Source organism: Cynocephalus volans, chromosome 5 (genome assembly GCF_027409185.1).
Source record: "Cynocephalus volans isolate mCynVol1 chromosome 5, mCynVol1.pri, whole genome shotgun sequence".
NCBI classification, from domain to species: Eukaryota; Metazoa; Chordata; class Mammalia; order Dermoptera; family Cynocephalidae; genus Cynocephalus; species Cynocephalus volans.
In genome coordinates, this window is record NC_084464.1 from 69,592,170 (window position 1) to 69,664,258 (window position 72,089).

Here is a 72,089-nt window from a genome sequence, read left to right on the forward strand (position 1 = left end):
AGCCGCGATGCGAAGATGAGAAGCTGAGGAAACACGTAGTCAGGGCACCTAACCTAGATTTGGGGATTCCAGAAGCACTTAGAGGAAGCTTCGTACAAGCTGGGAATAGAACATAAGTATCAGTGAGCTACTTGGAGTCAAGGGACGAACAGAACATTCCAAGAAAAGGGAAGCAATGCTAAGACCTGAGGACTTCAAAAAAAAAGAAAGAAAGGAAGAAACTTGTTGAATCCTAAAAATAATGAGGATGGATGCCAGACAGTTATTTTGTCATGTAATATGTGAAACTATTTTTTTGCTTGGAAAATTACTTCAGTTATTTGTTTTTCTTATTTGACTCTTTTTCCTCAACTAGATGCTCTGCATCACTATTAATAAGGCAAAAGGTTTAAATGAAATTCAATCTCTGTGTTGAATGAACACATGAAAGCATAGAGGGGATGTGATGTTAGCCTGAATGCGAGAGAGGAAGGCTTCAGTGGACAAAATTTTCATCTCTGGTGTGGGCATTTGTAAGACAGATTTTGCTGAATTTTGGAGATTCTGTTAGAAGGATTTTTCTCTATTCTGCTGCAGATACTAGTAAAAGCCTCCAAAGAAAATGAGTCTGCTAATTTTGAGAGTATCTCATGCTCACTTTAAATGGCTCTGGCAAAGGCCAATACAACAGGACACCAACTTAGTTTACCTGGGGATGCTGAGGCTCTTGAAGGGTCTAATTTACAAAGTATATTTATATTCAATTTAACTTCCCTGGCTGACTTTAGAAGGACAATGTACTCTATTTGGGGATCAGTATGCCAGAGCAATGCTCACAGGGTTATATGTGGCAGAGGCAGAAGATATTTTCTTTCCTTCAACAATGAGGCACTCCAACAATGGCATGGTTCAACTTTTTGTAAAAGCAGTGGAAATAATAGCAAGCACTGTATTATTGTTATGACCTTTGCACTGTTCTAAATATTAAACACACATGTTAACTTAGTGAATCTTAACAATCCTCAACTAGGGGAATTAGATGAGGAAGTGAGTAAGGTAGGGTAAATACAAGGGTACTTCAAAAAGTTTATGGGAAACAGAATTTAAACATAATATGAGTCTTTTCATGAACTCTTTGAAGTACCCTCATAATTGACCCAATTCACACACTATTCGTGCCAGGGCCAGGTTTAGGACCTAGGTTATCAGGCTCTTAACCATTGCACTGTGCTACCTCTCATACCAAAACTCATTTTGGAAGTCACCCAGTATGGACAGAAATACATGGGGCCAGAGGTGCCACTTGTGCAGTAGGTGTAGTAACTTGGAGTATTTAGGTCATCCTTGGAATAGTCTAGTAATCTAAAAATATTTATGATTACTTTAGGTTCAAGAAAGCTGGCAATCCCAAATATTTGCTGAATTACTCGTGAGGTTAGGTATGTTATATACCTTATGCATTTAATTCTGATGACCTATGAGAATTTATTATTTATCTCTCTTTTAAACAATGAAACTGAATATTATGAAGTTTAAATTATGGTCTCATAGTAAGTATGATAACTAGCAGTAGAATCCTCAGACTCAATATTAGCCCCACTGCCTCAGGGAAATTGCTCTAGAAATATAGGTTACAATGGCATTTATTTGCAGTTTGCTTTTTGAAGGTTTTGGTGGTCAGAATTAACTGTGGCTTTTGGAGAATTTATGCTCAATTACTGTATCATGTTGTGAATACTTATTTTCAGATATTTTCTGAAGAGGCCTTTTCTTCTTCAATTAAAACAGGTGTGCAGTTTGAAAATGAGACTGTTTCTCATATCCTATCTTAGCCATACCTGACATTTTGTTGGCATTGCATAAAGCAGCTAAATTTAATAAGATGAGCATAATTTAAAGATAATATACATGGATTACTCTTATTTCTCTAAACAACAGTTGTGCTCTCTAAGGTCATATCTTTACAGACAAAGTGATTTCCCTATATTTTGTTTTAAAAAATAAAAAAAAGAGAGAATTCCAATTACCACATATATATGCATGTACATGCACATGTACAGACAATTACATACATTATATACAGAGTCTGACAGGTGACTCTGCTTTAGCATTATAAATGTGTACTTAAGAAATTGCACCTTAATATATATCCTATCTAATAATCCTGTAATTAAAAGAGCTGAGTCAATATGGAGGAAAGAAGTTGGAGACTAGGAATGTCAGATTTGCATAACCAAATTCTTTTTTCTACAAGGATTCAATAATACTGGGAAATTTTCCACAAGAAATACATGAACATATTATCTTAAAAACTGTAAACAATATAGACAAATACAAAGAATAAATATAGCTCAAGCCCCCTTCTTACCTTCCCCCATACTTCCCTTTGCCAGCTCTAACTCTGTTAACCATCTGGTGTATGTCCTTCCAGATATCGTTTTGTGTATCTACAAGCACATATACATTTATCTTATGATCCAATCATTTTACTCCTATGTTTTGTCCAAGAGAAATTAATGCACCATATGTTCATACAAAAAATGAACCACAAATTTTCATAGCTGTTTTGTAACTAATAGCCAGAAACTTGAAATAACCTAAATTTCCATCGACAAGAGAATGGGTAAACAAATTGTAGGATATCCATACTATGGAACACTCCCCAGCAAAAACAAGAAATGAACTATTGGTATACGCAGAGATCTGTTGAATAAAAGAAGCCAAACAAGAGTATATACTGTATGATTTTGTTTGTGTCAAATTCTAGAAAATGCAAACTAATCTATGAGGCAGAAAGCAGATCAATTGTTGCCTGGGGAGAGGTACAGAATGAGGAAGGGCAGGACGGAGGGAATACGTAGGTGAAAAAGAAAAGCTCATGGGTGATGAAATTGTTCATTATCTTGATTGTGGTGATAATCTCCTGAGTGTATTCATATCTGAAAACATGGAATTGTACACTACAAAAACATGCAATTTATTGTATGTCAATGTTATCTACACATACTCACACTCACACAAGTTCTATAGAGGATAGCCCAACAGAGCCCAAATCAGTTGGAATTCCAAATGTTCCTTATTATCCTATCAACAAGGAGAATAAAAAACAGCAAAAAATTATTCTCTCTCAGAATTAGGAAGGGGGATGGGAAGACTTTATACATTACATCAGGACCTACTGCTTAATTTGAATTTTTTGGCCATGTGGAGGTATGTATCTTATTTCAAAAATCCACTTCTGAAGATATTGTTAAATGCTTGGAAAATTTACAGAAAAGAAATTTAACAAAAATATTTACAGTAAATGTTCACTGGGTGTGAAGAATCATGAGTGCCTTTTTTCATTTTTCTATCTAAATTTTCTTCAAAACTTTGATAATTTTTAAGAACATTTCTTAAATACTGATTTGCAACCTTCTTCTTAGCAGTGGCAATTTTTGTTCAAAGAAAACCTTATAAGATTCCAATCGATAAAATGGATGAAAGTTACCTAGCTCAGACAGGCCCTCTTCACTTTTGCTCTTTGTCTCAGGTCTCAGTACCTTGTAATACACCCTCAGTCTTGATGCCAGAATGATATTTGTCCCACTATGTACAAATGTACACTCTTGTGCAATAGCCCCCAACCTTATCAGACCCAACCATCTATTCTTATAAATATTTCATAACTCCACTTTACCATTCAAAATGAAATTAATGTACAATATAATCTGTGTGTGTGTGTGTACATGTACAGTCATGCTTTGCTTAATGACTAGGATATGTTCTGAAAAATGCATCATTAGGTGATTTCATCATTGAATAAACATTGTAGCATACTTAAAAACCTAGATGGTGTAGCCTATTACACACCTAGGCTATATGATATAACCATTATAATCTTATGGGACCACTGTCATACATGCAGACACGTTGAATGAAACATTGTTATGCAGCTCATGATTGTACACATGTGGCTCAATATTAACATGGCTCTTCTCCGTGTTAAACCATCCAAAGTTTAAAGCAATGCAAAATCTGATTGCTTACTCAACTGACAAATTTTGTAGGTGACATTTCAGAGGGGGAGTAGCAAAATTAAATTAATTTGACAGAATTACAATAACATAGATGAGAAATAAGAAGCACAGTGACCTTTCAATGCTTGAGTGCAATCAATGTACTGTTAGTCCAATCAATTGTTACACAATTTTTAGTTAAGAATTTTATATTTTTATTTTATGTACTATGAATACTTTGCTGCAGTAGATATTATTTGTTCACAATTATTTGTTCTTTTGCCAACTTAGCCATGCTAAATTTACTTCTCCAGCTCACATATTTAAGGCTTGTCATATGACATATCTGAGCAGATGCTTCAAATACAATTGAATGGCTGGATGTGGTCTTTCTTGCTCCTATGCCCTCTGACAGGAAAAAGAACTGTCCCAGAAAGAATCTTCTTCTGTCTGGATCCCAAAATGAAAATATTTTGGAACATACCTGAACCTGATCTACAGCCTAGATGCTAATCCAGTAAGCATGCCTGCCCTTTTCTCTGAAGGGAGTCACTATGTCTGTCTTCCAAGGATGCTTACTAGACAAACATCCCGGAAAAGAAAGTGCAAAACAAAAAGTAGTTAGTTCCTCTCCTGCAAAATGCACAACCTCATAGAGGATTGTCTCCTAACACACTTCTAAATAAATCCTAAGTGGGTTCAAATTAATATAAGATAAACCAATAATTTAAAATCTAAGTATCCAAGCTATAAGAAAATATGGATGAATATTTATCTAATATCTTGAGGGGAGAACTTTCTAAAATTATAAATAATGAAAGAAATGACAGCAGAAAAAAGTAATGAATTGAATTATGCAAAATTTGAATCTCAACATAGCAAAACCTACATAAATAGAAATAAAAGACAAATAACAGACTGGGAAAATATTTGCAGTAAATATGATAGGTGTATGATTAGTGTCCTTACCATGTACAGTGATCTTAATAAGTCACATATTACATTATGTCCACTCAGATAAACCAGAATAATCTCACTATCTGAGGATCCTTAACTGAATCACATCTGCAAAGTACCTTTTGCCCTGCAAGGTAACATAGTCACATGTTTCAGAGATTGGGACATGGACATCCTTGAGAGACCATTAGTCTGTCTACCATAGTGTAGTATTAGTGCTACCAAATCACTTACTAGCATTTTATTTCTTCAAAACTAGAGAGATACAAACAGGATAACTATATTGACAAGCAAAGTCTAATATTTCTTTTCACTGAATCAAATACATCATCAATATTTTTAAATAGCAGAAAATAAATTTCAGAGACTGTTTGTTATTATTTGATGCACCTAAGATGTGTCAATAAATTGCATGAAATATTCTAAAAGTAAAGATATTCAAACCTTTCTTTACTGAGCATTTGCCAAATTTGCAAGGCACTTTTTTCCTTTTGAGTTTTTAAAGACTAAATGTCTGCAGATGTCAGTAATTTATTCAGCAAAGACTGTCATTTAATTAAATTGTAACTAGTATAGTTGTTGCAACTGTATCCTCAGGACTCTTTGAAAAATAAGAAAAGAACTACTCAGATCATTTCTTCTTATTAGTAATAAGGGAGTTGCTGGGAGAGTAGTGGCAAATCAAAAGAGAAGAAACTTAAGCACTCTGTGAAATTTCTAATGCTGAATCTGATTTCTTTTTCTTTTTGATTTTCTTTCTTTCTGATTTCCAAGCAGCCTAGAAAACAGAGAGACCTGGATTAGTGGTTTGAGTTAAAGGGAAAAGCAGTGCAACTAAACCCCAGAGAGTGCAGTAATCGGACTGAAATCAGTGAAATCAGTTCAGTCACTGGAGAATCAAAGTCTCTCGTCACTTCTAACATAAGTCAGAAAAACCTCTCTTCATAAAAAAATAGTATAATTTAACAAAAATGAATTGCTTTAAATTCTCCCAGAATTTCTCATAAGTTTCCAGAGCACTTTAGAAGAGAAGATAGGAAAATTTATACTGACTTTTATCCAAGCCAGAATATGTTCACTTTCTAAGATGAGAATAGGCTGCTGGGAATTCTCTTATTTGTTGTTTTATTTTGTTGGCCATTTTGGCATGCTGTAGATGCAACCAAAATTTAATTATGATCAAACAAAATTGTAAATGATCATAAAAAACATGAATTCCATTTGTAAGCACTGCCAGATGTGCATTGGGTGTCCACCGTGTTCCACACACTAAATGTGAGTAGAACAGCAGTCAAATCATGTCATCTTTGCTCAAATTCTGCAGTGATTCCAAGTCTGGCCCAGAGGAAAAGCCAGAATATTGACAGGGCCTACAAGGCCCTGAATGTTTTGCCACTGGCCCCCACCCCCTTTCTCTGACTTTAATCTCCTGCCCCTCTCACTGCCCACTCACCCGATTGTAGTCCTACTGGATGCCTCCGGACAGGCTCTGACCTAAGGACATGGGCCTACCTCTTCCTCCTGGTCTCCACTACCCCCTCACCTGCTTCGAATCTTTGCTTAAATCTCCCCCTCACAGTGAGGCCTGCTCTGCCCATCCTGTTCAACACTGTGATACGGCCTTGGCATCATCACCCCCATGATACCAACTCTCCCCCCTCTGCTCTTTTTCTTCTTTCCAGGGCACTTGTGGACTTCTAACATCCTATACAGTTGATGGATTAATTTTTAAAAATTGTCTCTCCTGAACTAAAATACAAGTTTTATGATGGCAGGAGTTTTTGTCTATTCTGTTTCCTAATGAATTCCAAGATCATAGAATACTGCCTGGGACAGAATAGGCACTCATTAGCTGTATGTTGAATAAATGAACACAAACTGAGGACAGGAGTATTTGTAACTACACTTTAATCCTTACAATAAAACTATAAATCAGATTTCATAACTGACTGGGGTTTTGTTTTGTTTTGTTTTTTCTTTTTGGCAGCTGACCAGTACAGGTATTTGAACCCATAACCTTGGTGCTAACTTATTTTTAAAGATGGCCAAACTAAAAACTTGAGAAGTTAAATGATTTATTCATATTAAGTAGCTACTCAAGCTCAAAATCTTAAACATTTTTCAACACACCACACAGCAATACTAGTGTTCTTTCTTTAATTCAATAATTGTTTCCCGAGTGCCTAGGCCATACAAATCATCATACTGCAGGAATCATAAAGGGGAATAAAATATGGAACTTGTCTTTAAGAAGCATAACTGTCTGTCTGATAGGTTTTAAAATGAGAGCATTCAAAGAGTGAGATAGGGTCTGTCTGCGCCTCCAGCTCAACACACAGATTTCTTAAGCTTTGCCCTGACCAACCTGTCTCAGCAATTTTTTTTGTTCCTGGTTGGAAGTTTTTTGCCTAAATAGTACCTTCTCTAATATCTTATGTTTTATTATCTGTGATAATGATAGGTTCTGTGCATTCCATTTGACCTTAAAATAGTTCACAATTGTAATTAGGGTACAGTTAGGTAGCTAGAAATGCTTGCACTGCCCTTACCCTATTTGTTCCGCAGGGTTTCTGTAAGGTGGGTTCCCATTTTCCTATGATGTATGGACTGTGGACATTAGGAGAATAAATAATAACTTAAGCAGAAAACTTCAGGCCAAGCTCTGAGGCATTTTCCAAAGCATCTGGAACTTGTACTAGAAACTTAGCAAGTGCCAAGGCATGAAAAAATTAGAGAACAGGATGAAATACCTGAAGAGAGATGTCAAAAGCTTCCTCCATCTGTATCCGCCTCCAAGTATCTTAATAACGGACCCGTCAAAACAAAGATTCGGGGTTTTTTGCTTATGGGAAGAAGGCTGAACACATAAGCCTTTGGTAAAGACATTGTAACATTGACATGGGAATTGTCCTTATTACATGTGATTAAATGTTTACTCCTTTGAGTCTGGTTTACGATGTTACATCAATTACTCACAAGATGCTGATTGAATTGAGTTTGTGGAGCCCACAAAATCTCCTCTCAATGCAAAAGCTAGACCAGGTGTTCAAGGTAAAAAATATATTTTCAGTTTAGGATGAGGCTTGAAGGGAATAACAGATAGGGTGGAGAAGAAAGCATTGTAGCTAGCTTTTGAAGGATAAAAGATCTGAACAGACAGAGATGTGGAAAATGGCAGTTCAAGTGAAAGGAATACCAAAAGCAAATCAGGTACAATGGTGAGAAATGCCAAGAGAAAATAGGAATTGTAAACAGTTCACTTTCATTGAGCTATGGGGTCTTGAAGGGGAGTGCAGGTTGCAGATTAAAAGCTAAAGAATATAAATATTGTCCTATAGGCAGCTGTGAGCCACTAATGATTTTTATTCAGAGGGTGACAATATCTGAACTATACTTCAAAAAGATTAATCTGTGTGTAAGAAGGATTAATATCCATATTATTAATGGGAAAATAAATAGCGAGAAAAAGTATTATGTGTATGAGATGTCACCACACAAACACATGAAACTTATTATAAGAGAATACATTTATCTTGGCATCCAAAATCCAAAATAGGGGACATAGGCAGGACTTGGGCATTGGTTACCTACATTACCTCCTATAAGAGGCTGGCCAGTTAGCTCAGTTGGTTAGAGCATAGTGCTGACAAGGCCAAGGTCCAGGGTTCAATCCCTATACTGGCCGGCCGTACGAAAAAAAAAAAAAAAAAAAGAATGACCAGGTGTATGCCACCCTGGCAGACCTCAACTGTTAATAGACTCTTGAATTGTTCATTATTCTGACAAAACTCTGGAGAACCACCCACTGAGAAGACCTGAATCCTCCAGCCCAAAAGAATCTGTACATTGTTAATTATGAGTCCAATCTCAGAACTATTATTCTTGCACATGAACAGTAGAAGGCATATTAAGCTCCCACCCAACAACTGCAATTCATATATTGTGAAAAAATGCCCAGTATTCTTAGCATATTCTAATGCATAATTGCTCTGGCCCAGCCCACCCAGATGGACTTTCAAAAACAGTATAAGTCATTAGAGAATGAACCACACTTTTAAACCGATTATTCTATAGATCTAATAAAATACAAACTACTTTTAATGCGTTATTTCCCATTATACAACATTATAAATTTTCTTCATTATAGTGGTCTGCTTGAAGTCCTCCTTCCTCTTCTTATCTTTGAAACCGATTAATTTCTTATGTTTGCTTTGCAGTGTTGCTAGAAGCTTGAAGCTCTCACACCATAACCTTAAGCTATTGTGTGAATTCCACTTCTGTCCTATCTCCCGCTGGGTTTATTTGCCTAAAGGACAAAAGAGGGTACTTCAAAAAGTTAATGGAAAGATAATTGTATTATCTTTTAATTCTATTTTTCTGCCAACTTCTTGAAGTACCCTCATATGTCTGTGGTTCTCACATTCTTATTACCACTGAAGCCCAGGTGGCTTTCTTTCTCTGTTAATTCTTCTATGTGCTTTTCTGGGTCTGTGGCAGTTACGAATGATGCTTTAAAAATAAGACACAAATGTACATTTTTTATAAAGAGATAATTGTATTATGACTCACTTGTAGATCTTGGGAAGATTGTATGTCAGAGGTCATACACAAAGAAAGAAAGAAATTCTATAGTAACATACCTTCCTTGTTCTCTCTCTTTTGTCTCTCTCTCTATATGTGTGTGTATACATATATATGTATGTGTGTATGTGTGTGTGTGTGTGTGTATATATATATATATATGCAACTAGATTGTGAGAATAGTAAATGAGATGATTTCTTATTGCCAGATTAGGAAATATTTTAAGTATTTTGTCATTTATATTCATGGACTTTACCAATGAAGTAAAAGAAATACAGCCAGTCTGCTGTTCTTATAGACTATTCAGATGCCTGAATATATTAAATTGATGTCTCATGTCAAATAGATATCCTATTTAATAAATATTAAAGTCAAATTTCACTTACTGTGTTTTCCTGTAATTTGAGAAACTTACAGGGTTTTGGAAAAGAAAAAGGAAAACGCACATAATAAAGCCAAAATTAATCTTTTGGACTATTCTTTCATATCTAAGATTGAAAAATAATTCTATGAATGATGACTGTAATACTGGTAATAATTCCAAGATCTTTAGGTGATTAGATAGAAGATTAATGATTTTTGAAGAAAATATTTCAAAATAAAATTGCATTTTTGAGACCATCTACATTTTTAAAGTAATATAAGACTAAAATAAAAAAACAAACTTGAAATTCTTGTTTTTCTTAATAGATGGCAATTAAGCTTTACAATTGTTCCAAGTTTGATTTGTTCCGGCTTAATTACCCTTCTCTCCTTGTCATTCTCTCTACATGTATTGCTTAAAAAAAATTCGTGTATATACACAAGTATAAAATTAGCAGCTGCCTCTTACTGAGTATCCTATACATGAAGACCATACTGGGCACCTTACATATGTTATTTCACAATAATCCCACAAAAAAGGTGGCCTTATATCCATTTCATAGATGAAAACACAAGTCTCTCAGGCGTACATGACGGTAAGTAGCAGCTCCAGGATGCAAATACAGCTCTTTCTGTAGCATTCAAGAATTACTTGACTAATTTCTCATAAGTCAAAAGATAGATGTACTACAAAATAGTGTTAAGTTTGCACAAAAATTTTCTTTTCCTTTTCTATTTTTCCTCCTATTCTTCTTGCCACTTGGAAGGTGTTTTCCAGCATAACTCCCACTTCTCTGCACACTCCCTTCCCCTTGGCAGCTATGAATAGTACTAACGGCTGAAGTTCCTGTGCAGTTTTGCAGACATAAGCCAGGAGACATTAATTTAGTCATTGTCAGAGCAGATAAATAATTCTGTTTCTCAATAGCTAGCTGTGTAAAATATCGCTGAAAAGGTATTTTCGTAAATGCAGTTTTTTGGGATACCTCCCTCAAATAACTCTGTTTAATCGAGCAGGGAAGAGGCCCAGGAATCTGTCTCTTTTAGCCTTCCAAAGAGATTCTCATTCACAGGCAGGTTTGAGAACCATTGGCTAAATCGAAAGCAGAATTGATAGTCAGTAAGTCATTAAGGGAAAGATTAAGAATCATTTGGCTGCACATTAGAATCACTTCTCAAGATTTTTTAAGCCCTAATGTTCAGGAACTAGCACAATCAATCACATCAGGATATCTGTGAATGGGACCTGAACATCAGCATTTTTAAAGTTCCCCAGGTAACTACAATGTACAGCCAAAGTTGAGAACCACTACTTTAAGGGATGAAAATGAACAATCCAACCTTGTTTTGTTTTGTTTTTTATCCCCCATTCACCTCTTTCTATTCCTGGTTCCACTGTCTGGGCTGCAGTTGAGCAGTTATCACCCTGAGTGTTATGACATGGGAACACCCATCTGCAGCTGGAATGCAGCTCCAACAGAATGCAGGGAACTGGGTTGACATTTTCTAGGTGGCCTGTCTTCCACCGGATCAAAACATTTGTGTCCAAAAGTGAAATATGAAAGAAAAATGCATCTTAATTCCATTCATTTATCTAACAAATACTTAAGCTGAATGTAAACATTACCTTTCACTCACTTAAATAAATGTAGGTGATTTTCTATTTCTGCACAGATCCTCACACAAACTCTGAGACACACACACACACAGAGCTATGTAATCTCCGTTGCAAACTTTTACTTAAAACTTTGTCCCTTTGTGTAATTCAGGACTGTGATAGGAAGAAAGGAAGGCAGAAATGTTAGGAGCTCTAGGCTCCAATAACTTTGCCTGTTTTGGCTGTTTAAGACTAGAAATGCAGTAGATAAAATTAAAATCTCAAAGATTATTGCAGATTAGAGGTAAAGGTGCCAAAAACAGATACGGAATGTTTACATCGCATTTCTCTGTTACTCCAATTCCCAAAGGGTATTGTGGGTAAAAGCATTAAGTTCAGTGGGGTGATAATTCAGATCCCTGAGAGAAAACACAAAGCCAGCAACTGACACTGACAAACAGTGAGCAGGCAGGGTCAGACAATCAAAGCTAATGAGGTGATACAGGACTAGAGGACTATGAGTCATAGACATCTGTTGGCATGTTTTTCTGGAACAGGTTTGAACACACTAATTTTTTTTTTTTTTTTTTGTCTAAAATCTACCCTCACACCTTTGTTTCCTTCCTAATGTGTTTGAATCTGGTCCAAGGTGCTCTAAAATTATCTCAAAGGTTGAGATGCTTTCCTCAGTTTCTGTCATAAGAACATAAACTAGGATAGCAAGTCTGGTGATTGAGAAGCAGAGAAAATTGAAAATTATTTATGTCTAGGTCAATTTAAATCAGGGGATGAGACCAAACTCAAGCAGGACAAGCTCACGTTTTTATGAGCCAATTCAATATGAGTTGTAAAACAAATTTTGAGCCTAAAAGGCAATTTAATTCAAAACTCCTCTAGGCAGAAAACTAATGGGACTTTAAAACATGGCAAAACGCAAATAAAAGGGCAGATTCAAGGGTAAAAATATTTTACAAGTTCCATGGACATCACAAAAATTCTATTTAAATGTGAGATAGTAAGAAACTGACATTGTACAGCGTTAAAAAAAAATGAAATTTTTTTAAAAAGCAGCACTAGCCTGGGAATTAGCAGATCCTGATATAGTTTCAGCTCTGCCAGTAACTAAGTCCCAGGTGAGACATATGGAATTTTCTGGGCCTCAGAATCTTCACCCTTGAAAGAAAGGTAAAAAATAATTGGTAGCTTTCACATCCCCAAAATGTTTGGTTCTGTGTCTACTTAAAAATTTTACACTTTGGGTTGCCTGAATGGTCTACACATTTGATTATCTCATAAGTGAAATTGCTTTAAAATCACTGCAGCTCTGTTTACAATAGCCAAGGTATGGAACCAAACTAAATGTCCTTTGATGGATGATTGGATAAGGAAATCGTGGTATGTATGTATACACCATGGAATTCTACTCTGCCATAAAAAAGAATGAAATTCTCCCATTTGCAACAACATGGATGAGCCTGGAGAAACTTATGTTAGTGAAATAAGCAAAGCACAGAGGGATAAATACCACATGTGCTCACTCATAAGTGGGAGTTAAGAGAGGAAGAAGGAAGGAAAGAAAAACCACAATGGTGTGTTGGACTTGCAGAGGGAGAGAACACACCTGGGAATAAAAAGTGGAGTGGGCAAAGAGGGAGGGGGAGCGAGGTTGGGGATAATTGAGTGAGGGAGACAGGGTATAATCACAATTTGTAGTAATGGGCATGCTGCCAGTATGGATCTGGCCTTCACATCTAGGGCACGAGGGGGGACAATCAGCTTTGTATCTCATGAATATTCATAACCAATAAAAAAAGAGAGACAAGATTTTAAAAACTCAATTTAAAATCAAATTTGATACATATAATTTCCTCCCTCTTTAATGGACAAAAACCCAATCTGAACTCACTCTACTTAAATTCAGCCTATAGAAAATTAATAGTGCTATCCTGAAAAGCAGGAAGATTCCAGAATTGAGAAAATGTTTCAAGGTTAGTAAAATGCTTCCTCTAGATATTGTTTCTTTTTAATGCCACATTTCAAAAATGTTTTAATTAAAGAAGTACATGAAATTAAGAGATTATTCTCTCTGGCAAGAAATAAGAAGATTTTTACTAATTGATAGATGGGACTCTTCAAAATTTGACCTGAATACCATTGTATTACTCCGTTTCTGTTGCTCATAACAAAATAAGTGGAACTGGATTATTTATAAAGAAAAAAAAAAATCATTGCTTATGGTTTCTGAGGCTGGGAAGTCCAAAGTCCATCTGGTGGTGGTGACAGTGACCCAGGGGTATCACACTGCAAGATGGTGGAAGCAGAGAGAAAAGAGAAAGAGATTCTCCTCTGTCTTCTTTTAAAGTCCTCAGAACCACGCCCCTGACCACCATTTTTAGTCCATTCACTACTGCACGGTCTTACATCCTAATCACCTCTTCAAGGCTCCACCTTTCAATTACCATAATAGGATTTCCCACCTTCTTAACAGTCACAGTGGGGACCAAGTTTCTTATACATAAAACTTGGGACACACAATTCTAGCTTCAGTGAGTTTTGGGGGGACATAATTCAATCCACTACAACCATCTTCTTCCTCCTTCCTCTTTGTCTCTGAATCTTTTTCCCACCATTATCTTGCCTCCCACCAACAGAAAGACTTCTCTCAGCCCTCAGTTTCTTCATGAGTTTGTGGTTCAGAAAATTGCCTTAATCCTTCCAGTAGGTTTGACTTCTTTCCTCCAAGTGTCTCCAATATTTGACATCATAGAGGCTGCTACCTTTATTTTTGAGAAATTCATTAGCTATCTTGAGGCAAGTCTTGTTAATAGGACTTCACTCTTATCAGAAATGGTATGCTTACAGCTTTGCTGTCTAATGTGATGGCAACTATCCAGTTTTAAAATGAATAAAGACTCCTAATTTATCATGTAATTCATAGAAGCTAAAAGGTGAATCCCGTTGTTAGTCTCCATTGATTTAGAGAAAAGCACAGAGAAGCTTACCATGTAATTCTGTTGTAAAATGCTATTGATTGACCATGTGATATATAGAAGCTCTTGGTGTAGCTTTATTGTGAGACTTATTCACAGTGCAGTGGCGTGAAACCAACTGAGTCACTTTATGGTAAAATTCCATGAGTTAAAATGAGTCTCAGAGGATTTTACTCTGTCTCTCTATGGTACAAAACTTGAAATTTCACTAATTTATTGTGAATTTTTCAGCAGAAGCCCTTCTGTACCCTAAAATGTGGCTTTAGCCAACCAGGAGCAATGGCAAGTACAGTCTTACTATATGGAAAGCATAAAAAGCACCTCAGGAAAATATCTTCAGTTTAGGACATGTGTTACTAATCTTCCTCTTGGTAAGAAGAATGGAAAATTTTACCCTCATCAAACAATCATTAATAACAAAGTTTGTAGTATAGATATGCCAAATCTGAGAGGGGAAATGACAATGTGATCATTTTTAGTGTTTATTCGTCTTAAGGTTAGCTATATTTTATAAATACTTTGAGATTGCTTGTGAATATCTTAATTCACCCACATTTTATTTCCTATTTAGAAGTCTATTCATCATAATTTGAACTATGGAACTAAATGAGGTAGCACAAAATAGTAGATTATTATTCTGGGGATGATTTTTTGAAGTCTTCAGAGAAAAAAATGCATAATTTTTGGCAGGATTTTCAATTTTGAAAATTATATAGAAGAAGCTATAAAATGTGTAAAATTGTATGATGTTTCTTGGTGTAAATACCATTATTAATGTATATTTTTTTCTAAATTTAATTATAGATATTCCTTATTGGGAACGAATTTTTGTTTGAAAAGTTATCACAAATCTGTTATTGTTTAGAGTAAGTTTACCTTTCTTGAAATCTAACAAAATGAGCTCTTTTCAGAAGAATCCTCAGTATCAAACATCATTTTTTGTATATGTTAGGTTTTTGTTCTTTGTATCAATTATTCAAACCTCCCTTTCTCTTAACCCTGCATATTTCTTCTCTGACGTATCATAAAAATGTACTTAGTAGTAAAAAAATGAATAGCCCTGCGTTTCAGTCTTTTCTATTCTTCAAGAAATACATTGTGATTTAGTATGCTAGAAAGTTTCCTTCCAACTTTACAGGCAGATAAAAATCCACACTACATGGTATTTCTTCCAGAAAGTTCCATTTGTGAATATTCTTCTTACTTGAAAATAGAATCTAACTATGTAGAATGATGTTTGAGTGACTGCTTGAATAAGATATACCATTATATCTTCTGTCAGCCAAATACTAAATACCTCTGAAGTCTATTACAAGTAATAAAGTAAATATTTAAAAATCATACACACACACACACACACACACACACACACACACACACACACACACCTTTCTTATTCGGTCAGGAGCAATAAGAATAAATGAGAATAGGAAGGAAGAAAACAAACCTAGAAACCAGAATACATTGGGGTTAAGTGCCTAAAACTGGTTCTTAACACTTGCTTTCTCTATATACCCCCCATCATAACTGCCCCCAAAGGCATTCCTTTTTAAGCTATACCCCCCAGCTGGGAAGGTCTCAAATCATATGACTAGGGTAAAGAGACATTCATGTTTTCTCTCCTGTCACAAAAAATAAATAATTCTACAGTTCACTTGCAAATATTTAATGTATGCTTAACAAATGCCAGATATTATTTTGGTGACTTTCCATGCACTTACTAATTTAATCCTCACATTGAATTTTGAGGTTTTATTATGATCCTCATTTTACAGATGCAGAAACTGAACACAGAAAAATTTTAAAACCTGCACAAGGACTCAGAGATAGTAAGTGGTATAGCTGGGACTACAATCAAGGGAGTCTCATTCCAGAGATGGTGCTATGTAAGACTCTACATTAGACTTCCCTAATAGGCACAACGACTATACTTTTTTCAAATTGTACAGTTGTATGCCTTTTGTGCAGAGGTTTAGATCTATTATGAATAAATACATTATTTCCCTCTTTCTTATTGTTGTGTGTCTGTGTGTGAATCTGATGTGAATAATGCATTTCACAATTCTTTGCAGGAATGTGGACAAATGCAATGTATAAAATGTGTTTTCCTGTTGTGAGTACATATTCTAACATTGTTGCTTCTGCCTTATGAGAAACTGACATTATTATGAAATAGAATTACAGGCATTGCCTAACTCCATCCAGTACCAGTACCAAATAAAAACCCTGTGACTTCTTGAGATTGCAAGAATTTTCCTTTCTGGGACTATTAGATAGCTCAGTAAGGTTAAATGTGCTGCCAAAATTTTATTTTTAAAAATATCACAAACCAAACAAGTTGGAAGCCATTCAATCAGAGACTATACTTTATAGATGATCTTTCTCCTTCCTAGAAGGAGTAAGTGATAAAGTGAAATGAGATCATTCATATGTCAAGAAGTTTTTATCTGTCTTAGCTGCAAGCTTGATTAATAGTCATCACATTGGACCTAATAGCACAGCATATAACATACTTTTTATAAGTATGTAAAAGCCTTTCTTGGGTGTTAAGAAGATACTCTAGGTGTGAGAACAGCTGTTTGGCTTCTGTAGCAGTTTAGAATAGCACATGTTAGACCCCAGGGCACAAGAAACTAGAAGCATGGAAGTAGCATCTTAAAAGCAACAGAAGCCTTTGTGAGTTTTTTTTTTCCCCCCTTAGATTTAGAGATTATGGAAATCTTTGTCAACTATTGCATGGTGTTGATCTTGCAGGACAGTGCTTCTCAATCTTAAGCATGTGGAGGAATTTCCTAGAGCACTTGAGAAAACACATATTTCTGGGCCTGAGAGTTTGCATTTCTAAAAAGCTCAGAGGTGATGCTTCTGCTGCTGCAAGGACGCCACTTTGAGCCACTTTGAACAATGCTGTTTTAAGGCATCCTTGTAACCAATGTGACTCCTGAAACTACCTCATTTTCTCACTATTCTTTTCTTTTCTGTCATACCAATGAGACAGAGAAACAGCTCTAACAATCACAAGACATATAAAAACAATTACTGTTCCCTGACCAAACAAAACAAAACTATAAGGTCACCTTGCAGCACAGGGATTCCCTGACAGGGTACTCATTCTATCCCATATTCTCCATGAGCCTCAACTGTGGCAGGTGACTTTGCCAACTGAATCTTTTGGTTGTTGTTTTGTACTATAGAGAGAAGCCAAGAGTCGTACATGTGGGGTCCAATTTAGATGCTCTCTGCAGATTTCAGTCAAGATGTTTCTTTATTCCCACTTGACTTTAGGCTCCTATTAATCCAACTCATAGCAAACTTTTCAGTTTAAGTGTTGGGTGATTCAATTATACAATTATTCACTTAGTGTCACATTTTAAAAAGAATGCGCAAAGGAGCTTAACACAATATATTTGTGAAGCTTCTTAGCCACATGGTATGACTTTACGTGTAGTATTTTTAAGTAAAAAAAAAAAAGGAAAACAATCACTGTAACAGATTCACTGCTGTGGGTAAGGAAGATATCCTTATTTTATAGATGGGGAAATTGTGGCTCAAAAAATTAGGTTACTTGTCCAAGATCATATGCCACAAGCATAGAGAGCATGCCTGCTGTGCACCACAGTATGTGGAGTGAAGCCACAGCTGAAGCTGCCCAGTAGACCCCTCAGATCCTTTCCCTGGATGAAGGACATGGGTGAGACTGAGAGGACCTATAGTGCCAGAAAGAGGTGAAGTGGCACTGAGCCAGCAGAAGAGAGGAATCTGGGGGATGCTCTGACTATGTGAAGAGGAGAGACCACATGTCTTACCAGCCCTTCTAGGCTTAAAAAATGAATGGCAGCAGATGACCCATGACTACGTGTGACAAAGGACTCCTCCTAGAGGGAGGCCAGTGAAGATGTAAGGAATAGCAGAGGACCAATACATAGATGTTTAGGCCAAAAGGATGGAGAAGAGCTCATGAATTAAATATTGGATATGTTGAGTGTGAGATGCCTGTGGGACGGACATTTGAGTGGAGGTACATTTTAAGAAACTGATCTTGCAATCATCTGCTTACCGATGGAAACTGAAGGTATGGGATTTACCATTGGCACTCACTGGGTTTTCATTCCATTCCACAAGGATTCCCGTTGCCCGACCATTCTGTATTGTAACAGAGAGAGAAGCCATGTCCATACAGTGTGACTTCTCCCACAGTTAATGGAGGAGGAATGAGTACATAGCCCAGATTGAGCCAAGGAATTTGGAGTCAGGACTAGGAGAGTCCAAACAGACTGCTTATTAAACATGAAAGATGCAAATTTGTTTTAATCACTCCCAGACCTACTCACTGTTAATGTAAACTTAACAATGTTTTACATTTTTTGTTTGCCAGTTTAAAAACAGCTGTAAAAAATATTCTTATGAACACAACTAATCAACCAAACTGCAGATAAAAAACATTATCAACAGCAACAACAAAAACAACGCCAATTTGGGCTATTGTTTCAGCAGCCATTTTTCATCGCGTAGAGGAAAAAACAGACAGCCACTAGAGCAAAAAAGAAAGCACGGTGCAGGCTAGACAGAGAAACATGAAAGTGAGAACAGAGAGAAAGATGTCCGGGGTTATCTACAGTTCTTCAGTTCCTGGTTAGATCCATTCCTAAGAACTAGCTGCATTGACGATCTTGGGATCCATGAGACACTCTTCTATCTCTACCAAAAAAAAAAATTCTTACTTTAGTTTCATCAAGTTTAATTTGATTTCCATTTCTTCAAACCAAGAGTCTTAATCAATGAAAAATAATGTTAATAATAGATAAGATGATATGGGACACTTTTTAGAATGGAAGGATCCTGGATAATAACAACACTAAATTTGGGGCAGAAGAGAGAAGTTCACAGGAGATTTAGAAGTGGCCAGAGAGAGAAAACCTAAAGCCTCTGGCATCTTACAAGTCAAGAGAAAAACATTTCAATAAAGAGGCAGAGGTCAGCAGTGTCAAATTCTGCCTGTCTACTAGTCATGAAACATAAAGAATGAAACATGGTCACTGGATTTAACAAGAGGTCACTGTTAACCTTGGTGAGAGCAGTTGGAGTGGACTGGTCGTGGTAGAAACCAGAGCATTTGGGGAAAGTGGTGGGAAGCTATGAGGAATAAATAATAAGAGGAAGGAGAAAGAACAAGAATATGTAACCCAATCAGTACGTTTGATTCTAAAGAGAGGGAGAGAAGTGAGAGGGGCACATGGGATTAATAGAGGGTTTTTCCCGTGTGTGTGTGTGTGTGTGTGTGTGTGTGTGTGTGTGTGTGTGTGTGTGTGTGTGTGTGTGTGTGTGTGTGTGTGTGTGTCGTATGCATTGGAAACATGTCAATGTGTTTAAATTCTGACAGGAAAGAAATATCAGGAAAGGGACATACTGGAGATTCAGTAAAGAAGGGCTATTGGTAGCATTAGGGCCTGAGAAGACCAGAGAGAGGAGATTCTGAGAACACTTGAGGGACATCTCTTGCATTGCAAGTGAAAGGAAGGAGGAAATGGGGGGAGGCTGAGGTAAGATGCCAGTTCCCCAGCAGGGAATTCAGGAAGCGTGGCCACCCGACACAGTCCTGTTGGAGCCAATGATATCTGTGATCCAGCGGAGGCTTCGGTGTGATTTGATCAATGTCATCCTCCTTTATGCTGTTTTGTTCTTCTTCTCAACACATAAACTCTGTCCTATATTTATAGACATTTACAAACAAACCTTATTCTCTCAATTAAGGTGAAAGCTCTTTGTGGGAGAGAAACATGTGTTGTCCAGGTTTGCACCTTTCTCCTCCGTAACTTACATACTAATGGCCCTCAAAAACAACTACTTAATAAATTAAATAGAAGTGCTACTTAGTGTCTAACTTCAGTGATGATAATACATGGCAATCTTTTTCCACTTCAGACACTAAAGTGTCATAATTTCTGTTTACCTCATAAAAAGTGAGTTGAAATACCAGCAGTCTTCAAAAAGTTAATGGAAAGATTCACATTGTCTGCTAATTCTACTAATTCTACTTTCCCATGAACTTTTTGAAGTACCCTCGAATATGTTTTCTAGTGATCACAGAAAGAGAACTAGCAATTTGTAAAATGTATTTAATTTGTAGATGTTTTAGAGACTCTTATAATCTGATTCATTTAAGTGAACCTCCAAATAAGTAACAAATTATAGCTAGATTTTTATCATCTTCTCATAGTTTATTAAATATTAAACATTTTTTCTTTAGTCCTTTTCAGACCTATTTACTCTAAATCCATTGCAGAGTCATCAGAATTTAAGAAAACTAGATTAATTTCAGGCATCACATAATGCAGCTAATGTTTCCATGGTTTCATATTTCTAATGTCTCTTGAATATGCCCTTTACCATCAGTAATATTATATTTTCCAGGGCTCTTCTCTCCTCTCCCGTCTGATATTTAGCCTGTATTTAATATTTGTTAACCTAAATATATTCAAATACAAATCATGTGTTTGGAAATGCCTTTCTGCTGTTAGTATTTCTAATATTCTTTTTTCAATTTTCATTCATTTAAGATCTGACTACATTCACATTTAATATCAGGCTTTGCCATAAACTCTGAGCCACCAGTACTGACTGTTCAATGGTGCATTGCTGCCCTCTAGCTTATGTTTGAAAGGTTCTCTACAATGTAACAATTTACTCAGTCTCCTGTGCAAATTGATAATCATTAGTTTTTAATGAATTATATATATTAGCAGTTCTATAAAAATTAAATTTCGTTGGGTTATTAATTAAAGTTTTACTCTCCTTTCCAGGATCAGTTGATCATATTAATCTTACCTGAAAAGGAAAGAAAAGCAGAAACTCTGTTATCTCATTGTGCTGCAGGTTCTCAGCCAATTCTCTTTTTCCCCTTAAATTACACCTTTTCCTTTCATGTAGGCTGGCTGTTTTCAAAAATCAATGTGTTTTCTTATCTGTTATTCCTTAAGCAACCAGAGAGAAGAAGTATCAAATTTTTTTATGCTCTCAATGAAAGCTGAGTTCTTGTCAAAAAATATCTCTGAAGATGGAACCAAATAATTTAAATGGCACCAGTTTAAATTCGAAGAACTGTCAGAAATTTCAACCAGCTATTTTTTATGTTCAAAAAATTTACAAAACTATTTATGGCTTGAACTTAGAACTATTCTTCTCTGAGAAAAGTTCTAAAAGGATGTTATGGCATGATACTCCTTTGTAATGAAATTTTCTGGCTTATGTATACTGTTGTTATCAGACAGGTAGCTACTTACCTCAACAATTTTACATCTGGTTTGCTGAGATTTGTTTGTAGTCTAACATATTGACTAAAACTCAGTGAAAATATATTACCTTATCTGTATATTAACAAAAAGGAACAGTCCAATTATTTAACCATTTCCCTGAATTTTGGTTGCTTAGAAACTTAAAATTAAAATATAACATGCAGCATAATTTTCAGTGTTGTACTTGACAGGACTGTGTAGTGAACGGCATTTTGCGATAACACAGAGGCCATGAGACTCAAAGAGTGGAAATCCAGATTTGATTCCTGGTTCTTTGAACGCTTAACTCCTCTGAGTCTTAAACCTTTTGCTTTTAAAATAATGAGTATGCCTTTCTCATAAAATTGTAGAGATCATCAAATAAGACAATAAAAGAAAAAGCACTGCATGATTTATGCTACATTCAAGAGCTTAGTATACTTTTGTTTAATCTAAATCTAATATAAAGCATTAAATTGCTCCTAGTCTTCTGATTAGGGAGAATTATGTATCTTTCTTTTTCCCTTTCCCTTTTCAAAGTTTTCTTGTTCTTTGCACATTCTTTTTCATACCATTTTTTTAGTTGGACTTCTTTTTGCAAATTCTAGCTACTTTTATCAGAAAAGAAATTTATTTAAAAAAATATTAGGTAGTTCACAAAATCTGGGAGGACCAGAAAATTAGGTGTGGAAGCTACACCTGACTGCTGGAGAGATGCAACAGCCACTGACACTGGGCAACAGCACCACCAAGGCCACTCCCAGATGCCACCCCAGAATGCTACCACTGGAACTCCTGTCACTGCTGTCTCCCTCAAGCTTACTCTGCATGTGGTTCACAAGGATTTTATGACTGCATCTGATTGTCAGGGTCTTTGAACAATGGCTGCAAGAGAAACTGGGAAGGGGAGGTTCTGACTTCTACTTTGAAAAACAGGAGTCCAAAGGGGAGAAATTCCACAAACATAAGACAGCTATTGATAGGTTCCTTGTGGCCAAAAAGCATGACCACTTCACCTTGTTCTCTGTTTTTTATGATCACCATCAAGCTAATCAAATTGTGTTTACTCAGGAATTTCTAGAAACAGAGAACCAGAAGAAGTTCATCTAAGGGCAGAAATCTTAGGACCAACAACAAACTACAAACCTTTGATTCTATCAGCTATCTTCATCTCCATTTCTCTTCCTACAAATGTGAATGTGTGTTTATTATACTGCACAAGCATAGTACTGTATTTTGTTCACATCATATGCATTGGTTGATTGATTGATTAAACATCTACTGAGTACCAGAACATCTGCAAGGAACAAAAACTATAAACACAAATATGAGTAAGATCTGTGTCCTCTATTCTTTTCTTGTATTTATTATACTGCATTTTACTATTACATTATCTTGTATTAATCTGTAGTATATGTTATATTATATTCTCTCATTCTACTTTTCCTTAGCTTCACTGATACATCCAATCCATTGATATTTCACTTTTTCATAATCCATCATTTTTACATGGTGAGAAGCTCTCCTGTTGAAGCTATACTCCATACCCTAATCAGACCCCATGGTCTATCATTGTAATCACCCACTTGCTACCCACTCAACTCTATTGCCCCATTTTCTCCCTATCAAGTTCCTTTGGATAAACCCCAACTTTGATTAAACCCAATTACCTCCCTATTTGATGACTTTCTCCATTTAGATGAATGGTATTAGGGAAAAACATAGAGCCACATGGTCAGGTCCAAATTTGAAAATCATAACCATAGTTACTTGAAAATCACAACCAAAGAGTCAAAGGGTCTCTCAACACTCCAAACATACTTCCATAATATATTTGCTCACGCACTCACCAAAAGGTTGTTTTAATACCTATCTCTTCTCAAACCTCCAACACACGTGCTCTTAGCTAATGACGTTGCCTCATATTTGGCTGAGAAAATGGAAGCAACTAAAGAGAAACTGCCTCACCTTACCACCTCTACATCCACTGCGCTGTCTGTATCTGTTCCCACAGCCTCTGGCTCTCCCTCCATTATAACGAAGTGTGACTTCTGATCTACCCCTCCATTTGTGCTCTAGTCCCTGTCCCCTTTCAACTTCTCATGCCATCCATTCATTTTCTGGTAACCAGTTACTCCTTCTCTACTGAATAAATGCTCTTCATATCCCTCATTACGTCCTGTTGACATTCATTTCCACTGAACCCACAAAACCTCCATTGACATCATGGACCACCTCCAGTTTCTGGAGTATTTCTCTGCTCCTTTTCTTCATGGCAAAAATTCTTAAATGGCTTATTTACAGAAGTCTTCACTTCCTCGTTTGCATTTTTGTTCCATTTGTGGGTTATGTTCTTTCTTGTGTATTCATGGAGATAATTATTGTTTTTTGGATTCCAGATGCAGGACTCCCTTGAGGATTTCTTGTAGGGCTGGTCGTGTGGTGGTGAACTCCCGTAATTTTTGTTTGTATGAGAAATACACTATTTCTCCTTCATTTCTGAGAGATAGCTTAGCAGGATACAGTATTCTTGGCTGGCAGTTTTTTTCTTTTAGTATTTTGAATACATCATTCTACCATGCCATCTCTCCTTAGCCTATTTCTGTTATCTTTCCTACACAACCTATTCCTCTTGTCAAGGTTATTTGTGCCCTTTATTCTTGGAACTCATATCTTGATTAAGGAATGTCTTGTAAACCACTAATTATAGGCAACATGAGAAAAGCTTTAACAGAGAAGGCACTGTCCACAGAGAGAATGCTTAGAGATTCAGGTTCTAATACCTGTGATAGGAAACCCAAGGTTAAAGGTATTATTCAGTAATATCTATATAGTAAATATATTGGTAAGTCTATTTTGTTAAACAGGTAACTGGAGATATGTCAACAGAGTGTTCTATGTTGCTGATAAGCTCAGACTTTACTGTGTGCTTTCAATTTTTATTCATATTAAAGTTTTTTGATTTTTCATTGTCTTCAAGTCATCATTTCAAGCTTTGTTTTTATTTAGTCACTGTGAAATGAAATTTTATATCATAAAATGTCCTTGAAAATAGAAACTTCTTACTATGATACTAATGTTTTAGTTTCTAGTCTTAAAACATTATCGTTTTTAATTTACATTTCTTATGTATATTCATTTAATAACCAAGTTTAAATTCAGTAATCACATTTTCCCTTAAGCTTTGATTAGAACAATTATAGTAAATGAAAATAAGAAAGCAATTTCCACAGAGATTCATAAAGCACCCTTTTCAAGCCATAAAGCAGCCTTCTAAGTAGTTTTTTCAGCATTATGCCTACAAAAAAAAAGTCTTTCTGTTTTGCTTAGGATACAAGGATCCAAACTCATTCATTGTCTGCTCATCCTCTTTGTTTTGGTCTCCCCTAGTATTATGATTCCTAGCAGAAGGCTTAGCACACAAAAGGAGCTCAGTAAATGCTGTTGAGTGAATGTCTGACCCTCTTAACCTAGACCAAGCAGAAAGTTCCCTCAACAATAGAAATAAGCACCAGCAGAAAGAATAAGCACCAGCAGAAAGTTCCCTCAAAAATAGAAAGCCTATGAACAGATAACCAGAAAGAAATACAGATATCCAGATTTTTATAAGTACCTACCCCAATTTTTCTTTAACTCTAATCTCTCTTGGTCAATGCTTACTTTGGGTCTGCTTTATAGAACAGGAATATACACCAGCACCCACCTAACTGAAATCTCTGTGGAGCCCACCACACCAGCTTATGTTATAAACTGATTTGTAATATTGGCTGAATATTTTCTCTTGGCTCACTACCTTTCACTTGGCACTGGTTACATAATTCCTTCACACTGATATCCTAAGTTTTGTGCTTTTTAAGCTATGCTAGTAAGGTATAAGGGAAAAAAAATAAAGACTACAAACACTATGATTCACAGTGCTTTTATAGCATCTTTTACTCCTGTGGTAAAACCAAGTCAAAGCATTGGACATGTTAAATGAAGGCCCATGGACTATGAAGAGGTCTCTACAGCTCTCTTAGGGTGAGAGACAATACAATTTTTTATATGCATGGGTCCCTCTGATAAACTCAGATTCTCCTCTCCAGAAGTGGAAAAATTGAGGAAGTGTACTTTTACTAGTTCTTATATCTTTACTCTTTCATCTCAAAATCCCTCAAATGTCCCCCCCCCCCACACACACACACACACACACGAGAGACAGAAAGTGAGTTTTGTTACAAGTAGCAAAAAGGCAAAATCATGGTGGCTTTAAGGAGATAGAAGTTTGTTTTTCACTCAGGTAAAAATCTGGATGCAGACAGGTCAAACTGCTCCACAAAGCAGAGATTCCAGCTTTTTACTCCATCTTGTGGAGGGAATCTCCCTTCCCAAGGACATCATCCTAGCCACACTATCTGTTGGCTAGTCAGCAGGAAGGGTAAAGGCAGAAAGAAGGGGACAGGGCAGCACCTGTCTTTCAAGAAACTTTCCTAGAGCTTCCACTGACACTTCTATTTTCATCTCTTTGGCCTGAACCTAAACACATGACTACGTTCAACAACAGTGGAGGCTCAGAAATGTCATTTTCATTTTTCACTTTGTGACACATTTAGGTTTTATTAATGAGAGCAGAGAGGAGAATGAATATTGGCTGAAAACTAGCAAGCTACATAGGTTCCTCTTTATCTCTCCCATGATGTAATATGTGAGATTTTTCAAAGGTTACAGGGTAGATTCCTTTTCTCCCCCAACCACCCTATATTACCTTTCTCCCTACCCTTTAATGCACCCAAGATCTTTATTCTTATGTATCCAAACGCACTCTTCCTGCACAAAGGAGAAAAGAGGGGAGCAGTTAGTGAAGGACAGATCCACTTTCACTATTTAAGCTACTGAGTATGAAGAATCTTAATAGGAGGATCTGAGCCAAATTTTAATCCTCTGCTTGTGTGTTTGCTATCTAAATTGAGACCACAGTCAGGTTTAACTGAACGTAAAAACTCTTTGATCCTAAGCAGTAGAACAGTGTTTTCATTTGCCAGTAAGTGGATTTTGACTTCTTCCTAAAAAGAAGCCAAACTTTAGTAGTAGTTGAAATATTAACTCATTCAAAAAGGCCTGGAACAGTTAATATGCTCTGGGAAAATACCAATTTCTGTGGGCAGCAGAATCAGTACCTTAAATTTAAGCTGCAAACATAGCCCTGGTTGGCTAGGCAGTTGTTTTCACACTCCACAGAGCACTAGAAACTTCAAAGGGACTTCTAGTTTCAAAGAACTGAGCAAAGCAGGAAGAGCCCATCCACCTCCACACACATACCCCATTCAACGTACATTTAATGTAATTCGTCTTCTATATGAGGCATTGTTTAAAGAAAGACTAGTTTTGAAATCTGACCTCATTGTTCCCAGCCCTAGTTCTATTTCTTATGGATTTGTTTCTTGGGGATGTGATAACCTTGAAGTTCCTACGCCTTTGAGGAGCTACTGGAGAGAGTGAAAAGAGAACAGACTGACAGAAAAACTTCTGCAGACTTGTCATCATGACATGTTTTTGCTAAACTTGTTTAACTTATTTATAAAGAGCATAATGATGCTTGCTAACTAAATCTTCACTATGTCTTGATTGGTGAGATTATATTAGTATTTTTGTCTTTCTGGCAGTCACAACTTGTGTGTGTAATTAAAATTATTCCTTGTTTCTTTCCTTTAGTCATTAAAGTTTTGCTTTCTAATGTTTAAGTCTTTTTTTTTTTATGTGTGAATATATTTATTGCCTGAAAGAAACTGAATATTCCTATGTAGGTCAACATACACAGAGGAAATGATGACTGACAAGATCTGGTAAGTTTGCATATTATAGCTTCACTACAACTTTATTGTTTGTTTCTGTTATCAGAATCCTCTCAACAGCCCCACTTCATCTGTCAAATATTCCATGGGGACAAAAAAGAGCAAAAGCATCTGTAGTCATCATCGTTGTTGTTGTTCTTGTTAATTACAAAAGTTCTATCTTTTCTTTCTGGTAGATTAGCTACTTAAGTGAAAATCATATCTCTAAAGGAATAGTTAAGAGATCTATTCTAAATAAAATACTCTAAGAATTTATTTCTTTCAGCATCTGTTTCTTCATTTTCCAACTCATATTTCTTCATGGCAACAAAATATCGAATAAAAGTTTCTCCTAGAGCCTGTCTGAGACACTGATCTTCCTCCAGTGCCACAAGGGCATCTTCCAGTTTCAAAGGGATCTCGGAAGGTTTTGATTTATAAAGGTCCGTGCTCTCATCTGGACCAGCCAAGACCTCATCACTGCTTTGAAGTCCATCTAAGCCTGCAGCAACAGTCGCAGCCAGCACCAGGTAAGGGTTTGCTGTTGCTGAGCCTAGTTTATTTTCTATCCGGGTGCCTTTCTCACCATGACACTTGATATTAAAAGCACAGCTGTTATCATTGTATCCCCATGTCGTAGGCACACTCTCCTTCAGGTCTTTACTCTCCTTGGAATAACGCTTTCGGCAGCTAACAGCAGGCGCCATCAGGCAGCTGAGAGCAGCAGAGTGTTTCAACAGTCCTGCCAACCATTTTTTACCAGTGATTGTGAGCTGCTCAATTCCACAACTGCTGGAGAACATGTTTTTCTTCCCATCGACATCCCAGAGACTATGTGACAAAATTCCTGAATTGCAGAATCCAGTCCCAATGAAAAAGCTGGCAATGTAATTATATTTCCTTGCCACTTCTTTGACACCTGTTCTGAGGGTAAATGCATTATCAGCTGAACTGATGCCAAATTCAGGCAGAAAACAGATTTCCATCTGACCAGGCCTGGTAGAGGAGGAAAAACTTTCAACATTGGCTCCAGTGTGATACAAGCCATCAACGAGTTCCTGCATGAAGGGCTGGTCATGATTATTTAGTAGTGTTGAAGCAGGAAAAGACAAGGTCTTCGAATTGATAATTTCAGGCACACCAAAAATGCAAAAATCATAGATGAAGGCAGAGAGAAAGGAAAAGCCAAAGTCCTGCAGCTGACTCAGCTGCCTCTTTGCAATGTACCTTGGGGAAGTTAACAGAGGCTCGCCAGTCACAGTGAAGGTATCACATATCACTCTTGCAGTTCTCTCAGCCCACGGCAAAACTCTAAAGGTCGATAACTCTGGCATCAGGACTATGTCACTATTAAAACATGTGGCTCTTATGTGATTCACTTCATCGTCCTTAGGATTCGGTATCAATTCAAGATAACCTCGGGGCATGTAAACGCCATGGATCACTTTTTCCTAAAGAAGGAAAAGGATAAAATAATTAGATTTTGAAAACTTGAAAACAAACAAGAGTTGAAAAAGAACCTTCCTAGTAAAAAAAAAAAAAATGTGTTTAACATCTGTTGATTAACACTAAATTGATGGCAGATAAATTTTAAATATCTTAAAATAAAACCCCCAAAGGTAACTTTATAAATAACTCAATATTTTAAGCCTTGAAGGCAGTATACACTCTTAGATCTGAAAATAGCTTATTTATAAAAGGTATAATGAAAAAGAAAATCATTTTACAAAAGGTAAAGCCTTATGGAAATATTGGACACATGTAAAGTCATATGGAAAAAGTCTCCCACACATTTGACCAGTGCCAGCCACATAGTAAGTTCTCTAAAAAAGAGTAGACACTGTTTTATCATATGTTCTCTATTTGGCCTTTTCCAATTATGTAGTAGTCTTTTTCTCTATTCTTAGTAGATGGTTTGTTTTCTAAAAATCAATATTTTTTCGATTTAATAAGAAAGAGCACTTAGTTCAGATGAAGAATAAAGAGAAATATTAAAGCTGAGCTGAAGACAGTTGATGCAATAAAAAAGAAAAGAAAAGAAAAGCTCTGAACTAGAAATAAGGTGACACAGACTAATGTCCCAGCTCTGCCATTAACTGTCTGCATAATTTTAAGGAAGTTTTCTTTAACTTTTCTGGGCCTCATTTTCCTTATCTGTAAGGGAAGAAGATGGATTATATTATTTCTTATATACCTTCATGGTAGAACTTAATAATTTTCAAATTGATATTTTATTTTCAACAAACAGAAAAAAGTCTTAAAATTATTTTTATAAAAATGAAAATTACTTTTTATTAAGCCATGGGCAGACTCAAAGTATTGACTCCACTCTTTGTTTAATGAATTTCCCAGATAGAATTGTATACACACACATACATAACACAAGCACATGTTGTTTAGATTGGTTTGCACAGATAAACCTATTTTTATTGTCTATATATTATGAATTTTCCAAAATTAATTAATTAATCTGTAGTTACAAATATTCACAATGCAAATACTCCTTATGATTTACACCTTCACAAGTTCGAAAATGAATTTAAAGTGTTTTGTTTAAAAAAAGAAAAGATTTTTTTATTTTACTTCTCAAAATACACTGTAGTTGATTTTCATGCCCCTTCAAACCTGTTCCTCTCCACCCCCTCCCCACCCCCCATCATATCTGTTCACTTGACTTAAATAGTGCAAGGAATTTTTGTGGTTATTCTGTCTTCTTCCCCCCAATTTTATTTGTTTGTATGTTTATTTATTTATTTATTTTTAGCTCTCACAAATAACTGAGAACATGCGGTATTTCTCTTTCTGTGCCTGACTTGTTTCACTTAATGTAATCTTTCTCTAAGTCCATCTGATCTTTGACAAAGGCAGCAAATCTACTGGGGAAGAGACTGCCTTTTCAACAAGTGGTGCTGGGAAAACTGCATACTCATATGTAGGAGAATGAAACTTGACCCATACCCTTCACCATATACCAAAATCAACTCAAAATGGATTAAAGAATTAAATATACATCCTGAAACAATAAAACTCCTTAAATAAAACATAGGAGAAACACTCCAGGAAGTAGGATTGGGTACACACTTCATGAATAGGACCCAAAATGCACAGGCAACTAAAGGAAAAATAAACAAGTTGGATTATATCAAACTAAAAAGCTTCTGCAAAGAAAAAGAAACAATCAACAGAGTAAAAAGACAACCAACACAGTGGGAAAAAATATTTGCAGAATATACATCTGACAAAGGATTAATATCCAGAATATACAAGGAATTCAAACAACTTTACAGCAAAAAAACAAATAAACTAATTAAAAAATGGTCAAAGGAGCTGAATAGTCATTTCTCAAAGGAAGATATTTCTCAAAGGAAGATATATGAATGACCAACAGACACATGAAAAAATGCGCAACATCACTCAGCATCTGGGCAATGCAAATCAAGAGCACTTTGAGATACCATCTCACTCCAGTTAGGATGGCTAACATCCAAAAGACTGAGAATGATAAATGCTGGAGAGGTTGTGGAGAAAAAGGAACTCTCCTACACTGTTTATAGGGATGCAAATTGGTGCAGCCCTTAGGGAAAATGGTGTGGAGGTTCCTCAAACAATTACAGATAGATCTACCATACGACCCAGTGATTCCACTGCTGGGAATATACCCAGAGGAATGGAAATCATCCTGCCAAAGGGATACCTGTACTCCAATGTTTATTGCAGCTTTATTTACAATAGCCAAGAGCTGGAACCAGCCCAAATGTCCACCATCTGATGAGTGGATAAGGAAACTGGTATATCTGCACAATGGAATACTACTCTGCTATAAAAAAAGAGCAAAATACTACCATTCACAATAACCTGGATGGAAAAAAAAATAGATATTTTAAGATCACTAAATGAGAATAAAATAACAATAACCAAGTAATAAAATGAGAAAGTGAGTTATCAGAAAACTGGGACTAAGAATAGATCTAGCCATTAAAAGTATATATGATGAGTCATATCAAAATTGTCATAATAAATAAACTTTCTCTAATTAAACTTCAGGAAAAAAGCTGGTTCTTATATGTGAGATATTGAACAAAATAATGCAAAATATTTTAAATACCAGTTCAAAAAAAAAAACAGTAATTTTCTCATTATGCTAATTATATCAATCCTCATCAAATGTAATCAGCATATTAAGTTATGTTTTTGAAAGGGGTTCCATTGATAAACTAGAGCAATGTTCTAAATATGTAGCTTTTAGATGTTATTAATGGAATAAATGATTAAAATGTGACAAAAACTGAATAGCAAACAGTTTTATATTGAGGTCTCTGACAAGTGCCTGAAGTGTCAGTTATGTTTTCTTATTGATCGAAAAAGATTCATGTGAATTATATTCTGGGCCTGTCCACAGGAGATTCCATATTTTTGTTATCAAAATTAACCAATATGTGTTCTTGCCTGGATGAAGAGGAAACAATATCTGAGGGCAGGTCTAAAAAATTTCTTAAGAAAAAATTTGAATCTGTTAAAATTCTTTAAAAAGAGTTTTGAAGATGTCCAGTTTTTCCCAACATAAAGAAAATTTTAAAAGGTACTATTTGATATTAATGTGATAAAAATATTTTTTTTTCAAATAGTTAAACATAGAGGATGCTTAACTTTTATACTTTCTTCATTAGAAAGGACTGATGTCCCTTCATGAGAAATTTGATATTTAAATAACACAACAAATCAGTCGTCAAAATAAACACATGACAAAAATATCTCAAAATATAACACAACAAAAATATAACATGACAAAAAATATAATATGACAAAAATATCACTGACCAAAATATCTCAGAAAGTCTCAAAACATAACTAAAAATACAATGTTCCTTAATGTCACCATTTCTGAGAATTTAATAATATTAAGTCATCCAATAACAATGGAGCATTTTCATATCAGAATTAGGAGCTGAAAGGGATACACTTTTTATCTAGCAAATTCTTTCTATTTAATCGTTTTTTTCCCTTTTATATTTGCTCTTGGGTCCTCTGTTGCAATTTTCTCATGTCAAATAAAATATAATCTTCATAATTGCAGTAAGGGAGAAAACATAATTCTGTGAAGGAAAATTATTCAAGGCAGAAGAACTAAAATTACCAGTCTTAATTGGTTTTACATTTCTATTGGGTAAAGAAATTGCTGTTTGAGAGCTGAAAGTATATGTGCAACTCCTTGGGGAGCAATAATGTGTTTGGGGAGGGACAAAGGAAGAAACAAAGTAAATTACTGGTTTTCAGTTTGAATTGCTATACAGATTACAAGAAAATAGGGAAGAGTAATAAGGGCCATTTGCTTGCTAACGGTTGTGAAATTACATTCAATCATAGCTATGTGTAAAACTCACTTGAAAAAAGTGTGCAGGGATACTCTTAGACCTGGACACACCATGGAGGTCTGTTGCTTCAAATCGCACAAATTGGAGGTGATTTTTCGCCATCTCTTGTTTAATATATTTCATTCTAGAAGAGAGTTGAGGTGGAGTCAGAATTTCAGTGCTGTCCCTGGTGTGATCTGTAAAATAAAGAATGGTTCTAAGTCACTAGATCATGATGAACTGAGAAGCAAAAGGAAACTAGAGAGTAGTGAATTAGTCATTATGACTATGAATAAAAGCATCATATGTTTACCATGTCATTGGCTTAGAGTTGAAGATTTTACATTTCTTAGCCTGCCTTTACCATCTTTCCAAGAACATTGTGTTTAAACATCCTAAGAGATTGTTTATCAGTTGGTACTATGTTAAAGTTAGCATTATTTGCATAAGTATAGAAATACCATATGTAGGTGCTTACCAAAAATCTCTTTACTTATGATAATTAGAATGTACTTGCATAACAGCTTTGGCACCATAAAAGTCTATATATAGATAACTATCATTGAAAAGATTTTGGATACCCAAGGGAATAAAAATCATCATGTCAAAGGGATATCTGCACTACCATGTTTATTGCAGCTGTATCCACAACAGTCAAAATATGGAACCAACCTAAATGTCCATTGACAAATGACTAGATAAAGGTAATGTGTTATATATGTGCAATGGAATAATACTCAGCCATAAAAAAGAGTGAAATTCTGCCATTCATAGCAGTGTGAATGCACTTAGAGAAAATTATGTTAAATGAAATAAGCCAGGCACATAAAGAGAAATACCCCAAGTTCTCACTCATAAGTGGGAACTAAAGACAAACAAACAAACAAATAATAAACAAACAATAATAATAATTAGTTGAGCTTTCGGAAGAAGAGACTAGAACTGTGGTTACTAGAGGCAGGAAAAGGGAAGGGGGAAGGGGAATAGTGAGAGGTTGGTTAATGGATACAAAACAACTGGGTAGAAAAAATAAGTTCTATCGGTGTCTAGTCAAGCTAGGCATCGATAATTAACAATAACTTACTGCATATTATCAAAAGGCTAGAAGAGAGGAGATTGAATGTCCTCATCACAAAGAAACAATTAAGTTTTGTAATGATGAATATGCTCACTACCCTGATTTGATCATCACTCATTGTATAAATGTATTGAACTACAACTCTCTATCCCAAAAATATGTATAATTGATACATTTCAATAAAAAAGAAAGAAAGGAAAAGATTCTGGACTTCTTGAACTAACTGCTAATACCTAAATTAAAAGTTTCTATACAAATGAAGGTAAAATTACTTTGTTTGGTTTGTTTATTTTCTGTGGTTTTGTTTTGTTTTGGTGGTTTTATGTTTTGGGTTTGTTTGTTTTTTTCCCAAAATGCTTTTTTTTCTTTATAATGGCATCTGAATCTAAGAAATCTACATCTCAATTTGTTTAAATAAGCAAACAGAAGTGTTTTTCAAGAATGAGAGTGTAGGAAATAAAAAGCTGGACTCAAACACCCAATTTTAAAATTAGAAACATTTTTTTAAAGTTCTTTTTTGAGACTTTTAAGATAGTCTGCAAATTCTAAAACTTTAGAGCTAGAAGACTTGGGAGATAAATCATCTAATCTGACCAACTTGTTAGCTTGAGTGCCAGAGAGGTACAATGAAGTCCCACTATCAGTTAATTGCCAAAATCAAAACTAGAATCTGAACTTCTCAACTCTTGGTGGGCGGCTTAATATCCCAAAATGAACGAATATATCTATAGCACACGGAAGGGCCATGCACATAGTACACATTATAAGTGTTAGGTACTGTCCAAACTTTCAGGAGAGGCAGCAGGGTATAGTGGTTCCATACAAACACTTACACCCATCTGCCTCCTTTCAAATCCTTCTTATCTTCTCTGTGCCTCTGCTTTCTCACGGATAAAATATTACCTACTTCATAGGTTTGTTATGGGGATTAAACAAGTTGTTTAACGGTTACTGGCAGACAGTAAGCACCATATAAGTGTTCCTTAAAAGCATAAAGTGAGCACAATTACTCTAACTCTAGAAAAATGGTACCATGATCCTGTCTGCATCCAAACACTCATCAATCTGTCACATCACTGACAATGAGCAGCTATAATTTTAAAGTGATACATGAGTATTTTTTCAAGACATAATTGGGCTTTAAAAATAAGCATAAAGATTGACAGTTTAAAAACATACATTAAGTAGATTTTAAGTATATGAAGCATGAGGAAAACAAATTACTGGTTCCACCTACGCAAATATATTAGAGATAATTTCCTGTCACTGATACGTTTGGCTACTCTGAGGCTCCTGAGGCTTTATAACTACCTTCCATTTAACACAAACAATTAAGCTGAAGCAATTAGAATGTTTCATGCTAAATTAGCAGTTGCTGTGTTCCCAACCTATTCTGAAATATTGGGTGTTCAGCCCCAGTTGAATAATGCTCTTTAAATAAATATAATTTATAGGCATTTTAAAATATGGAAATTTTCAGATAATTGGCATTCAAAACATAATAAGTAATTACATGTAAGCTATAAAGAATGCATCTCCTATAAAAGGAAAAAGGTAATTTTATTGGTTCACTAGTAATAGGATCACAGTTAATCGTATTAGTTGTTTGCTTTGTCTGCATCCTCTAACTTTTCTACAATAAATACATATTATTTCAAAATAAGAAAAACATTTACACACTCAATATAGATTTGTTTTTATTACCACACCCTATTCACACTGGACCAATATCTAGGAAGCAGCTAGAAAAAGCTCTGCCCTCATAGAGTGGGGGAACTACAGACAACAAACATGTCATCAAATGCAAAGGTGGGATGATTTCACGTGGTGAAAGTGCTGAAAAAAATAAAACGTAATCACCTGGAGAATGAATTACGTTAGACTATATCACAATGTGGGCAGGTCAAAACCCTGATTCACTTCAAGATCTCTAAGTTCCACTGTGGCTGGACAGTGAGTCTATGTATTAATTTGCCATGGCTGTCATAAGAAATATCCCAGACCAGGTGGCTTAAGCAGAAACATAGATCCTCACACTTCTGGAGGCTGGAAATTCAAGATCAGGTGTGTCAACAAGATTGTTTCTCCTGAGGCCTCTCTCCGTGCTTGTAGACAGCCATCTACTCCCAGTATCTTCACCAGATCTTCCCCGTGCTTGTCTGTCTACCAACTCCTCTACTTATGAGGACCTCAGTCACATTAGAGCCCACCGAAATGACCTCAATTAATCTTAATTACCTCTTTAAAGACCCTATCTACAAATTCAGTCACATTCTGAGGTACTGACAGTTAGGACTTCAACATCAGAATTTTAAAGAGAATTTCTTGTAGGCCACATATATGACTACCATCAAAAAGGTGAAAGTTAAGTGTTGGTGAGGATGTGGAGAAAACGGAATCCTTGCACACTGTTAGTAGGAATGTAAAATTAGCACAGCCATCACAGAAAACTGTGTGGAGGTTCCTCAAAAAACTAAAAATGGAGCTACCATATGATCTAGCAAATCTACTGCTGGGTATTTATCCAAGGGAGAGGAAATTAGCCTACCAAAGAGCTATCTGCACCCTCATGTTTATTGCAGCACTACTCACAATAGCCAAGATATGGACTCAACCAAGGTGTCCATCAATAGATGAATGAATAAAGAAAATGTGGTATACACACACATGGAATACTACTCAGCCATCAAAAAGAATGAAATCCTGTCATTTGCAGCAACATGGATAAGCCTCGAAGATATTATGTTAAGTGAAATAAGACACAGAAAGATAAATACCACATTCTCACTCATAGGTGAGAGCTAAAAATAATCAGTTGAACTTTCAGCAGTAGAGAGTAGAACTGTGGTTACTAGAGGCTGAGAAGAGGATGGGAAGTGGGGTAATGAGAGGTTGGTTAACAGACACAAAATTACAGATAAATAGGAAAAATAAGTTGTCATGGTTTACAGCAGTGCTAGGCATTTATAACTAACAATAATTTATTTCATGTTTTCTGATGGCTAGAAGAAAGAGGATTAAATGTTCTCATCACAAAGAAATGATAAACTTTTGCAATGATGAATTTGCTAACTATCCTGATTTGGTCATTACATACTGTATACTGTATACATGTATTAAAATATAACTCCATACTCCATTTAAAAAAAAATAAAAAAGAATTTGGGGGAGACACAATTCATCCCCTAACAGTATATCATGGTATTTCCATTTTCCTCAGAGTCCTTATTGCCACCTGCTGCCACAATGTGTAATGACATTGGCTCCGTGAGAGCAGGGGCATAGTTTTACTTGCTCCTGTATCCATAGAACCTGTAGCAGTGCAGGCATATGATAGGCACCCCATAAATATTCCTTTAATAAGTGACTGTGTAAGTGAATAAATAAATAAAAGAATAAATTAATATGTCCTGTGTCATTTGACCTTGTATAAATTAGTAAGTAAAAATTGAAATCATATATTTTCATATTTCAATTTTTCATTTAAAAGTTAAATTCTTTCACCAATATCCAACCCGATCCAACCTAATTTCATTTTCAAGGCATCAACTAATATCGCTGCATGATAGTCTAAGTTTCTTTTCTTCAAATAAATTATATTTGTTACTTACAATTAAACCTTTTGGTCAGCCTTTCCCAGCTGCACATGATGAATAGCAGGCAGATAATTGCCAGTTCAGGGACTCATTTGTTTTTCTTACAGTGTGCTTCCGGGGAAGTGTTCTTTCCTATCCCCTCGGAGGACTAATAAATTAAATCAATGTGCTTTTACAGAGGAAGTTTTACTGCTGTGGATATTTAGGAAAAAAATTTTTTAAATTACATTTTCTTTTTTTTAATTCAAAGCTCTATAGCAACTAGAAGTCCTTGGGGAAATGTCCTTTTTCAGTGACAGTACGGACATATTTTAGTTATAGAAAACAAACTATGGTCACTTATAAAACACAGATTCTATCGGCAGTTGGGCTTTCAGAAATACTAATCTATATAAAGGGAAAAGTTCATTTGACAATACACTTGGTAACACATTTAGCTTATTACATGCCTGGGATGATCTGCCACACTCCTTTTCAAGGGCCTGTTGTCCTTCATCCAGTAGCTACTGTGAGAGCCACCCTGTTAGTGCAAATGTGACCCCACCCTCTGGCCACATCATGTTAGCCGAGACACTGTCGGAAAGAAGGTGGCCAAAAGGCCAGGTACAAAGCAGGATCAAAAGCAAAAACAATTAAAAAAGCAGGGGAGAAAAGGGGCTTTGCTTTAGGAAAAAAATATTATTTTTGGAAAAACTCAGAGTAGTTATTACAAAAGAAAATACTATATCAAAATTTCTTACACTTATCTTGAAGGTCAATTTTTACATTTATTTTTAAATGATGCATTGGTGGTTTGCTGGGGATTATAAACTTTTTGGTATTTAGGGCCTGTAGAAAACTTAATCCAGTCTGGGCCAAAGAAGGAGCTTCCGAACTAAACAAGTTGAGTCCATAATGGCACCCACACCCCTAGTCATGGTGGATGGTGCAAAGAGAGCTCATGACACAAGTTCTTTCCTCTGACTTTTTACTTAAGACTAAGAAATGGTAAATTCTATTTTTCTTTTGTGGCTGAAATTAGAATATATAAAACAAAAGTCACAAACTGTGGAGGAGCCAATATGGCCAGCAGATGTTTTCTGATTAGTCTTCCCAGCGTTCAGATACTGTTTTGAATTAGTTGACAATACTTAAATATTAGAAAGTTTCATGTAAAGAATCTTGAGTTCAAGCTTCTCCTAGAACTAGACCTGGCAACACCAGGTGGATATTTTTTCATGCAACTGTTAGCTGGAGCTCTGAGATAGCATGGATAGGGCATTCCTCCTCTAGTTCATGGGGTAGCAAATGTTTTCTGTAAATAGTAAATATTTGCAACTTTGAAGGCCACATGATATTTGTTGGAACTACTCAACTATGCCATTTTAGCACAAAAGCAGGTATAAACAAAACATAAATTTTATTTTCATAAAGTTTTCAGCAGGCTGAATTTGGCTCTCAGGCCAGAGTTTGACCTCTGCTCTCATTTCTCATGACCAGAGCCCCTCCCTATTTTCTAACCCCAGCCCACCTCTCATTTGTATCACCTGCATGGTCCCTGTGGGCATTTGTGTCAACAGCTCTTGCTGTTTAGAGGCTGTCCATGCTCATGTTCTTCACTTCATGGAGAAATTCATGAAGCCAAAGCTCAGAGAATTTCAGTGATGAGAGATGGTATAGTAGGCAGGAAGGCCCTCCAGTGATGTCCACCACATCCTAATCCGTGGAACCTGTGAGTATGTTAAATTGCATGGCAAAGGGACTTTGCTGGTGTGATAAAGGTTATGGACTTTAAAATAGGGAGATTATCTTGGATAATCCAGGTGAGCCCTTAAGAGCAAAAAACTTTCTCCAACTGGAGGCAGATGTGAAAGAAAGGGAATTCGAAGAGATTCCAAATATGAGAAGAAACTGAGGTTTTGCTGTCTTTGAGATAAAGAACCAGAGAGAGGCTTCTGGGGGTTGTTACCCCAGTTCATAGCCAGCAAGAAAACAGGAACCTCAGTTCTACAACCATGAGGAACTGGATTCTCTCAACAATCTGAATAAACTTGGAAGCATATCGTTCCATAAAGTCTCTAGATAAAAATCCAGATTGCCAAAACTTGATTTCAGCCTTGCAAAACCTGAAGCAGAGAAGCCAACTGAGCCATCTCAGATTTCTGATGTACAAGACTATGAGATAACACATTTTGTGCTTTCTTAAAGATTTGTGGTAATTTGTCATGGTGGCAAAAGAAAACTAATTCCTATGGAATCCTGATAGTATTCACTTCCCAGGCTCCAGTTCCTGGTTAGGTCCTGGGTGTAGCAAAGAATTTAACCTTGCCCACAAAGAGGTCTGGCCTTTACTCTTGGCCCGTGGAATGCCTTACTTGACAAGACTGTCTTTATTTCGGGGCTCTGGGTCATGCCAGGAAGTCTAACAATATCACTTACAGTGGGGACTTTGAGTCATGCAGTATCAGCTTGACCTCCAGAGGGCTGGAAACTGAGGTCAGTCACATGGCCAGTCAACCACAGATCCCCAGTAAAGACTCTGGATGCTGAGACTCAGGTGAGCTTCCCTGATTGGTAACACTCCATGTATATTATCACACATCACTTCCAAGAGAATAGCACTGTCCTTGCCTCCACTGATAGAGCACAAGTGGACACTGTGTGCTTGGAACTTTTCTGGACTTTGCCCCATGGCTGATTTTAACTTATATCCTTTCACTGCTATAAACCACAACTTCGAGTATTAACAGCTCTCAGTGAGTTCTATGAGTCCTTCTAGCAAATTCTCAAAACTAAGGCTAGACTTGGAGAACTCCAAAACTTGCAATTGGTGTCAGAAATGAGGGTAACATGGTGGACGCTGACCCTCTAACTTCACACCCTGCTGTACGAGTGTTCCCACTTTTCCAAACGTTGTTCATTCAACTATTTCATTGTAGATTCCCTCTTTTTAACTAGTTTCTATCATTTGCATCCAAGAGAGTTTTAACCAAAACACTCATGTACCAAAACAGTAATAGCACAATCAATAATCCAGAAACTTTGAATAACAGACTTTCAGTTTTAGAAAAGACTTGAGAGATCTTCCATTGCAACCCCTCCATTTTCCAGATGAGCAGACCAAGAGGGTCAAGAAAACTGCAAGGCACTGTATAAATGATAGGTGTATAAATTCTTTTAAGTGTTCTGACTCCCAGGCTAGCATTACTCAACAATATCACATTATCTCTAATCCAAACACAAACTTGGAATTAATGTCTGGAACCATACACCATTTTGTTTCAAAAACCTTACCAGTAAATCCTTACCAGAGTTTGGGTAAAATTCACCTCCAGGAGGACTGACTGGTGTTTTGGGGGATGACGGTTTTATCACTATTGTCTGATCCTGGGAGTCCTTGTCATCAGGTGGCAGATGAGTCTCAGCAGAGCCGGGTCCCATGACTGATTTGCTTGTATCCCCCAATTTGTGACACACCATTTGGTTTCTGATCCTTCCTGGAGTAAATAGGAAAAATGTTAAAACTTGTTGCCATTGTTTTCAACTGTCTTTTAATTCAATAAGGAGAGAAAAAGTTGAGAAAACAGTGTGTTCCTAGGCAATGACATACCAATGTGGGGTGATGGGAGTGGTTTGCTCTAGTTGCAGGCCATAAGGGAGTGCATTGTCTGTAGAGAATTTAAAAACAATAATAAAATCTACAAAAAGTCTGACTGCTTTTTATTGTTACCAGGTGCTGGCAGTTCCTACTGCCCTTGCCTTGGAACACCACTGTTCCTAGGATTGAGTCTTTTGCCCAGATGAACTCCTCAGTTCAGCACTGGTTCAGATCTATTAGAGTCCGGTTGGAAATACAGCACAGGGCATGAAAAATTGTTCCATACCTTTCTCATGCCTCTCAAATCCTCAGTAATAATCTTTGTATTCATTCTCAGAGCAGAAATGTGTTTCTCTTTCTATTCATATGGTCTTCTGTATTGTTCTCTCCTTTCTCTTTCCTCTCAACTTATTTCTAAATGCCTTTAAATTCTGATTTTTTTTTTTTTCTTTTTGGCTAGCCAGTATGGGGAACTGAATCTTTGACCTTGCTGTTATAACACTGCACACTAACCAACTGAGTTAACCAGCCCGCCTAATTCTAATATTCTTATTGGTGATTTTCACATTTGTAAGCTTATATTTGCCATATTTTATGTCAACTGTGTAGGAATAAATTTCTTTTTATTTATTATTTATTTATTTTGCTTCTCCTAAAGAAGAAAACAAAATATTTTATGAAAAGGAAGACCAAATAGAGATTGTCATGGACACACCATTTTTAAGGGATCAGAATAGTTAGATACCGTTTGAATTGGATATATCCATTTCTCCCACTTCACTTGAACAAACACGTGGTTTAGTGACTTTCTTTCTTGTCTTTCTTAATTTACTCATCCTGCTGGCGTCAATCTCATTACCTTCATCTCTTGTGTCCTGTAACAATTAATAAACAAAAAGCCAAATAACAGCTCATGCAAACTACTGATTTTGCATGTCAAAAAGGTAAGATGATTGGATAGCTAAATTATAAAATGAGCATAGAAGACTTTTATAACCAGGTAAGTTTTGTCATTTCTGCATCTACTTCAATAACTCAAAATTAAGATGTTCAACATTGTGCCGACAAGCTGAATTTTCTCTATCTCCTTCTATATGTGGTACAAAAAATATCATTAAATAAATTAAGATCTTGTTCAACTACTCAAGATTTCTACCTTTTTATTTTACTCTGGGATATTTAATAAATTATTTATTCCTAATAATTTTACAAAATCCATTTGAGCTAGAAAATTCACTTTTTATGATTTCTATGTTTTTTAGGATTTCTAACTTTTTTGACCAAAGGCATAAGCACCTGAAGAATTGGACTCTCTTCTCTCTTTTTCCTTACCCTCATCCTTATTGCATCAATATTTGCTTTGCTTCAAAAATAACTACATTCATAAAGTGCTATTTTGTGACTGTGTTTTATATGTGTGAAGTGTAAATAGCTTGAGTATTTGAACAATTTTATCATTTGAGAAAATTTAAAGAGATACATTTAAAACAAAATAACCTAACTTTTACAATCTAGTTATAATCCTTGATAGGTTATTTATTTCCAGCAAGAGTTGGCAGTGAAGCAGGAGCTGGTGGTGGAAGCTTCAGTGTCTCAGCACGAATAGTAGACAGAACTACCCCTGTGGTCCTAGGACAAAAAAGCTGTCACTGAAAAACTATAAAAATTTTTTAAAAGCTGACACTGGCATTTTTAAATTTTTGTTTTTGTTTTTGTTTTTGCTTTTGTTTTTGTTTCTGTAAACTCCTCATTGTGGTTTGAGAGGAGAAAAAAGTGACAGGGTCATAGTCAAAAACTACATTTTAAATGTTTTGAGCTATTGTCCTTTTGAAGAGCAAGTTCTGAGAGGTTCCCTATATGGGGGCAAGTTATATAAATATATGTCAGAGTGGTTGCTGGGGAACAGCTGTAACAGTTTATCCATAAAACCAATTGAGCTTCTGAGGGCTAAAAGAGGAAACAAAGGGTTTTTACTTTTTTGTGTTTAGATGTAATTATAATGCCTTGTTACTATTGTTACTATATTAACAAAGATATATTTCATAGGACAAAGTCTTTCTGGATTTTTAAAGTTTTACTTATTAAAAAATCATGGTCTCCTTCGCTTCAGATAATCTTTTTTCTTTTTTTATTTTTGGCAGCTAGCAGGTATGGGAATCCAAACCCTTGACCTTGGTGTTATCACACTGTGCTGTAATACTTCAGATAATCTTATATTTGTATCATATGGTACTTATTATGTGATATAGTTTTCTTTTCTTTTTTTAGTTTAAGATGTTATCTAAATTTTGCATAAATTTTCCCAATACACTTCTAGTAGGATCTGGCAGTGATATAAAGCCTTATTATACATATTCACCATTTACATTACATATACATTGTATAATTTTATTTTTGTTAAATATTTTTATATAGAGATGTCTCACTCTTTTAAAAAGTCTTGTCTAAAAAAATGAAATACTTGTCTAGGTATATAAATATCAAAGAAGGGCTGGCCAGTTAGCTCAGCTGGTTAGAGTTCAGTGCTGTAACATCAAGGCCAAGGGTTTGGATGTACTTGCCAGTGGCCAAAAAAAAAAAAAAGTCAAAGGAGTCTGAGCAGAATAACATTTGTCTTACTTTGACCCTCTTAGGGATCTCCTCACACATAGATTGAAGGAATCAGATGAGATAACATATGATGCCTTCCAGCTTCAAACTCTAACCTGCAATTGAATAAACCAATTGAATAACCATGTGCTAAAATTAAGCACGTTGTCAGGCACAATTTCCTCAGCACACCACTTGAGGTAATGGAATCTCCATTTCAAAAATGAGGAAAATGAAACCCAGAGTAATTTGCCGAAGGCCACAACAGTGAATGGAAGATGCAGTTTACAAAAAGTCTTCTGATTTTCAAAGCACTATTCTGCCTCCCAAATGCCAAAGACCCAAGCCCAGAGAAAGTAGAGAAAGTTTGTTTAAAAAACATTCACCTGTGCTCATCTAAACTGGATCAAAAGGGAAAGTTTCTTAAGAAAAAAATGAAGACAATTTACCTAGTTACTAACCTAAAAATCTCATCAGTAAGAGCCCGAAAACTTAAATAAATTGTAGTAGTCATACATATTTTGCTGAAACAAATTTATTAGATCCCTGGTTTATCCCACCTCCAGGAAAGTATTTTTATTCTCCTTAATCTTTCGATTGCACTTAGGTACAGTGTGAATGATGTTTCAGTAAAAAAAATCTACTAGCCAAAATTCATGAGGTTTGGGTTCTAATTCTGACTTTTCCACTAAGTAGCAAGTCTTTCTAGGGCCTTGGTGTTCTCATCTATAAACACTAATGTAAATATAATGTGTAGTGAGTAGTATATTAACACTCTAAAAGATTGTCATAACCAAACAATATTTCATATCTCATTTAATACAACAACATCCAGGGAACATTTATTATTACCTACATTTTGCTAGAGCAGAAACAGACCCACAGGGGTTAAATAATTTGTTCAAGATCATATAACTGGCAAGGAAGAATAGGAATTCAAATCCATGTCTTTTATTTGGGGGGCTTCCCACATCACCATAGCCTGACACTTGACCCAAATGGAATTTCATTTCTATTACATAACGTTATCTGTGTAACTCATAAAGCTTGTTTGACTTCCTCAATTATATATTCTTTTTCAATTGTATTTTTTTTAATAACATTCTGGATAAAGGTTAAACCCATCTTAACTTATGTCAACACCATCTTAAACTTCATTAGTCCAAACAGTGAGGATATAACCTACTACAGATAAGGCAAAGTCAAAGACACACAAAATAAATAAAACAAAAAACGTGATTCACAAAGAATCTTACAATCTAGACAGGCAATAAAATGTTGTTATGGAAGTTAGGGGATTCCATATTGTAAAGAAAGATATATGCATAGGTTACCTTAGTTCAAGGAAAGCAAACTCAAGTACCAGGCAGATAACAAAAAGAACACAATTGGCTGGATAGATGGTGACCACAGGAGTTGATACCCCTTCCCAGGAAAGAGACAACACTTGGCTCCAGCCAGTCACTGCCACCTCAAAATGTGGCCCCAGTGTTGTCAGGTTCACAAATTTCCAAGGAACACCAGAAATCTAAATTTTTATATGAAATTTCATGATTGTTAAATGTTGGCAATTAATTTAAAACATAAGGTAGGGAGTAGAGATGAAAAGAAAGTTTCTCAACTACCACACAACCAGGTCTCAAAATGACTGGAATGCTCTTCAGAATGCCCCTCACCACTGCAGGGGTGCTGGGGTGCTAGGAAACTGGAACAAGGTCCTAGAGGACCCCTGCCAGGTATTAACTCTTTAACTCTTAAACTGATGGGTCATGGAGAGGTCCAAGGGCCCCAGGGGAACAATAGGACACAAGAGAAGTTTGGGGGCCAGGAAGGGACCGTTAAGAAGCCCTTGTCAGCAGCTGTTTACCAATCAGTTTAGAAACATTTCACTATTTATCAAGCAGTCAGTAAAACAGTTCTCCCCGCTTACACTGTTATATTGGACAAGCAGTGCCCGATGTAAGTACTAAACAGATGTTAGCCATGATTATTATTGCCTAGGCACCATGCATTACTGGGGATCTCTGTTGGGAAGATAAGTCATTCTAGGTTACCTCATGGGCCCCTGACCAGCCTAGAGATAGCTCTCATTGGGTCATGCTCTAATCCCTTATCTTAGCAGCTCTAGATTCTGAATACAATTGGTGCCAATCATAATCCTAAATGACACAATCCCAAGCACCACAATCTCAAATGTTGAAATTCTCAAAGATCAAAACCCCTAAAGTCTAAAATCCCTAAAATCACCATCCCCCAAAATTGAAATCCCGAAAATATAATTCTGGAAAAACTAATCTAGATGTTTTTTAATGAATTAAAAAGAATATAAATTCTTTACATTTTAAGAAGGAGATTTATTTGAGAAACATAAAACTCAACAGAACACTTCATAGGCCACTTTACACAATAAAATAGGCAATAATAACATACATGTTTTTGCAAACATAAACACTCAGGTATACTAATAATAGTCACGTGGTTACAACAGTTATGAGCAGATAAACCATATTAATAAAACGATAGATCAAAAGTGAAATGCATAAATGCGTATCACTATCATTGGCAATTGTGTGCTCAGCTTCATAACTGCAGTCATCTGAGATACCTTAAGGCACAACCTGTCTTGACAAAATTGATCAAAACCTGCCATAGATCACTACCACATATTCAGTCACCCAAAGAACTGAGATCTCAAGAAATTTTATCTTGCACAAATGCTGATATACGAAAAGGACATTTCTTCTTCAAAATTCAGGTTTCAGGATTTCAACATTAGGGATTTTTATCTTTTAGGATTGTGAATTTCAGAATTTTAGATATTAGGGATTTTGATCTTTTGGGATTTCAACATTCAAGATTATGGCATTCGGGATTATGTCTTTTGGGATTATGGCCCAAACCTGAGCATAGTAAATTAGGGGAACCTCTTAGAACAAGGAAGGCATGTCAAGCAGTCTGAGGAGTCCCAGAAGGGACAGTGTGACCAAAATAGTCTTGCTTGGACTCCACAGTACTGCTATTATTAAGCAGACAAAACATTTTATAGTCTTCAGGAAGGGAAACCAGGCCAAATTTAAACAGAAGAGGGAGCATTTGAGCTGAAGATAGAGAGAAGGTGCAGTAAACCAGGTTGGAAGAACCATGAGCACAGGCACAGATATGCAATGTCGTTTTGATCACAGGGCATAAACACACAAATCTAATTCATGCTTAATTTAGGTACACTCAAAATTCTGCTACAACAGGTTGGTTGTGATCTCTTTTGATTCTGCTCTTTTCCACCAGAACAGCTTTTCCCAGTTCAGAAATGTTTCTGATATGATTCTATCAGACGGTTCCTTTTCTCGGACGCAGGAATGGCCATAGAGAACGTTTCACATTACAACACATTTTCCTAATTCATGTTTTTCTCATTATGCTGTTTCTTTTGAAATAGTGTTTATATGGCTTAATATAAGTTTGTCATTTTGCACTTCAACTTACACCTCCCCCATCCCCCACCCCCAGCCTCTGGTAACCACCATTCAACTCTCTGTTGCTATGCATTTAACTTTTTTAGAATCCACATATTCAATATTCCACATATGTAATGTTTGGTTTTTCATGCTTGGCTTATTTCACATAACATAATGTCCTTCAGGCTCAACTGTTGTTGCAAATGACAAGATTTTCTTCTTTTTAAAGGCTGAATACTACTCCATCATGTATACATACCACATTTTTTTATCCATTCATCTTTTGATGGACACTTAGTTTGATTCTATTCATGGATAATGCTGTAACTAACATAGGAGTATAGATACCTCTTTGATATACTGTTTTCATATCCTTTGGATATATACCCAGTAGTGAGATTGCTAGATAATATGGTAATTTTATAGATAATTAATATTGTTTAATCCCCAGTAAAAGTAGATCCCTTATTAAACTTTATGGCCTTTTCAAATAACTAATAACAACTACTGTCATCTTTATTACAATTGGTAAACTGTATACAGCAGTCTTCCTTTAAAGACCTCTCCTAGTGCTTTGTAAAATAACTCTCAGTATCATTTAAGTAGCATTCTTTAATCTGCATACTTTTTTCTCCAAACCAAAAGGCAGCAATTAGTTTAGCTCAAGCATTATGACCCCTTAAGTGCCAAGTATGTATTTAGGTCTCTTTGTAGAATTACAAATACTGCATCTAGGTCAGGATACTATAAACCAAGGAACTACTTAGGTCCCTAGTACCCACTTAGACAATCTAGGGTAGATATTACATTGATCTGAACTAGGACAACAGCTGAGGGGATGAGGAGTGGGGCAGAATGTGCATGTTGCAGACATGCTTGGAAGGTATATTTGGCAGTTTGGTAATTGACTGGATACAGAAAGTAAAGGAAACATAGGAGTCAAAGATAACAGTCAGGTTTCTGGCTGAGAAACCCAGAAAGAGGAGACCTGAGAGAGGAAATGCTGGGTTCTAGGTTCTAGTTTGGGGTAAGGAATCTAAGATGAATGTATCATCTGGAGGTGTCCAACAGGCATTGACCATAGGGGTCAGAATCCAGAAGAAAAAATGGAAGAGAAGAAACATAGCCTTGACAGTGGTTGGAATCATTAAGGAAAAGAGTGGAGATTAAAAAAATTAGGAGAGCAAAAACAGAATTGAGGAACTAACCATATTTAATTAATAAGCATCGGAATCCCATAGAACAGTCAGAGGAAAAATGACCAGAAGGTAAAAGAAAAGCCTGGGACAGAGTGGTTTCATTGATATGAGGAGATAAATGCTGTACTAAAAAAGAGAACACCAATGACCTATGTTGCTGAAAGAATAAATAAGTTGGTATTAAGACTTGTCCAATGTATTTTGCAACCTAGGTCACTGGATACCTTGGTAAGAACAGTTTCAGTGGAATATATGAGCAGCAGCTAGAATACAGTGTGTTTAAGAAAAGCGAGAAGTGCTTAGCCCAGGGTTCACACATGATAAGCACACCAGAAATATTATTAAATGCAGACAGTAAAGAAATACAACTCAGAAGTATGAAGAATATGCAGAAATGATGGTCATTGGTGGACCACACAGAGACTACACAGGGGTTCGAGAAAAGTTTATGCTGCTTTACGTAGAAAAGATTTACACATATTTAAATGCTTAATGAAAAGAACCAATAAAAAAGACATTGAAAGGGAAAAAAGGAAAAAGTGAGGTCCCTGAGAGGGCACAAAGGATGGAAGCTAAAGTCAAATTGAAGAGATTAACTTCAACACATCTTCCCCTGTGAGAGAAGGTAAAGGATAGAATGTTAGAAGCAGCAGTGTTATGAAACACATATTTGCATTCCCCCCAAAATTCATATGTTGAAACCCTAGTCCCCAATGAGATGGTATTAGGAGATAGAGTCTTTGGGAGGTAACTAGGTCATGAGGGTAGAGTCCTCATGATGTAATTAGTGCCCTTATAAGAAGAGACAGGAGAGAGCTTGCTTCCTCTCTCTACTCTCCACCTTGTGAGGATACAACAAAAAGATGGTCATCTGCAAGCCAGGAAGTGAGACCTCAGCAGACTGATCTGCCAGCACCTTGAACCTGGACTTCTCAGCCTCCAAAACTATGAGAAATAAATGTTTGTTGTTTAAACCATCCAGTCTATGGCAATTTGTTGTAGCAGCCCAAACTGACTAAAATCAAGAAGGGAAAGGGAAAAATAAGGTGAAGGAAGAGGAAAATTAGGAAGAGGAAGAGAGGAAGAAGAGAACCATTGACATTTACAAGTGCCATTCAGATGATGTCACTGATCCTCAGAAAGTTTTTCTTTTTTTCTTTTTTTTTTTTTTTTTGTCTTTTTTGTGACTGGTACTCAGCCAGTGAGCACACCGGCCATTCCTATATAGGATCCGAACCCGCGGCAGGAGCGTCGCTGCGCTCCCAGTGCCGCACTCTCCCGAGTGCGCCACGGGGTCGGCCCCTCAGAAAGTTTTTCACCCAGTAGGTGGGAGAATTTGAATTTAAAATTAATTTTAAACCCTTGATCTATCTTATCCACTCAGGAAAAGAAATGAAGACAGTTGTGGAGCTTACAATTTTCTCTTTAAAGTAGGAAGTGCTCAGATAGAGCAGGGATATGGAAGACTAAAGGTTTAAGGAGAACGGAAATGGTTTGACATATTTATAGCAGAGAATGTAAAAGAGCCAAGTCAGGTGTAGAGTATACTTACATTTATAAAGCAAATATATTTCAGAGTCTAGTTCCCTGTAGTTTCAGGTTTAGCCTAACTTCTTAAAAATACATATAAAAATGTTAACCTTGCAAAAGACAGGGAACTTTCCCCAGGCTAAAAGTCTCTGTTGTAAGATAAAGAATTGTAACACAGCAAGGTTGCTGGCTCAAGGACAGACAAGTTATTTGATTGATATGTAAAGATACTGGGAAGCTTCTATAGGAAAAGAGAATGTTTGCTAAGATCAAGGTTTTGTTGGTGGATCAACTTAACCTTTTGCAAATTGCATTATGGAATGTCACTTTGCTTGTTATCAGCCTCTATTGTTAAACTATTACCACACCTATGTTCTTTTTCTATAACTTCCTGGACTGGAAAATAAATGTGGGGAGAGAACCCCAATTCATGGATTAATTTCCTGGGGAAGGAATGCCTCACTCTTAAGGGTTCTGGGAAATTAACCCCTTTGGGGTCTCTCACTGCTCAGAAAAAAATGGGCTTTGAGTAATCCTTTTGCGGCTCCATCACCCAGGGAAAGAGAGGTGACAAATCCGTGGGAGGCAAAGCAACACTCAGGAAACAAAAATATTGAGAGCCCAGCAGGAATGGAAGACTTTAAAGTTGTAGTGGCACCAATCTGCACAGGTGGATTATTTTCTCCAGCAAAGCTCAGTTGGAGATATGAAAAACAGGGGTTTGAGGTTTTGTGAGGACACAAAGTCAGGACAATAACAAAAACAAGTTAAGGATTTTGGCAAGAAAGAGGCTAAAATAATGAGATATGGAATCCAAGACAAATGGGGTAGAAAGTGAAGTCAGGAAAGGCTGACCAGGAAAAGGCATAGGAGATTCATACAAGGTGGCATTTTAGATGTATCCTTGTGCCTAATATATTAACTAGCATAAAGTAGGAATTGAGTAAATATTTTAAATAAATGAATAAATAAATAAATGACAACCAGGGCCAAATATGTTGAAGTTTGAGGCTAGTAGGGACATTTGATTCAGATCTCTCCTTCATAAAAGATACTAAATGAGATTCTTTGAATGTCCAACAGGACCTGATGGTAACTGAATAGGTTGATATAATCAAAACAGCTTTCCTTATAAAATACGACATGGACTCCTTCAAAGTTTTCCGTAGAAGGGTTCAGAGAAAAAAACTCATGCTGGTGAAAAGCTGCTCTATGATATTCCTGTCTCTCTACCCCATGAACTTTGCCTTTTATTCAGGGTTTTTTTTGTGGGGGGGGGGGGTTACTATATTTATCCTCAATACCATGCCTTGTTCCCAGGGTTATGATTATCCCCTTTAAGATATGAAAAAATTATTATTTTCCATGCTTCTCTCTAGCATAACTAAAATATGCTGATATTCCAAAAGAATTTCCTAAGCATTAAGGACCAATACAAAAGAAAATAAAGAAAATCCTGAGGTATTAAAAATAACCAAACACACAAGATATGTATTTTTCTATAGTCCTGATAATCAGCTATGTTTGTAGACCCTAATCTGTTTCACATTTACTGAGGACCTTGCTCCGTTAAGTTATCTTACTTACCAACCCTTCACCATAAATAAGCATCATTCGGAGCTTATTTGAAAACTTAGAGCACGTCTTTCTGGTCCAGTAAGTGATTCTTATCTTTAACCCAGCTGTTTCTGCAAAGTCACTTTGGTCTTATAGTAAATGAGACTGTTCCTGAGACTGCTATGGATAAGAACTCAAAAGACCACCGTTTCCCCACTTATAGGAAATGGGATTATCTTAGGAAGACATTGCCCACAGACCTACCCACCTTAAAAACTAGGCCTTTATCTCTATACTTTAAGAAATAAAACCTCTGGAGGTTTTTTTTTTTTTTTCTTTTCTTTTTTTTTTTGCTGGCCCATACAGGGATTAAACCCCAGACCTTGATGTTATCGTCACCACACTCTAACCAACTGAACTAACTGTTCAGCTTGATTTTTTCTTTATTACAGATATAATAATACTGATTGCAAAAATCCCAAAGTACAGAAACTCATAAAGTAAAACGCAAAACTAAATAAAAGATAAGAGTCCTTTGTTCTTCCCTAACCTCTAGATTTGTATTTTCAGAAAACGTTGTTTCTTGATGTAACTACAAACCATTTTTATAAGGCTCATTTTCTAATATAGTTTCTTTAATAAGTGTTTCTAATAAAATGTAATGTGTCAATACTGATTGGGACCAGACACATTTTGAAATATGCCAAAAATAGAAATTGAAGAGAATAGACTTGTTGACAAGTAACATACTGGGACCACTCTACTTTGTGTTAAATTCATTCATTTATTCAACAAGTACTTAATGAATACCTAGAATAGGCCAGTCACAAGTCTAAATGCTCTAGGAGAAATGAAAATGAATTACATGTTGTTCCATGGAACATAAATATAATACCTAATAAAAAGTGTGAATGAGTATGTGTTATATGAATGAGGAAGGTGCTACAACCATTTTTCCCATGAGGCAACTGAGGCTCTGACAGATAGAACAGCTTGTCTGTCTTCACACCTAGAAAGTATCAGAATCTGAGCCTGTGTGGTTTGAAACTCTTCGTTTACTTCATGCTACTTACAAACTTTCTAGGTGACAAAATTGAAAACTAAAGACACTGCCTTTTGAAGACTATTAAATGTTAAATAGTTTTATGTAAAAGGCAGCAGAAAAGTCATTTTAAAAAATAAAAATAAAAAACCTTCACATGTCAAGTTACAATTCAATAGTACCTCTGTCCTTTGAAGTGAAACTAACCACAGAAGAAAAAAACTGGATAAATTTCTTGGAAGTTGCAGAGAATCAGAATTTTACATAATATAATGGGCCCAAAATGAGATGGACTATTTGGAAAAGTATTGAGTTTCTCATCCCCAAGAACAGTTGTGGAGGGATTAGAGAGCCAAATGTCAGGGACAGCCTGGAATATGAATGAAGAAGGTGCTGCAACAAATGGTAGAATTTCCATTTCTACCACCAACTTTCCAACTTTTCAATCCTCACAACTTTTGCAATAAAATAACCTAGATCCAACCTGGCAGATTAGATGAAACTACGTTTCATCTTTCACCCATATATCCACATCTACCTCAAAATAATAGAGAAACTAAGTGTCAGAGTGTAAATGATGTAGCTGCTGCCTGCATGAAGAGCTGTGGATCTCCCATTCCCAACAAGCTGGCCAATAGGCAACAGTAGCACCAAGTCCAAAAACACATCTCGCCTCCAAGGGCAAGGCAATGCAAAATCTGCAATAGAAAATTCTATATGAGAAAAATGTGCCTAACCAACAGCTTTAGAGAAAAAAAATTTTTTTATAAAGTTCTGACACGATGAGATTTTTATAATATGAAGCTAAATAATAAAGGAAGCTAAAATAATAAAGGAAGCAAAACGTTTGGTCAATTTTCTGGACTTGATGCTAATACTAGTTTTATTTAGTATTTTCATAAGTGAACTGAAAGAAAAATCTCCATATTTCCCAGAGAAATTAAGATTTTACAGCTAAAAATATATTTATCTCCGTAGATAGGACCAAAATAATTTGCAAAGGCTTTGTGGGTGGGCAGAAAAGCAACAAATACATTTCAAAGGTAAGAAAAGGCATGTCGAAAAAAATTTAAATACACATGCAGTACATAATATATACTTGTAATAACGAACTCTGTAACCCAGTGTGAAGAAAGATCCAAAAATGTTACAGTAACTGTTAGTGAAGATATCAACTAATGGTCTCCTGAAGATAAAAACCTGGGCCTCATCAAAAGGAATATTTTAAATATGACAGAGAAGGCATTCTATCTTTTAAAAAATTATAAAGTGCCTATAACTAGAGGATTAAATGTAGTTCAAGTCATTGTACCTTACGAAAGCCTTAATGGGCTTTCCATAGATAGATATGTGTGTATTTATATAAATGTATATCACATATGATTGTTACCGTTATTATCATAGGCAAATAAAATTGTATCATGTGAAAGGAAAAAGTGTAAAACTCTTTAAGGCTGTAAAAATGAAAACTTATGGCAGCCATTACTGGTCTGTCTATAACATAATAATGTATATAGAATGAATGGCTCCTTCTTAATAAGTGCTCACTATCTTCTAAGCATGTAACACACATTTAAACTTCACAAAATCTCTTCCGACTGGAATGTCCTAGTGAGGCACAGAGAAGTCCAGTAATTTGCCCTGTGTCACAAGATAGTAAGTAGCAGAGCCGAGATTAAAACATAGGCATTCTGATTTCAGGGAGTGTATGCTTAACCACTGCACTTGAAACACAACCTAATTTTTAATATCGAGATTTCTTAAATGGAGAGCTACTTACGAAACTGGGAGTAGGTAGGTTGGAGGTAAATAAAAATAAGTATAAAACCTTGAAACCTGAAAGCAAAACTTCTAAATTCGGACAGATAAAACACATTGAAAGTATAAAAATAGAATAAGGAAGTCTCTGCAGTCGCACAGATGATAGCATAAAGCAAGAAAAGTAGGGTAAGTTGGGGTAGGTAAATCTCTAGAAGGTCAGGCAGAGCTTGCCACAGGGTGCACTTAGAACCCCCATCAGATAACAGCTGCAGAGAAGGATGCATCTCTGGTCTCACCCCAGATGACATCCATTCCTTCTGTGATATGGAAACATTAGCCTTTTGGGTCTACCTGTGAGGGTGCTTTCTGTGTTGAGATATAAACATCTACAGGGCAGAGAATAGACCTTACCCAATTCACATGGCATCTCACTGAGCTCAGCACCACATACAAGGTTCTTGATAAGTAGATTTTAGTTATTATAATGTGCTGCCATTTCCCTCAATTTCACAACTTCTTACACCCATAGGGTCTACTTTGAGAAATAAGAATGCGTTTTCGATCTATTGTCTGTTCACGACCACTGAGAATTTGACTGAATGCATGACTTTATGGTATTGTTTTGAATAAACAATCTCAAAATATTGTATAGGGAAGTACCAAATCTAAGATTAATAACTGCTCATTTTACCAAAGATTCTGCAAATAATTTCTTTGGGTTAGGGAAGAAATCCCTGGGGGATTTTCTTCACACACACACACAATCTGCCATTCAGAAGCTGTCAAGCCTTTGTTCACCTGCCATGTTTTGCAGTTAACTTTCATGCTGCTGTTGCTGTCATTACAGAGCATCTAATATAGAACACAATCACAATGGCACACACCATCTCTCTCCCCCACCGTATTCTTTCTCCTCTTGAGAATATGACCCAATGCAGGAGAGTAAAAAGGAGGTTATTCAGTGGAGAGTTGGGTTAAGTGGCCAGCCAAAGCTTGCCTTTATTATACCTATTAAATATAATGTTCTATTCTAGTTATCAAAAAACTTTTCCCCAAAAGACAGAGTATGTCTCCTGCTGTAAAAATTGTTCACTTTAAAATCATATTGTTAGTTTTCTATTCTCTTAAGAGTAAACAATCAACATTTGGCTCTTAAGAAGTTTCACAGAAGTTGGATCACCTGGAATCCTGGACTAAAATTGTGGGAGCTGAAGAAGAAAACACAGTTCTGCCACAGGCTCAAGAATAGTAACAAAAATTTAGCCTGGGAAGTTAAATCATTAGAAATTTACATCTCAGAAAACTAATGATGTGCATACTAATCAATTTTACTCTCTTTCTCTTAGGTATTATTTGCAACTATGAATTTATTTTCAGATAAATTCATTTCCTTACACTTACATGTTCATCATGTTATGCCTATGAATGACATCACACTAAGAATAAGCCACAGCTCCTCAGTGAGTCCCTTCTTCATGTAGCCCTGCCCAGTTTCCTTGTGGAAAGTACAATTGTTCTTGTCTCCATCCCAAAGCACACTGCTTGTATTCATTATGTATACCAGTGACCCCATTCCTCCTTAGATTTTAGTCATCTTCTCCCCTAGATGAAGAAAGAGTGGGGACCAGGTCAATACTCTAGATGCTACTGTTTCATGCACAATACACTGGTCGACCAATGCACCCTGCACATAGTTGGTATGCAATTTGCATTATATTTTCTTAACTTCTTCTAAAGAAAACCCACATCCTCCCGGACTTGACCACAGCTTGCCTCCAAGTCTATATTTCAGTCTTTCAGGATGGTCTGTCAAAAATGCAAGAGTAGAACTTGGGTATATACACATTAAGAACTGTTGAGAAATGGTACATGTTGACAATTGATTATTTTAATACATTCCAGACCCCATGAGTGGCTATCATTAATTAATATGCTATGCATTTCAAAAATAATTTGAAAGAAGGTTTTCAACTTTAGTCACTTAATTTCAAAGCATTTTTGTTAGAATGAGACCAAAGCTTTGAGAAAAACAGATTATTCTCTCAATAACAACCAAAGTAGGAATAAAAACTTTTATAGCATACTTATGCTTCTGAAACTCAGTGCCTAGTAAAATTATTTTAAATAATTATTCAAACTAGGTGACCTTTCCTAGGTGAAAATTCTCAATTATTTAGTTTTTATTGTACTTATAAACTCACTGTGTAGCACAAAAAAGAGTTTCTTCACAAACTTCTCCAAAGCAGACATATAAGTATATGCTGTCTTTATTCTTACTGGCACTCAAATAGCTGACATAGAATAATAAAAAGCTTTGCTCCCAGGATTTTGGTAAACAACATTTTAATTATTAACTCCATACCTCCTGCAGAAGGTCCCCTTCATCATTCATCTCAACACTTTTCCATTTAAGTCAGCTTTGGAAACCACACTATCCACAACAAACGCATTCAACGTGTATTTATATGTATACCTCCAACAAAGACTGCAGATATCGAATTCCATGGAGGCTCTTTTCAGAGAGGTCTGGCAGGTGATAAAAGATAAACATCCGACTCTGGTGTGTCATGCCCAAGGCACAGTATGCTAGAAATGCACTAGAAGAATCGAATGACAAATGCTCGTTTATGCCTGACTGCCTGCAAACAAAGGACATACAAAGCTTAAAACTGTGTTGATTGACTTTTTTTCTCCAACATACTGAATTTTTGTTATAGAACAATTGTATTCTGGAATGAAATCTATTGTTACACTCAGATGACAAAACATTTCCTAGACAACTATGCTATCAAAGCCCACAGACAAAAACACAAATGGAAAAATACAGCTGTAAGTGACCCAGAATTGGACTGATGGCAAAGATCCACTCACTGTATTTCCATTTTTATTTTCTGAGTCCCTTCTAGCCTCCAAATTAATTCTGGTCCTTCATGATATAACTGCAACCATCTTTCTTCAGCCTTTTCAATTCTCCAAATGACATTATCTGACCAATCCCAGCCCATCCCAGTTGTCCACTATGAACATGGAATCATCCACGGGCTGCCACATTGGGTCCCAGAAACAATCCTAACTCACTCAGAGGAAATAAAGAATGCTTTCTCTTCACTAGGAAAGGGGTTTTGAAATTATACTTCTGCTGCCTTCAACTGCGACTTCAGGTACAGTTGGTGGAGGAGGGTAAGAAGTTTCTTCTGAATCAAACCAAACCTCTCTAAGTATTTTTCATGTGTGACCGTACAGTCTTCATGGCTGATCACTTCTGTCCAGGTCTTCCAGGACTGAGGAAGCACAGGCCAACATTCCAGCCAGTCAGTCAGGCCTGACTTCTTTAGGCCACTTCAAAAGCTCTATTTTCTAAGGATAGTGACAACTGTTCCTATTTCCATCACATTGGCTCTGATTCTGTGACTGACTCTAAAGCTTCTGCTCTTTGTTACCAGATCTACGTCCACACCTTGGATTTAGACCTATTTCTGATACTGATGCCCATCCTCAACATGGCTCCTCTGGACTCTCAGACGTCCCCAAGAAAAGGGACCCTATCTTCCATCCTAGTGCTTGACTTGCTCTTGGTGCTGGATTGTTTAATTCCCTCAATGCCTTGTTCCAGAGCCTCGCCTGGGTTTCTGTCAACCCTCTTCTGAGCCCACACTTGCGTCCACTCTTGCAACTATTTTCAGCATGTGATCTTCTCCATGCAAAATAGGTGTCATTGGGCTATGAAAAAAAAATGTTTTGTGAAAAATTTTGATTTCACTCTGAAATGCTTCCTTATGTTGTAGAAAAGAACTGTCGAGCCAGCCCGTGGCTCACTTGGGAGGGTGTGGTTCTGATAACACCAAGGCCACAGGTTCAGATCCCTATATAGGGATGGCCGGTTAGCTCACTTCAGAGAACGTGGTGCTGACAACAAGTCAAGGGTTAAGATCCCCTTACCAGTCATCTTTAGAAAAAGAAAAAGAAAGAAAAGAACTGTCCAAGCTGGGTTATATATTGGGACATGTCAAGAACAAAGAACAAAATCCTTTTTTCATAGCACTGCCTACACAAATTTTCTCCTGGGAATTTTATTATCATCTAATATGCAACTTGGTGCATTGCTTCTTTTTTTCTTACCTCATTTTGACAATCTCGTCTTCTCAATGTATATCCTTAAGTTTTTTGTTACCTTCTTTTCTGGGCCCTTGATTTTATAACCACATATAAATACCACTTATGTCCATTTCTGTAAAAAGCATTCTAAAGATTTAAACCAATTGACATGTAGTACTTTAAGGGGACCCAGTATGAGGTTTTCATTAAGTGAAAATATTTTTTCTGCAATCGCACTGTCATTATTTTATGTTTGTGTAATCAACTCTACTTTTTACTTTGTTTCTTTGTTCATCTTTCCACTTGTCTCTCCTTATCTCTTTTCTATTTCAATACCTTCTCAGTTTACCCTCTGTATCTATTTCCAGTCAACCCAAAATTTGGATTTAAACGTACTATTTACGACAGCTGCTATATTGCTTATAAATGGTTTTCTGTTCTTAATTACAAAAGTGGGTATCTGAAAATTTTTCCATTTCTTTCTTAAAATTTAAAAAACTAAATTGTGCCTATTATACTTATTGACTTTTTTGGTTTTCCCTAATTTCATCCAAATTCAAATGTTGATTCTCTTTATAAACTTTAATAACTCACCTATTTATTTTATACAATTGAGATTAAGTAAAAATGCCATAGCTGAAGTTTCCAAATAATCAATATTATTTACATAAAACACAGCAGTCTAAGTACTGCTACTTGCATCCATAGTCATGCCCTTTTTCTTTAACCCTCCAAATAATAATTAATTCTAATTCTACTGTTTAAGATAATAAAAGTATCATGAAACATGGAGTTTGTACATTTCTGACAAGTAACTGGATAAACAATTAGATTTTACTAAATTGTTTGAATTTATTTAGTCCTTATCTATAAGTTTTCATATTACACACAGAGCATTCTTTTCTACACAATAATGTCACCAGCTGCACATCACAAGTCAGAGAGACTTTAATTCAGAGATTCTCATTTCCGGTAACAATCTCCTCACTGATCATCTTTCCAGTTCTTTTGTACTCACTGGATCTGTACCCCATCATCTCTAACTTCCTAATCAAACTGCTTTCAGTCCTTTCCTCATTATAATTGGACTCTTTCCTCACTGTAAGCCTCAAGATTAGCTATTTTAACAAAACTCCCAACTTCTGCTCTCACCTGTCTTGTTGTATATATACTAAAAATCAATTGCATTTATTTTCAAAATTTTTTATCCTAATTTCACTGATTATAGCAAATGTGTAGTTTAATAAAATATTATGTAAACCAATATAAAGAAAGATATTGAATATTTCTTCAAAACTAAGATGAATGTCTTAAAAAGACTTGAAAATGGTACATGTCTAATAAAATTATTTTTGAATTTTGTTTGGGTGACACATCTGCTAAAAAAAAATAAGAAAATGTATTAAAGTTTAGAATTTTCTTTCAGATTATCTTTTATTAAAAAAAAAAAAAAAAAAAGATGACCAGTAAGGGATCTTAACCCTTGACTTGGTGTTGTCAGCTCCATGTTCTCCCAAGTGAGCTAATTGGCCATCCCTATATGGGATCTGAACTCATGGCCTTGGTGTTATCAGCACCACACTCTCCTGAATGAGCCACAGGCTGGCCCCAGATTATTTTTAATGGTCTTTAAGATCTCATTTCACAAGAAATGGAAATATTATAGTATGCTTATATCATGCACTATAATAATGGCTTATACAAGAAAGACAATATGGAATTCAAATCAATGATGTATACTCAAAAAAAAGACATTCCAAAATCAATAAACTGACTGATAAATGTATAGTTATATGACCTTAAATAACATGTTTAAAGTATGTTTTCTTTGTTTTCCTATTTCAGCTGACTTTCTTCATTAACCAACCAATTTTTTTTTTTATTACCTGATTGTTTAGAATTAAATAGCTCCTTATCATTTCTTTCTTTCTTTCTTTCTTTCTTTCTTTTTTTGACAGTGGCTGCTTCAGGGATCCAAACCCTTGCAAACCCTTGTCCTTGGTATTATAACTCCATGCTCTAACCAACTAAGTTAACTGTCCAGCCTCCTTTATCTTTATAAACTGGTCTCTAAATGTGGAACAAAACAAATAAATCCAGAGGCACAGCACTACGTAACTTCAAATTGTACTACAAAGCTATAGTAACCCAAACAGCATGGTAATAGCATAAAAACAGACACTTGGACCAATGGAACAGAGAATCCAGAAAGCAACCCACAGGCTTACAGCCAACTGATCTTCCACAAAGGCAACAAGAACATACATTGGAGAAATGACTGCCTTTTCAATAAATGATGCTGAGAAAATTGTACATCCATATGCAGAAGAATGAAACTAGACCTGTACCTCTTGCCATATACCAAAATCAACACAAAATGGATTAGACACTTAAATATAAGACCTGAAACTATAAAATTACTAAAGGAAAATATAGGAGAAACACTTCAGGAAATAGGACTAGGCAAAGACTTTATGAATAAGACCCCAGAAGCACAAGCAATAAAAGAAAATGTAAATAAATGAGATTATATCAAACTAAAAAGCTTCTGCACAGCAAAAGAAACAATCAATAGAGTGAAAAGACAACCTACAAAATGGTAGAAAATATTTGAAAATTATACATCTGACAAAGGATTAATACTTAGAATATACAAGGAACTCAAACAACTACCCAGTAAAAAAACAAGCCAATTAAAAAATGGGCAGAGAAGCTGAACAGACAGTTTTCAGAGGAAAACATACAAATGACCAACAGGTACTTGAAAAAGTGCCCAACATCGCTAATCATCAGGGGAATGCAAATTAAAACCACATTGCGATATCATCTCACCCCAGTTAGACTGGCTATAATCAAAAGGACTGAGAATAACAAATGCTGGAGAGAATGCAAAGAAAGGGGAGCTCTTCTATACTGTTCATGGGACTGTAAATCAGTACAGCCATTATAGAAAACAGTATGGAGGTTTTTCAAACATCTACAGATAGAACTGCCATATGATCCAGCAATCCCACTGCTGGGTGTATACCTAGAGAGATGGAAATCATCATGTCAAAGGGATATCTGCACTTGCATGTTCATTGCAGCTCTCCTTACAACAGGCAAGATATGGATCCAACCTAAATGTCCATCAACAGATGACTGGATAAGGAAAATGTGCTATATATACACCATGGAATACTACTCAGCCATTAAAAAAGAATGAAATTCTGCCATTTGCAGCAACATGGATGAGTCTGGAGAAAATTATGTTAAGTGAAATAATCCTGGCACAGAGGGAAAAATACCACATTTCCTCACTCATAAGTGGGAGCTAAGAAAGAAAGAAGGAAGGAAAGAAAGACCACTGTGGTGTGTTGGACTTGTGGAGAGAGAGAACAGTCATAGGGTTGCTGGAGGGGATGGGGAGAGAGGCAGAGCGGTATTGGGGAGAGGTTGGGTGGGGGACCCAGGGAATAGCTACAATTTGAGGTGATGAGTATGCTAATAGCATTGATTTGCTCACCACATCTTGGGCACAGGTGCTGAAAGTCAGCTCTGTGCCCCATGAATGTATAATCAGTATAAATAAAAATAAATAAATAAATAAAAAGGTGGATGAGGCCTTTTGGGGACAGAGATCAGATATTGTACATGCATTTACTTTTGCCTGCTAAAATATAAAAAATTTTTTAAAAATTACTGAAAGGCAAAAGCAAAACAAGAGAAAAGAAAATGGAAACTGGGACAACAGAAAAAAATGATTGAATGATGAAAAGCAGGTGGAAAAACCATAGCAGACTTTTAACAAACCTTAGAAAGCTAATTCTAAAAATCAATGAGGAAAGGCAAGAACCAATGCAGTATTCACCACAGGACTTTCCCAAAATAAGAGGAACATGACCAAAACAATGGAAAATAAGATACAAGAATTTTTAAAAAAGAGAAAAAAAAGATAATCAATCCAGGAAGTCCAACATATAAACAATAAGAGTTGCAGAAAAAAAAATTTAAAAAAAAAAAGAGCAAAATAGAGGGGAGAAAAATCTTCAAAGATACTAATTTATCAGAATTGGAAGTCATGGGTTTCCAGAATAAAAGTTTGCACTGAATGCCTGGCAAAACGGATTAAAATAGAATCACATCAAGGTGCAACATTGTGAAATTTCAGAACACTAGCACATACTAAGGATGAGGAATCAGAGTAAACTCAGGCTTCTTAATGACAACACTAAAAACTGGAGGGAGCAATCGGTTCACGCTTTTGTCTATTAACTAAAAAGTTGGTGGTTCAAGGCCACCCAACGATGAGGGCGTCACTTTTCTGTACCAGTCAGCTGCAAAAAAAAAAAAAAAAAAAAAACTGGAAGGAATGGAGGGAAGCTTTCAAAATCCTGTGGGAAAATAACATCAAGCCTGCAATTCTATTCCCAGTTTAAACTATCAATCAAGTGAAGAGCAGAAGGAAGTCATGTTTCGTATACCACCCTATATTCTTTCTCAGAAAACTAATAAAGGATATGTTTCTCCAAAATAAGAAACTAAAACAGAAGAAAACCATATATCCAAGTAACAGGAGCTTTAACACAGGAGAGAGTAAAGGGAATCCCCCCCACCCCCCAGAATCGATAAGGCAAGGTCTAACAATGACAGATGCATATCAGAAGCACGAATACTATCAGATATTTACAGGACAAAACACTTGAAGAATTATTTTCCAGGAGGAATAAATTAATAAAATATCTCTTTTGTCTGAAAGTTTTAGGGGATAATTGAGAGGTTGGGATGTGCATAGTATACTATGCACATTTTTAAAAAGGTGATTATTAACTATGTGAAAAACAAATAGTTATGTAGACAAGGAAATATAATCATGTAATACTAGTACATGGCTCAGCTGTGAATACCTCTACATAATTATAATAATGTAAACAGGCCTGGCCAGTAGTATGCCAAATTTATTCATGCTCAGTGGGTTAGACCATGGTGTTATAACACCAATGTCAAGGGTTTTGATCCTCTTACTGGCCAGCTGCTAAACAAAAAAATAAAAAGAAAATATTTCAATATTGATTCTACCAAAATTACAACATTATTTTATTAGGAGGATCAGGGAAATTGGAAGAAGTGTGCATGTACACTCTGGGAGGAGGAACGAAAGAGAGCTACATCCTCATTCATCCATCATGAGAAGTCAATAGTTAAAGCCAAAAACTGAGAAATATATAATTAATAATATAAGTACAACTTTTAGAGATATTGAGATAAAACAAAAAGATTCAACTAAAGAAATTGAGAGTGTGTGTCCGGGAAAGGGAAACAAATGTGAAGCGAGAAACTATTTGACTCTTTAAACCACGAGCATGTATAACTTTAATAAACATGGAAATTGGGGGGGAAATAAATAAATCATTTATATTCTATTTTCAAAAAGCAGATCTTTCAACTATGTATTTCTTTGATTTTTCTTATTTTTGGTTTTGATAAGAGATATTATTTAATTCCTTTATAAAGGGTCACTCTAACCTCTGGCTTCCATATAACTTACATAGTGCTTACCTTGTTGTACTGTATTTTGCCTGTCTTAATATCTCCCACCTAAGCTGTGAATTCCCAGAGAGTTTGGATTCTACTTTGCAAATCAAGCACCTGGAACACTGCCTGTTTCATAACAGATCAATATATTTTGTTGAATGAATGAGTAAATGAATGAATGGATGAATGAATGATATATGAGAAAGATTGGATTTAATGCCACACTTCAATTAAGAGAATTAAGCATGTATTGCCAAAGAACAAATAGTCTCATGATATTCTAAGTCAAATTTTTATGATGATTTGGTTTCAGGCGATATTCTCTACGCCCCAGTTAATCACCACAGCTACTGAAGTTACCATGAGTGCTTTCTTTCTATTAGACAAAGTACTGAAAATATTTATTGTTAGACACCTTCACCCATAAGTGCCAATTTATAGTTATGATTTTTTTAGGTAAAGTAAGAGTCCTTCACACAATTTATATACCAACACTTGTCTTCTCTGAGCAGGTTGCTGATTTCAGAAAGTAATCTATATTATTAACTCCTATTTCAGGTTTGCTTAAAATCCTTCCAGGGTAGTCAATTAAGAATGATTCACAAACCGAGCATAATTTTTCCACCACATTGTCTCTGAGATATATAGACAGAATTAAAGATAAGTTGTATTTTCTACCTGAATCTAGATGACATTGATGACATCATTTTTCTGCAAAACAGGAAGAATTATAGTCTATATACAAAAATAAAACAAAAAAACCCATAAAGATATTAAACTCCAAAATAATAGGGCTCAAGCATATTTGAAAAATTTGGTTTCCACTATATACTGACTATAACGAAGGGTGGTGAGTGATGAGCTAAAGTGTAGACCTCATATTCACTGGTCTGTTTTATGCTGTATTCATAAATAAATAAATTTCTGATGGCATCATAATTTTTTAAGTAGATACATCTTTAATTAAGCAAAATGCTTATAAGAACTGTCCAAAGATACTTCTTTCCATGGCTCATTAATTGAGCTCCTTCAAAGAAAGCCTGTCTGATTAACTTAATTGGTTAGAGCACAGCCTTATAACACCAAGGTTATGGGTTAAGATCCCCATACTGGCCAGCCATGGGGAAAAAAAAAATACTATCAAAGAAAGCCCCACAGTGTATATTAATCCGTTTACTTTGGAACTATGACCTAGATGAAGCTGGAGTTTCTACACTGCTTCTCCTTCTCCAGTTGTAAAAATTTGTAATGACAACAAAGCTTTGAAAATTTTACAAATATTTAGCACTGCTACATTATTTCAGTAGATAAGAACTTATAAATAAAGGATGTACTTATATAGTTCTTAGTGTTCACAGGCAAATTTCTAAGTGCTTTGCAGATACTAATTCATCTAATCTGCCCAAAATCAATGAAGTGCTACTATTCCTACCCCCATTTTACAGACAGAATAACTGAGGCACCGAAACTTTAAGTGTGTTTTTGAAGACCTCACAGCTAGTAAGTGGAACAACCAGGATGTGAACTCCGATAGCCTGCCCCAGAGTTCACACTCTCAACCACTAGGGCAAGATGTGAAGAATCTAGGTTAAAAGAAAAAAAAATGCAGCTCCTAAGAAAGCATAAATACATGCATAAATAAAAGGTGAGGAAACTTCACTAACCCTTGTCCCTTTGCATTAGTGAGTGCCCATCAGGTGGCACACAGATTTTTTTTAAAAATGTTGAAATCCTTTTTTGGCCTAAATTTTCCTAATATGAGTGGGAAATGTATTGGACAACTTGCGGCAAAAATCAAATTGTCAGTCTCTTTTAGGAGGACACAGGTGATTTTTAGTTTTCAGGGTTAATGTTTGATATCATATATTTAGCATTCCTAAATACAGAAGACATTAGATGGTCTCAGTCTCCATAGGAAAATATATGGTTATTCCATCTGTAGAAAGTAATAGTTGAACACTGGAGGAAAGTGGAAGTTAAAGAATGGCATTTGTAGGGAACTTGAGACCAAGACTTATTTTACATACTTTTGTCTCTCTTTTTTTAAAAACTGCTAATTTCATTTTTTTTTTTCAGTTTTTCAACAAGAAAAAACAATTCTTGAAGGGAAAGAAATGCTTGAAAGAAACTTAAAAGAAAATGAGCATGTTCATGTGAACTAAAAGAATAAACCTGGGTTCTTAACTAGGAATGGGGGTCAAAAAACTTTATCCGTAAAGGCCAGTAGTAAACATTTTAAGCTTTATGGGCCATACAATCTTTATTTCAACTCCTTACCTCTGCTGTAGTAGGATGAGAGCATCCATCCATGACATGTAAACAAATGACTGGGTTTCACTGAAACTTTATTTACAAAAACAGGCAGCAGACCAGCCAGTAACCGGTTTGCCAATCCTGATAAAGAGGATTTGGTCAACAAATATATACATTCAGACTTTGTGATCTCCTTTAAGAAATTTTCTATTTTCATTTTATATATAAAAAGAAAGTGCTTGATAATATATTCCATATTCAAAATAAGTGTCAAACATTTAGAGAAGACACATGAACAAATAATTTGGCTTTTGAAAAAAATCTTTCATCAAGGTCCATATTCCTGGTAGCATTCTTACTTAGCACATCGCTTCATATTCTGTTTAGAGTCAGCAAAATCAAGAATAAATTCTATTTTCTTAGTGCAATTTTCTTCTGATACGCTTTGTCTTTCATGAGGTATATACATTTTTTCCTCAGGGTGTTTATGATTTGTTCTTTAAAATATTGGTTGAAAATATAGTACAGTCATGTGCCGTATAATGTTTCAGTCAACAATGGACTGCATATAGGACGGTGGTCCCATAAGATTATAATACCATATTTTTATTGTACCTTTTCTATGATAAGATATACAAATACTTACCATTGTGTTGCAGTTGCCTACGGTATTCAGCACAGTAACATGCTCTACAAGTTGACAGCTCAGGAGGCACAGGCTATACCGTACACTGTAAGTGTGTAGAAGGCTATACCATCTAGGTTTGAGTAAGTTCACTCTATGATGTTCACATAACGACGAATGGAAAAATTGCCTCACGACCCATTTCTCAGAAGGTATCTCTGTTGTTATGTGACTCATGACTGTATTCATGGTCCAAGAAATCAAATGAATTTTACAGAACCATTGTAATTTTAACTATGAAATTTTAATATATCAAGAATTTATAAACTGTGAAACCATTCAAACTAAAAATTATTGAAATGAAAATAAACAATCAACAATAGTCAATTATTTTATCTGCACATTTATGCATATATATTTTATGTTCTGTTGGAAACTTCTTGGTGCTTTGCGAGTTCATTCATTCATTTCTTTATGTTGTCAGTCAAGTACATGAATAACTAATAGCTACATCGTAGGCTGACTATGCAGGCAGCTACTATAATAATTTGTTGTGCTTGGTTGGACATATGGTTTATAACCAAATTCATGATATTAGCATGATATACATTAAAAATCTTACTGTTATTTAAAATCAGTTTTTCCAAAGAAGAAAGCTAATGTTAGAAAAGGGCTTAAGAGATAGATGAGAAAAATAGTAAATCATCAACAAGTTCATATTTGACATTTTTCATTCTCAAGCATTTGTTCAATACCTACTATATTCAGAGAGCTGCATCAGTCAAAATGACTGCAGCCATTGAGCCATGAATGTGAAAGATTCAAGCCTTTCTCCTACCACTCTTCTGAGACAACATATGGGAAGCCTGTTCAACTCAAGTACCTCTCTTGCCAAAAAGTTGAAATCTAATTGAATGGATCCAGAGAAGAGTGACTAAAATGATTAAGGGAATTATGGGATTCATTTTATGAGAACAGATTGCAGAAGCTAAAGTTTACTAAGTACCAACGAGGGGAAACAGTAAGTTGTTTACCACTGTATTACTGCCTTCAATGAATTACTGAACAGGTTTGAAGGAGCAAAGGATGCAAATTAAATAAAGAATTAAACCTATTCTTTCATTGTGAGAGAAAATGAAATCACAATGATTCTTGTTTTGTTTCATGTTTATGTATATTACATGTCACAGCATAATGTATGAAACACAAAGTTCTTGCCTTCCCAGCACTAACCGCTAAAGAAATGGTATAAAAACATGCCCGACTGGGACTAAGGGAATTACTGATTTGTGAGAATAATAGATGAGTCTAGAGAAGGGAATAGTCTTTCCCACCACCTCCATCAACCACAAAAATGTGGTTAAGGGTCAGCAGAAGGTCATAACAACAGTCACAGAAGGATACTTCCTCCTTATCTTTCTCCAGATGTGTGCTGGTTCTAGAGGTTGCATGGATTTGTTCCTCCTTCAAATGCATAGTGACACAGACAATTAGAAGACTGCCATCAACACCCTTTGCTGAAGACAATGTGATGCAAAAATAATGAACAGTGATATTTGAGCTTTCCTAGTAGTTCTGAAACCTCTGATTACAAAAGCCCATGGAAGTTTTCTCCATGTACCCAGCCCCCACCTCTTCTCTGCTCTGTCCAGAAACAGCTCATTTTCTAAGAAATCAGTAGATCTGTTTACAGGATTGAGATTTAAAACCTATCATTAAAAGAATATTTGGGGTGGGAATAAGTAGAGGATCAGTGAATTCAGGGTGACGGGAAAACACATTGTTAGGGAACATGAAGAATTGGTTTTTTTTTTTTGTCTTTTTCATTTGCTCTAGAAAGGGAGTTTCTCCTGCCGTCTCCTTCTTCCATAAATCTAATTAAGCACTGTGTAGAAGACAACGTAACTCCCTGAAAAAATACCTAATAATTATGTAGAGTTGATATAATAAAAAAACTAGTTTTGAATTATTTTAATTTAGCATTTTCAATGATTTGTACATATCCTTAAGCATTCATATATTTAGCACAAACTTCCAAAAGTAAAATGAAGTCAGTTATGAATGTGGAAGCATGAAATTATGAATTCCAAGGCACATAAAGAGCTTGTAATCACATATAATGAGTTAAAAATTATTCTGAAACAGCCCGTTATTTTTAGGAAAAGGCAAGTATCACAGAATACACTTTTATAACACCATTAATTTAAAAGATTTGATATTTTGTGTTGTCCATGTTTCCTTCTTTTACTAAAGACATCATTCTATTTACTGGATTAGTGCTTGAAAATTATTGAGAACCCTAAAAAAGCTTTCATTTATATGGGTTATGTTAATCAATACTTACCGTATTTAAAAATATAATAATAATTAACATAGTACATGTTAAGATAAAAACATATTCTTTAAGAAAAATAGCTATATTTTATAAAACCTAAAAAATGTAATAGAAGATCGATGCCATTTTGTGTTTTTGTAAATCCCTTTAATGTCTATCTTAATAGAAAACCACTGAAATCCCATATCTGCTTTTGCATTTATTCACTGAAATAGCACATGTCATACAACCTCTGGAAAACTCCACTGTTCACTCATAAAAGAATGAGAGTGAAGAAGGCAATTAGTGTCTTAGCATTGTTACAAGAATAATTTTGACCTGATAGTCTCCTCAAAGGGTCTTGGGGTTCACAGGGGTCCCTGTATTATACTTCGAGTAATACTGCTATAGTGAAACAGACAACAGATTAAAGACCTGAGTTATTCATAAAATATCATCCCTTAAAGACAAATCACCTAATTTTCTAGATTTCAGTTCCTTTATGTGCAAAATGAGTTTGGGACAAGACGATCTCTCAGGTTGCTCCTATAATTTCTATAATTCTGTAAAATATTAAAGAAAGGAAGATCCATCCGCAGTCCGATACACTTACGTATTTTCCCCCCATGACGTTTCAAGCTTTATGCACCCCTTCACTCACATGCTGTAATTGTTGTACAATTTATAAGGTCAATTTCAACCAAACTAAGTTAATTCCAACTAAACACCTAGTGTTTATTCCAATTAAACACCTAGTATAACTTGCCCAGGTGAGAATTACGAAGTTTCTGTGTGTAGAGTATCTGGAATAATAAAAAGTGATGGCATTTCTAAATGCAGTGTAGGATCCTAAAATACAGAAAAGACTTTGGTAGAAAAACTGTGAAATCCAAATAAATTCTCTAACTGATAGTGTTGTACCAAGATTAATGTCCTAGTTTGTTGTTGGTTTATTTTGGGGGGGTGGTGTCTTTCTAATGTCTTAGTTTTGATAAATGTTCTGTGGTTATATAAGATTTAACATAAGAGGAAGCTAGGAAAAGGGCATACAGGAACATTGTACTATTTTGAACTATAAGTTCAAAATTATCTCAAAAATAAATAAATAAATAAGGTGACACTGTACTATCACCATGATTGAGGTTGTGGAGGTGGGGGCGGGGATGCCCTTCAGATCCCTTCATAGCAACTATCTGTTCTTCAGGACCCCACTGTTGCCTAATTATCTTTCAAGAACAAAAAAAAGAAAGAAAATATCCCACATATCTCAGAACATAATGTAAGATCTTATACAGAAATTTAATTTTTGGAAAAATAATTTAAAACAGTTGTTTAGAATTTTTCAGTGAGTATTAAAACAAAAATAATTTGCTATTTGCTTTACCAATTCAACTAGATTCTAATGCTGTATATTAAGTACAATGTCTAGATGATATATTCATAATGATCGTAGTTTACTCATAACCTCTTATTATGAATGTTTGTGTCAACTTGTTTTGTTTTGCTTTGCTTTGCTTTTTGTTTTACTTTATTTACCGTTTAGCATCTAAAACCTTTTCTATATTTTGGGGAAAAACCCTGTCTTGGTGTGAATGACTCTCACAACAGAAGCTGAAAATATCAGATTCTCAAACTGGGCCGGCCCGTGGCTCACTTGGGAGAGTGTGGTGCTGATAACACCAAGGCCACGGGTTCGGATCCCTATATAGGGATGGCTGGTTAGCTCACTTTGGAGAGTATAGTGCTGACAGATTCTCAAAGGTCTAAACCCTGCACCTTTGTGTGCACCTCATTTAGGCATTAGTATATGTCCTCTGCTCAGACAGAGCTGCCAGGATTCTGATTCAGAGGTCATTGATGCAAAGGAGCAGGGATAGTGAAGATTCTATTTTGGAAGTTGTAGCATTGGCTGAAAGATCTAGTCTCTGGAGGCAGAAGTGGCCATGGTAGAAGTGGCAAGGTCTAGCGTCCCATGGGTGATATCAGTAGATCAAGCTACATCACCCAGTGCTCAATGGTGAGGGTATCTTTGTAGGCCCAGTTCTATATTCTGCTTTTAGCTGTAGTTCAGTCTGTTTCTCTCCATTACTAAGCCCCCTGATGATTCTGCAATACCTCTACAAGCTCATTTCCTGCTTAAATCAATCAGACTTGATTTCTGTCCCTAAGAACCCCAGTCAATACATACCATTTATGCAACTGTAGAATTAGTTCAGTCCAAAGAATTTAAACAATAGTATTTCTTAAAAATTTGTAATAATAGCATTTATCTATTGCCAACAGATGGTTTAACATAGTTTAAATATAATTAAAAATAACTAAAAGAGAGTTTGAAATACTCATGGCATATATTTTATGATTCAACAAACATAATGCACATGGCAAGAAGTATACAAAAGATAGTTGTACTTTATGTCTAAAAAGGAAATATTACATACATAAATATATATTTATATACACACATGCAGTCAACAAGTTAAATTTGAATATCAGTAGCTAAGAACTACCAAATAGAAAATAGTTCAATGATTTCATTATAGAATGGTCCGTGAGATCTCACTAAAAGCATTGTAGTATTATTCTAATAGGAAAGTTTGATAGTCAGCTTTTTAAAATTTTGTTTGATAAACAACAACAATTAACACTGTCCCTTTTTTTACATAGATCAGAACCATGCATTGAAACTGAGATACAACACTGGACTCCCAAATTCTGGCCCAGACCACAATAAGCTTGATTGTGCCAATTAGCATTAATACATTATTCACCAAGCATGTTTCTTACAAGTAATATCACTTTGACCACTAACCACATTAACCTCTCTCTGCTACATTCTCTTAGGATTAATCAGCCTGCTTTTGCATTGAAAGTTTTTCCTAGTTTGATCAAAAAGTTGCACCCTCTCAAACATATGAGACCTTTCCAGATTCACATCTTGATTTTAATAATGTAATAAAATTTATTTAATATAAAAGCTTCCAAATTTCTTACTCTTTAATTGGAATA

At 35.7% G+C, this 72,089-nt stretch overlaps 1 protein-coding gene across 1 annotated transcript; it reads right to left on the reverse strand.

Moving 5' to 3' along the window:
- Window positions 1-27,798: 27,798 nt before the first annotated feature.
- Window positions 27,799-57,287, reverse strand: LGSN (lengsin, lens protein with glutamine synthetase domain). The gene is made up of 6 exons (XM_063098321.1): window positions 57,154-57,287; window positions 56,756-56,921; window positions 41,895-42,024; window positions 40,860-41,048; window positions 32,929-33,095; window positions 27,799-28,998 (listed from the first exon to the last, which is right to left on the reverse strand). The coding sequence occupies exons 1-6, from the start codon at window positions 57,285-57,287 to the stop codon at window positions 27,799-27,801; spliced, it is 1,986 nt and encodes a 661-aa protein (XP_062954391.1).
- Window positions 57,288-72,089: the final 14,802 nt, after the last annotated feature.

Excerpts from the sequence above, each read along its gene's own strand:
- LGSN (XM_063098321.1), bottom strand. The coding sequence starts at position 57,287 with ATGGGCTGGGATTGGTCAGATAATGTCATTTGGAGAATTGAAAAGGCT. Across the intron at positions 56,922-57,153 it reads AAAATAAAAATGGAAATACA|GCAGTCAGGCATAAACGAGC; the intron begins GTGAGTGGATCT and ends CTTTGTTTGCAG. Across the intron at positions 33,096-40,859 it reads TGAATTTTACCCAAACTCTG|ATCACACCAGGGACAGCACT; the intron begins GTAAGGATTTAC and ends TTTATTTTACAG.